This window comes from Botryllus schlosseri, chromosome 10, assembly GCF_051294905.1.
Source record: "Botryllus schlosseri isolate E-star chromosome 10, Bs_hap1, whole genome shotgun sequence".
Taxonomy (NCBI): domain Eukaryota; kingdom Metazoa; phylum Chordata; class Ascidiacea; order Stolidobranchia; family Styelidae; genus Botryllus; species Botryllus schlosseri.
Window position 1 is genome coordinate 20,886,201 of NC_137245.1, and position 72,089 is coordinate 20,958,289.

The window sequence follows — 72,089 nt, forward strand, 5'->3', positions numbered from 1 at the left end:
GCCAACGAAAGCGAGTGTACTGCTGCATTATTAAGGACATCATCCAAATACTTTTCCCAAGTTGAAGATGACAAAAATTGATATCCAGCACTGTTATTGCTTAACAAATCACGCATAAACTGTTTTTGTTGTCCACATGGTTATTTTTGCATTGGTCTAGTTCTGTACAGTTGCATATTAATGTTACTTTTTTCAAATGCCTGCATCATTATTTCGGTCATATACACATGAATTAGGGATTTGAGGATTAAATTATGTATTCGTAAATGTTCTATCTGTGAAGTGTATGTATCTTCTTCATTTCTTTACATAACATGATGAAATCCTGAAAATTCAATTCTGTATTCTAAGGCATCGAGATTTTGTGGAATGATCATGGATAGGTGACTTTTTTCAGAGGTGGGTGATGTATGCAACGTTGCTACTGAAGTAGTGGAAGTATTGCTACAATGATTTACTCAGGTTCAAATAGAAGTAGCGAAAATATAAATGTGTATAGTACTTTTAAAAAGTTCTAAAAGTAGATTTGGTTGTTCGCTCGGAGTCAGTTGGAAATAGTCACTTTTGAAATTGCAGGGTTAAGCTTAGTGACTACCGCAAAATGGCCATTGAATATGTGCGTGCTATTTTCAAAAACCTTCAAAACTCAGGAGATCTAGATATCCCCAGAAAAAAACAAGTTGTGATGTTTTTGTTTGGTGAGTAGTATGAAAACACAATCACCCGCGGAAGTAGGCAAACCTACTCGAGTACTCAAAATAACTAGAATTACTCCTTTAAAAACTACGTCTGCTTGATATTTAATTATATATGATGTTATTGATGTAGGAATATGATGGAAAAGCGACACCTCAAGTTGGAATGAAGGTTGTGTCACTTGCAACAAAGGTTGAACGTCCGCGACTGTGTGAACATAAGCCTCGTTGGTCGTCACAAGGCTGCATCACGGGGATTGCGTATAATTGCGAGTCGTCAATGTGTGAATTGGATTTACGATACGCGCATGACGCGCGAAATTTATCTTGTGAACTAGGTGTACGACTGTACGAAGTACGTGTACGTGAATCAACGTTTATATGGCAGCGGTCCGCTAGCATAATCAGAAGAAAAATGCCAGACGCGAGAAAGAAATGCGCTTTTAAAGCTATTCAACACGTTAACGCTAATTGCCACTGATAAATATACCCAATGAATTATATATCATCGCTAGTTCCTCAAAGAAGTATTGCTGAGGAAGCCTTTGTTTACAGCACAACTGTGTATGCGATGAAGCGTGACCAGGAACACGCTGAAACGCAGAGCTCACGGTAGTTTCCAATCATTGTATATATATCATTGATCCAGAACGATATATAGTGAGAGATATTGAACTTTGATGTGAGCGCAAAATTGTTCTGCAATATAGACGACATGCTAGGAAATTTCACTGATTATTCAGTAACGAACTTCTGATTGGAATATAGATATATCTTGAAATAAAATCACCAGCATATATTCTTGTGCAGTTTTTCGAAATGATTGCTGTATATTTCTGCGTCAAAATTAGATACACCCATACGAACAAGACCGTTATCAAGCCTATAAGCCAGCTTGAGAATTGGAAAAGTTCACGTCTTAGTAAATCTCTCTGATCTATCACGGGCTTATTATTATTGAATCCAAAGAGTTCCATTTTTACCTTGATCAGATTTCATCATTACCAAAAAATGTTAAATTCGACTCGGAAAACTTGATCAATAGCCTATGTTCGTCAAAAGCGACATCTTTTCTCGAAACAAGAACTTTTGGGGGACAGGGTCGCATCACTGTGAAAATTTCACGACCGTTTGAACTATAGAGAGTAAAATTGCGGAAGGCAGTTTTCCTTAAAGCCGTATCGCACCAAACTGTGCACTGTGCAGCAATATAACTGTTCAAATACATTGCAGTTCTCACCACACACACATTCTGCCGGCTGCTGAATCAGTCCATTGAAGGGCAGGATATATATTGTAGGGTTAGCATAGGCTACGTCATCTTTTAAGAGGATTTGTCCTCTTTTTAGCTTTTCGGAAAGTGTCCTCGGAGGACGCCCAAATATTCTATTTTTTGAAAATGTATCCTCTTTTTTGAAAAGTTTAGTTTAATGAATGTTAAAATTCGACTGAGATATAGGAAATAAGTGCTCAAGTAACGTAACGTAACGTAACGGTGGGTATTTTGGGAGTTGAGCCGGAAAGTTGACCTTGAAAAAAGTGTCATCTTTTCAGATTCCCAAAATATAGTAACCCTAATATATTGTTAAATAACAATGGAACAATTTTCCGGTACAGCGGCTTGAACAGATCGACGCCTTGATCGACCATAAATTGCCTTGGCTCAGTGGCGTAGCAGCCACTTGGCGGTTCTGGCTCTGCGCCAGGGGCGGCAGGCTCCAAGGGGGCGGCAAAATGAGGCTGCACCGTGAGAGAGAGAGAGAGAGAGATGGTATTATTTTTCGCTTGCACCACCGAGATGCTTTGACGACGGAGATGCGATACGGACGTTATAGCAAGGTCATCTAGTCTGCACCCCCGTTTTTTCTCCTGCGTGATTGCTGAGCGCCTAGCGTGATAACCGCGGATACCAGTTTTCTACTCTTTAGTCTGACCTGGCTGGGGATCGAACCCACGACCTACCGATCAAGAAGCCGGACGAATCACCATTACACTATCTAGCTCGGCACAGTGTACAGTGTACACATCTGGCGAAAAGAAGCGTAATTGGTATAGTCCTATAGCTGGCGTCCCGTGAGGTAAAATTTAATCAAACAGGTCTCAATCGAAAGCTATAATGTCACGCTGATTCCGCAAACACGAATTAATATGTTAACATGGGGATGAAACCACTCCGAAATAGCCGATTGTTCGGAGAGTTCGCAGAAAAAAGAGAATGCGTGGCGAACAATTAGAAAATGCTGGCCTCAGTGTTGTAGAAGAAATTTAGACGATGCATGTTTCAAGCTTTGGACAGATTTAAACTTGAAGCTGAAACTATAGGTTTACCGGCATACACCACTTAAAAGATATGTTTGGATTTTTGAATTCCCACGCGCAGCTGCAAAGCGAAAGTCACAATATATTCACCACGCTTTTAGAAGCACTTATGACGACGAGGTGGACTTTTTGAAGTTATAGCTGCGAAACTTGTCATGCCTTATACCTTCGAATTAGGGATCATATAAATCAGAAGATTGCTAGCTTTTCCTACAACCCAATATGAGGCCTCTAGGACGAACACAAATTAATATATGATCATATGAAGTTGTTCAACTTGAGATTTTAAAAAGGTTAAGTTAAGAGGCTGGTGCGGAGCAGTGAAACTACTTTTGACCGTAGTGCAACAGCGCTTGATGTTTTACAATGGTTAGTTAATGCAAAGCTACTTGAATCGACACCATATTTATGCTCGTGTCTGAAACTTTATCTTTCCATTGGTGTTTCAATTGCGAGCTGTGTGAGGTGCTTCTCAAAGCTCAAACTGATTTAGTCTTATTTACATTCTACCATGAATGATGATCGGCTATTAGCTCTATGCATTCTATCTACAGAGACTACGTTCAAAAACTCGAATTTGAGGATATTATCGATGATTTCGCTTTGAGGCGGCTATTGATTTTCTATTTGCACAACACATTCGTTCGCTATTTCTTGTCTTTATTATTTTGTACCTTATCAACGTTGAGACGTAGAGGCTGAGACGCGGCATATTATTTGTATTTATTTTTATTGACAAGATTGCTTGAACATGAATCTATGTCGAAATTTGCTGCGGTCTACTTAGGGGGGGGGCGTCATTTTAAGCGAGAGCCAGGGGCGGCAGCACATGCTGCTACGCCAGTGACTTGACATAGCCAATTTTGCAGTTTTTACTGCACATTTTGGTGTTTTATTCATCAATCGTTTCAACACTACGCAGCAGTTGCCCTCTAAAGCTCCACCACCCCCATTTGCTCTCAGCGCCCCTCTACCGCCCAATTTGAAGGCAGCACCACGCAATCACCCATTTCGTGACCAGCGCCCCCTTCACGCTCGCCAACGCCCCCGGGAGCCGCTGGCGCCCACTTTGGGAGCCACTGGTGTAGGCCAATGTGGGTGTCTGATTAAAAGACGACTCCAATTCGTTTCGGTACCCTTCTATCTTTTCATGATATCGCAATCGTTTGGTATATTCTGTTGATAAAAATATTAATAAACGATGATCTCAACAAGATTTCCAGTTTCTGTTTTCGATTTCGGTAAGCAAGCTTTTATGATTTTGAAAAGTGTCCTCCCTTTCGGATTCTAAAATATGGTAACCCTATGTTATATGTTGTGATATTGACTTGGTCTCAAGTCATACTTGCAAAGCATATGTAAACTACTTGACTTATAATCCTTTTCAATTGCAGTGCGACTTTTGACTGTTCACTGTGACTTATCTCTGAAATTGTATTTTAGATCCGGGGTGCTCACTATACTCCCAATGTCGATCAAGATATACTAATGGATCGCGAAGCTCTATTCGTGACCGATCACGAGACCTTTTGCTACAGATCGCGTCGAGAAACCTTTCGACGGATCGCGCAGCAATATACTAATCACAAATGAATAACATAATGAAATGAACCCGAATATTTTCGGCTGACGCTCGTCAGGGGTGATCGTCGGCAGCAAGTTCAAGTTTATTCATAAAATTTCATCACTTCAAAACATCACAAGACAGCAATACAATGAACGATAGAAAGATGCCGAAACGACTAGGAGTAGTCTTAAGATCAGACACCAACCTGGGCCTAGGCCAGTGCTTTTCAACCTGTGTGACGGTTCGCACTGGTGCGAATGAAAAAAATTTCAGTGCGAATGACAAGCGTGGTGCGAATAGTGCGAATGAAAATCCCGGATGAGTACGAATGACAAGCGTGGTGCGAATGGTGCGAATGAAAAATCGGGATGGGTGCGAATGAAAATTGTCCATGTTTCTCACTTTTTCTGACGTGGAATAATTCGAATAAACTTAATACGATATTTAGTACAGTGAGCCCGTAACTTTTTTCGTTTGGAAGCAATTCTAAAAACTTGTTCGTGGCTAGGTTTTTCTAGTTCACAAGTGAGGAACGCTCCCGATGCGTATATATTGCAAAGTTTGAGAATATATTTCCACGCGAGAGGTTTACGTCACTGCCAGGAAAAAAACAAGGCATGGCATCGGTATCAGTTGCTCGGGAACATCCGCCGTGTACGGACCGTGTTGGTAATGGTAGGCGATGCCAATGTTGACATTTGGTATATTTGAATGCCAAATATTGGAATTTTGGCACATATTCATGTTGGTTAACAGCAGAAATTTGCGTTTCTTAAACTATAACAATTATCACGTTCGATCTATTACAAATGTTGTTTACTCGTGTATACCTAACCGAGCAATAGAGGCTGCTAGAAAATAGAATTAGTGTAAGCACGTTGGTATCTTACGTCCGATGAATTGTTATCTTGCATTGCATTGAATTATTAGGTCACTGGGCAGTTTATCTACTGACCAGTGCAATAGCCTGTTTGCAATGTTAGCTACACCAAGCTTAGACACGCTTTCCTGTTCTTGGATTGATGATCTCCTACCAGCTTTAGATCGCAAAAGGCTTGAGAGGCCTATATATAATTAATTGGTGATGTCACTAAGGTTGCTGCTCTATAGGAAAAGTTTACCTAGTTCGTATTGCAACGACCGTTGTACTACAAACTTTTTAATATTACGAACTCTACCGATTTAGCTTGAACACCCTCTGCAGAGCCAAATCAAATCCACCAAACCGTCTTACACCTACTTCTTGCAGCTTAATTTAAACCTAATTATACTGTTGGAACTTATTACTCCTTATGTATAAGGATATGTGGGATAGTAAAGATAATTTGGCATCATTTCACTCAGTTTTCCAATATTGTACGATTACCCTAAGAGTCGTCACGCAACTGCGTATGTGGCAACCCGGGCCGATGAATATGTGTTATTCACGAATATTAAGTAAGTAATAATTATTCAAGAAGGTGTAGGTGTGTTGAATTGACAACACAAGAATACCGCACGCTATTCTTGAAAGATATGTGGGTTTGTGTACTGCATAGATAAGAAGTGAACGAAGCGTAAGCCCATCCACAAATAACCGTCGTCAATTACTCGGATTGTGTGGGTTTGTGTAGCAATTCATTCCTGATTTTAACGCCCACCGTACCATCCAATCGACCAACATACCTTTGTAACAGTGAAGTATCTTTTCGAATGTTGTCAGAAAATGAACCATAGGTGCTAGTCGCAACATTGATGATACGATTCAAGGGCAGTTTTACTATTTGTGGGTTCTAAATGCGAACACAATAAAATCGCGATGACGTGAAATGTCGATTTAGTGGAAAAGTGATATTTTTGCGAGTGAATATTGTTCTTGGGTTCGCCCTTTAAGCTTCGAAGGAAATCGCTGCACGACACCCTCGGAAAAAGCAACGAACTTCTTGAGAACAACGGGAGTACGATATCTGTGATTTTTCTACTGCAGTGATTTTAGTGCTTGATTATTCAATAATACTATAAGCTTAATGTAAAATAATGAAGCTCTGTACCTCAAAGAAGCTCTTCGAATACAAAAGAGATCAGTTTTTTTTTCTTTTTTGTACTAAATTCCGGCTGACTGGTGCGAATGAAATTATTTTTCAATAAACAAATGCGAATGGATCTCAAAAAGGTTCAAAAGCACTGGCCTAGGCGATGTAAAGAGGAGGCATGCACGCTGAATGAAAGTAAAAGAAGCTAATATAAAGTGGCAAGTGACGGCAGGCGAGATCGATATATGTCAGGTCGTGGTCCGGTAAATGGAAAGGGCTGAGTATTCTGCTGCCATTTTACTGGCAGCCCCCAGCAGGTAGAATTCAAAAGAAAATTTTAAATATCAGAATCGGATCGCCAAATATCCAATATATTTTTGCCACAAAGTAGCTTGGCGGATTTCGAGTTGCGACTCCAGGTCTCATAAATGGAAGAATATGCGCCGTCTTTTGACGACGCAAAATCTGTCGTCTTGATACTTTTTCGCACAAATGCAATTGTTCATTATATGTTTGTCAATGTTGGAATTCACAGCCGTGGCCAGATTCATACAAATCAGTACATCCATCCCAAGCGATCAGCAAAGAAGGAATATACAGGAGTTGCGTGTTGATATTGTTTAGTCGGCAAGTGTGGAATATTCAAGATGTAACGCGGGGTTGACCTTCATTTAGTCAGCAGGTTGGTATAGATCCAAAGCCACTTTGGATTTGCGTTGATCACAGAGATGTCTGCATGCGAAAAGTAGCTCATATAGGCTACTATACCGAATAGAGAGCAGTGAGCACCCCCGTTTTCGATAATATACTTTCCAATGATTGTTGCATGGAGGCAGTCCATAGCCAATGTCCAGTCCATACAGATCGGATTTAATATGAACTGCGGGTATATTATACATATCATAGGAACGCATTAAGCACGAGTGACTAATGACCATCCAATCATTTATTAATACCAGAATAACATAGCGAAATTACCACGGTGGAGAAGAAAATGGCAAAGCAGTTTTGTTCAAGTCTACAAACGAAAGCCTATTGTGACATGCAATAAGGTGTTAATCACATAATATGGAGCGGCATATGTAAAAATGTAGGCAATATGGCATGCGTTTGTATATGAGCTAGAGAAATCGGCCTAAATCCATTTAGTAATTCCAGATATTGCATGCTGGTTTATTTATTCAATGTCACCTGCTATTATTCCAACTACACTACATTGTGGTCAGCTCTGATGACCGTGTAAAGCTCATTGAATTCGTAACAGCACTGCTGTCGGTCGTTGTTTTTTCCTGGTATGGCATCAACCGTATGATATTTGAATGACTCGCAAGTCGCAGCGCTATGTCTTTACTGGTGAGTGGAATAGGAAGAAGTGAATAAGTATGATAATTGAATATAGTATGACACCATATTATATTGTAATTATGATAATTTCAGTTGAGTGGAACGTATTGTTACACCAGGTCACGAATCGCCCGCTATACGGCTATAGTTGATATTTGTTAAGTCCGTGATAATCTGGCGCGAAATTATTCATAAAGGTTCTGCCACTATTTGGATTTTTCAAACTGTGACGTGTAAATTCGATGGTAGCGTACGGAACAAACGAGATGTGTAGCGTTTTGAATAAATGGAGTAGGGGGCTACAGATTTAGACTGCATTTTCACTTCTTATAAAATTGCTCGGCCTCTTCAAGTGTTGTCAACATCTTGTGATCGCGCGTTTCCCTCAGGTACAAGGTAGCGATTCCAGCTAGGATACCTGCCGTTCCAAAAATTACCTACAGGCGAAAAATAAAGTAACGTGATATTATTCAATTAAAACGCTTTCCTTGGTCCTATCATAGTGTCCTATATGGTGTCGACACAGGCAAATCTCATGCCTCAGTGAAATTGTATCACTTCACAATTTCCATTTGGCTACAGGCAATTTGACGGTAATTTATGACCGGCTTGCCGAGCATTAAATTTGGTAAAACGGGTATCAATCGAAAGCTGACTCTGCACTGATTACGAAAATATAAATTTTATTCCGCTCGTGGCCCTGGAACTCCCACAATCAGCCTCGAATTTTTCATTCTTATGGAGATTGGCATTGGGACGCAACAATGCTGAACAATGTTGTCTGGCTCTTTTTCTCTTGAGCTACTCTCTCGTTTCGCCAAACAGCATTGTTGCGTCCCAATGCCAATCTCCATAACAATGAAAAATTCGAGGCTGATTGTGGGAGTTCCAGGGCCACGAGCGGAATAAAATTTATATTTTCGTAATCAGTGCAGAGTCAGCTTTCGATTGATACCTGTTTTACCGAATTTAATGCTCGGCAAGCCGGTCAAAAATGACCGTCAAATTGCCTGTAGCCAAATGGAAATTGTCACGTGATACAATTTCACTGAGGCGTGAGATTTGCCTGTGTCGACACCATATAGGACACTATGGTCCTATATGGTGTGGACACAGCGAGATTGAACGGCTCACTGCATTTGGGTTAAGTCATACTTTCCATTTGACCAAAGGCAACTTTACGGCCATTTTTGATCGGCTTGCCGAGCGCTAAATTCGACAAAACGGTTATCAATAGAAACCTGCAGTTGTACTGATTACGCAAATATAAATTTTATTCTGATCATTGTCCTGAAACCCCCCAAAATCAGCCTCGAATTTTCCATTGTGATCGAATTTTGCATTGTGGTGCAACAATGCTGTCTAACTCTTTCTTCTTAGCTTCACTCTTGTTTTGTCAGACAGATTTGTCGCGTCACAATCCAAAGCTCTATCACAAGGCAGAATTCGCGGCTGATTTTGGGGAGTTCCAGCGCCATGAGCGGCATAAAATTTATGTTTTCGTAATCATTGCAGAAGCAGCTTTCTATTCATACCCGTTTTATCGAATTTAGCGCTCGGCAAGCCGGTCAAAATGGCCGCAAAGTTGCCTTTGGTCTAATTATAGAAATTAAACATGGAACGGCAACGACCGATTTTGCAGCTTCGATCCGCTTCGCCGAGGCTGGAGTGGAGAATTGTTTTGCGTAAGCGACTGTAGGATTTCTGGCAACCCAAAAGCTATCTTCCGGAGCGCAGAAATCACTGACTCTGGTCTTGATCGAAAGCTACTGTTGCACCGATTCCGAAAATATAAATTAAAATATTGATCAGGCACTGATCCACCTAGAATCTGTCCTCCAAGTCTGAAATATCGGCATTGTTCAGAACAATCGGGTAACCGCAACACGATGGCCACAACAATGACCCGTCGCGGCTCTCCGATTGTTCGAACAATGCCGATATTTCAGACTTGGAGGACGGATTTTAGGTGGATCAGTGCCTGATCATTATTTTAATTTATATTTTCGGAATCGGTGCAACAGTAGCTTTCGATCAAGATCAGATTCAATAATTTCTGCGCTCGAGAAGATAGCTTTTGGATTGCCAGAAATCCTACAGTCGCTTACGCAAAACAATTCTCCACTCCAGCCTCGGCGAAGCGGAACGAAGCTGCAAAATCGGTCGTTGCCGTTCCATGTTTGATTTCTATAGTCTAATAATGGAGAGGATGACGTAACCCAAATCCAGTGAGCCGTTCAATCTCGCCGTGTCCAGTCCACACAATGTAGGACACTATGGATATACCATACTATCGTAAAAGCACATACCTCTTACCAGTCTCTGCATCGCCGTCCAAGAAACGCAATGCATACTTGTACGTCGTACAAGACACTATAGGCGACGAGAGTCGTCGTTTTGAGTATGCTCGAATATAATATATCTTAACTTCAAACCCTCCTATTCTTAGTGTAGGAAGAATATTCAGAACATTTTCAGACTGACAATGCCGGGGTTAAATCCGGAAGAAATGGTAAATTTCCCCTAGTTTGTGGTTGGTTGACTAAGAAAAGGTCATTTTGCTGGCTCAAATCCCAAAATGCCCGCCGGATCGTTACTTGAGCGCTGATTTCCTATATCTCAGTCCAAATTCCACGTACATTTACCAAGAATTTTCAAAAAAGAGGCCAAATTCTCAAAATATAGGACATTTAGGCGTCCTCCGATGACACTTCCAAGAAAGTTTCAAAAAAGAGTTCAAATCCTCTTAAAAGACGTATGGTAACCCTAACATATAGCCGCCATAAATATATCAGATAGGCCTACCCAGCACGTTTCTAGAAGTGTTTCTATAGAATTCTTTTCACTGTTATTATTGACTATTAATAATGACTCGATCCTTTGCGTTATCATTTTACTATCTTAATACAGCGCAAGATTGTAATGGCAATAAAATAAAGAAAGAGCTTGTAGGGAGTCATACGCGCAGAAATGATCAATTGATCAATGATCATTGATCATATATGGAAGACTTACCCCTGGTAACCACGAAACGTAGTTCTGTAGAAACAGAGCGTACGGCGTGATGATAGAAGCGGAAAATGCACAGGCAGCACCGGTACTGACTGCTAGTGCTCTAAATGAAAATAGAATACTGATAAAAGCTCACCGAATTATTATTTGAACTTTCATAGTCACCTATACTTTTCAGGTTTTATAATGGAGCGTTACTTGTAATTCGACTTGAAGCCTAATGCTTAATTCGGGATCGAATCACGCGAGAACTCAATTTCGCTCAAGCCTAATCATGAGCTACACCTGCGAACTAGCTTCATTAATAGCAATATTCAATTTGACAAGACAAGAGCAGGTGAAGTATTGTCTTTGGTCCTGTTGTGAAATTGTGTATTCTGTATCAGCGTGATAGAAGTGGCGATGCGAAATTGAGATACAAACAATTTCGTCATAAAGAGGGAACATTTACCCTGAACTCTGAGTTCTGAAAACGTTTTCACGGTGACGGCCCTATCAAGAACCTTTTGCGAAAGAGAAACAACAAGGCTCCCTTTCTATGCCTTACAGATTCTTACAGTTCGTGCTATCATTATGGTATTCCCACTTACCTTACGACGGTTGGGTACAATTCAGACGTGTAAACAAATATCACCGCGAATGTCGTTGAGATTGCTAACTTTCCAAGTAGAGCCAACGTCGTAGCCAGGATCCCGAGATCTAATGATGACATCTTACTTATAAGGAAAATGTAGCAGCAGACTTGAGTTTGTCGATGCAGGCTATACAATGTATACAGGGATCCAGGCCCGTAGGTTATCTCCGACTCTGGTTTATGGCGCCGGTATCAAGAGAAATTCGTTGCTTATTTTGATATAGATCTAAAGGACGATACAATTGCCTCAAATAGTTAGGCTATTGCCATACATTTAAGTCGCAAATACGGTAAACGAGGATATTATAGTGTAGGCCGTAGGGTTACCATACGTCCTCTTTAAAGAGGATTTGTCTTCTTTTCTTAATAGATTGAAAGTGTTCTCGGAAGACGCCTTAATGTCCTCTTTTTTCAGGAATTTGTCCCCTTTTTGTAGAAAAAGTATTAAAATGCAATCAAAAATTTGACCCCGACCCAGCTAACGTCAGAGTTTCGTAAAATTTCGGGTAAAACGGGAGTCGAGTCAAAGTGATGACATTTTTTAGTCAACATAGTAGACAGTACTATCGGTCAAAAAGTTTTTCAAATCACCAGTAATTTTTTCCGGTGCCGGAGCTTTCAGAATTTAGAAAAGTGTCCTCATTTTCGAATTTCAAAATATGGTAACCCTATTATAGCGTAAAATATCATCACATTTTCGCGTTTTGGGGCACCATGATGAGTTTATCGGTGATCTGACTGCAACTCCGCATGCACCATAATATTCTATGACTATCACGACACGGTTACCTGGTGAGCAATAATTTACAACGCTGGACACAATGCACATCACGCCAGCAATGACGTATGAGCCACTTGTCGACATCCGCCTGCCTATCTTTTTTATAGCTACCATCGCGATCGGTCCCGCTATCACCTCTGCCAAACCACTGAGTGCATTATTCACATAGACGTCTCCTGCGAGGCAGATGTCAGAATAAGAGCGAAAACAAATCTGCATATAACGTACGGTTGCCCGACATTTGAGCATGTGACACAATAGAAAACGACAGTTGAGCATGCGACAGTTGAGAATGTGACTTTTTAACCCTTGAACTTTCCCCATTGCAAATCCTAACCAAACCCTGACCCAAATCCGAAACCCATAACAGTATCTGCACGCTCAAGTGTTGCATGATTTTGTGTCACATGCTCACATGTTCCAATGTCCATTGTCAACGGACCATGTGTATTCAACCTAAATCATTATATATATCCTTGTCAGATCGTCACAAATTTACAAAATGAGGTCTAACCCGCGTATGCTCCAATATTCAAGGATATCCCAAAGTATCCCAGCGATGCCACAAACCAGCAAAACATGACGATGCCCGTAACTTTGCGCATTTCACGTTGCCGAAAAAGAGTAATGGTTGAGTAGATTTGTACATTTTCGACATCTTCTTTCTGTGAAATGTGAATGCCTTAACGTAAAAAGCGATCATAATTTAGTATATGATATATTTCTAGCAGGCTGTAGTGAGGAGTAACTTGGAAATCACTTCTACGCGCGGTTTTCCAAATGCCGAGACACAATGGAACGTGCACGTTTATATCATTAAAACTCACAGGCCGGAGTGACTTGACCCAAACTTCACTGGGTAGTTCAAAACCATTTCTTTTCGCGATCAGATTACTGGTTGCTTTACCATCTTCATGTCTGCCTCTGGCAAATTGCCATCTGTAAAATGGCCAAACAAATCGGTTAACAGGGAGGTAGCAATTTAAGGACCGATAACGATCGACCTGGGTGATTCCGGCAATAGCATCCACATGAGCAAGAAGGGCACTGAAACGAGAGACATAGCTATTTGTAATTCTCTCCAGTCCCTCCAATAATACGCCATGGGCGAGAGAACGGTATAGCCGACGGCATAGGCAGAGTTGTAGATCGCTCCAATGATCACGCGCCACTTTTTGCCAAGGACTTCCATTACTGTGATGTGAGGTACCGCTTTAAATTTGCCGCCCACTACAGATAATATCCCAGCACTAACCGTACACAAATCCGACAGAAAAAGATGCCATTGTAGACAGAGAAATAATGAATCGCATCACCGAATACATCGCCAACGTTGGCGAAAAAGCGCAGGCAATCCCACAAATAGCGGTGAGTAAGGCACCGATTAGTAGCATGAGTCGTCGCCCTATACTAAATATGATTCGTAAGCCTTGTATACAGTACAGAGGAAACAGTTGACATTGAACAATTATATTATGCAGTGGGAGTATCTGATTTATGAACCAAGATATACTAAATTGTACTAATCCATGGCCTAACAGAGGGTAGGGTACTACTCATACGCAGGGTTACCATACGTCCTCTTTTAAGAGGATTTGTCCTCTATACTGACTTTTTTGAAAGTGTCCTCGGAGAACGCCCTTTCGTCCTCTTTTTTGATATTTTGTCCTCTTATTTGAGAATTTTGGTCAGATTCACGAAGTAACGCTCCGGCGGGTATTTCGGGAGCTGAGCCGGGAAGTTGACTTTTTTTAGTCAACCATCTGATAATGTGAAGGGAAAACCGTATTTTAGGCGCTGGGGCGCTGAGCGCTGATTTTCCACCGGTTTTGCAAGTTTGAAATTTTTTGACAAAGTGTCCTCTTTTCAGGTTTCCAAAATATGGTAACCCTACTCATACGGCACAGGGGAAAGCGATATTTACACTGAACTGCAGCAATATTTGGTTGTGACTTCAACAAATATGGCGTATGCCATATATTCGGGATCCAATCAGCATTCCCAAGAAAGACTAGGCCTACTTTGATAAACGCTCAGCAAAGAAACTAAGTCCGATATACGAGAGCTGATTTCCAGGTTCAACGGCTGATTTCAAATAATGGGTCTCCTACCTTCATCCTAAATCAACATAGTATACTAGTATCGACTCATACATTACTTCTTACTTGTCTGATATGTTTCCACTCAAAAAGCCTCCCATAAGACCACCCGTGTAGAAAACTGCATTTGACGTAGTACCCAAGATAAGCTGATCACAAACCAAGTTGAACTGAAAGCAATGTGGATTTATTGCAGCAGTGTTTTAATGATGATTAACAACAACTTGTGGAATATTTTATACCTATTTTTATCAATGACGAGAAACAACAACATATTGATTGCAAATGTAGGGAAATAATATGGTATTCATGCCATCCATTTATTCCCAACATATTACCATGGGTTAAACACTCTATATAGTCACTCGAGTCCTGTATACATGCGCGTAATTTGTTGCATATCCCGTTAATCGTATAGAACTTACAGTCGTTGTTCCAGTATTTGTTCGACGTTACTGGGTGGTAATATGGTTTATGATAAATTTATCCATAACAGTGGGGCACAAGGCCATAAATGCCGATAAGCACTTCTTCCTATTTCTGGTATTAATAATATCGAAAATAGCCTATAATGCAATATGATATGATATGAAATACAAGTATATTTGTGTCTACCTGCAAGTCTACCTGTGTCGTTACCATGATTATAATGTGTTCATTTACGTTACGATGTTTATAATGTGTTCATTTTCATCTAAATTTGCGAACCCCCGAGTTGGGAACCCATGTTGTGGAGTAGAAGGATGTTTCGAATATATATTGTATAGCGAGATATCATATAACTGCGATATACGGGCAGCTTCATTTGAAGTTTGATCAAATTCTATTTAACGTATATTCCACTCGCGTTTATGAGTTGAAGATTATAGGACATTCACTGTATCAGTGCCTAGCCCATTTATCGCAAAAAAAATCATCTGCTGAATTTTCCTTGCTCGAATAGGCTAAATTAGGATATTTTTCACAAAGTGCTTCTGGCCTATATAGCACTACTCCGAATCTGTCGAAGTCCATAGCCTACGATTTGCTGAAAACCATCAATACATCGGTGTATCCAGTATTAGATATAATAAGTGAAAATATAGCGTTTCAATATTCATTGCTCACCTCCCTAACGACAGTGTTTCCGTATTCGCCTCTGCTGTACTTGTATTGTTGACAGGGCACAGTCGATGGATTCAAGCGGGGATCTGTACATTCTAGATTTCCATCATTTATGCAATCCGAATAATTGTAATCATACATCAGGCACCTTTCGTAGCCCTGAAAATAACCATAAATATATAAATTTTAACTAAGCATGTGTGGAGCTGTAACAGCTTACACTTTCTGTTGTTGGGATCGAAGCATTCAGTATGGATTCCTCGGAGAAATTCGCAAAAGACGCATTGCCGTCAATTCCAGATATGTGGCATCTATGCTCGGGTATACCAAGAAGGAAAACCGCGCTGACACCATGCATCCCAACCGGAATAGCTGCGTACAGGATGAACACAGCAACTAGAGCTTGAAAACATCCCATGTTCCCATAATACTCCAGTATTACGTCAAAATCGAAGTATATATCTTTGGAATCCTTTGTTAGATCGGTGGCGTCAGCTAATTTTTCGCCTTTTTCGCTTTCCGACTTCATCACTGGCTTTCGAAGATATATGCTCTATCTGAAAACATGGTGAATAATGATTTGGGTGCATGGAATGCCAGTCGGCTTGCAAACCAGCGCCACAATTCAGAGCAAAATGACTAGTGAATAGCTGTCACACTCATTACTAGAGGCTGGAGGATTGTACTTTCGCCCATAGGATATAGGGATTTTCTAAACCACACTAATAATCCTTTCAATTATTTTCCGCAAGCAATGTACTGTTGAATGGACATTGGACAATAAAAACGACTTAACGTCGTTATGTAGTATGTTTGTCTGATTGACTTTAAGATACTACCTCGGTATTGCAATCTGGAACATGCTGAATATACTGCAGGAGAAATAGGGTGGCGACCTAAAAAAGCGGTGCGTCATTTACCAGTAAATTATTTTGGTAAAACGTATCGAATACTAGATATTTGCTGACTTTTTTGTTCATCTTCAACCACATTTAGTGCATTCGCCTGTCACTGCGACCGCATTATATTGCACATACCTTTCCCGGAGATAACCTTTCGCCTATTACTAATTTCACCGAAATGAAACTTCCAGCAATAATGCTGAGGTTAGTTTTATATTGTCCGTGAAATTCATTTTTGGAATCGAATTTCTACAAAATATTCGGGAAGTGCGAAAACGGAGAGGAAATTAGGCGATCAAAGTTTAGTCATCATTCATGGATATATGTGGAAGAGTCTGTTTCACAAGCCACAGCTGTTTTATTGCTTCGATACACCACCGATCCCGAAACTGCGGTACGCGAGAGTCTTTCAGGTGCATGCGAGTATCTTCGGCTTACCAATAAAGTTTTACAAAGTTTGTATGTTCACACTATCGACTGCTTTTGACACTGAAGGCATCGTGGCCCTTCGTCGTCTCATAGCGCATAATAGCCTATATTACCATTTTTCATGTATAGTTGAACTATGTTTTCTTGATGTTACAAATAATCTATCTCAATCAGAGGTGTACAACCTTCATGCCATTCGCGGTGGCATGTATAGATCACCGACCGTCGTAATGGACCATGCATCCGTGTATGGAAGCCGGCGGACTTCGCATTACGGACAACGATTACGGGTTCAGTGACATCACTGTTCTCTTGTGGAACACCTTGCGCATGGTATGTTCAAATTGTAAGAGCAGAATGCCACATCTCATAAACATCGTGGCGCCTTTCTCGGGCACAAAAGCATCCCGCAAAAACTTTTGACGTATAGCTGTTTGTCATATTCGTGGTGTTTGTCCACTACAATGGTCGTTTACACCAGACCGATATTCGTTATATTTGATTCCGTAACTGCCGACTTGTAGCACGGCCCACTTCTAGGCATTTTGTAATACACCGCTTACGCGAATGATATGGCGAGGATGATAAACCTCCTAGCTTATAGGGTTACCATATTTTCGTGGGCCAAATCCCGGGCACTCTTTAGTGCCTCCTAGCGGATTTCAAAAAGTGGTATGAGCACAGAAAACGTCACACTGGCAATGCTTTGCCTTACCTTGTATGCAAGAGTGGATTTTTTAAATATAGATCCTGAATTGACTGGATTATTGGGCAATCTCTAATTTGAGCTCTGGTGATTGCTAGGGCCAGTGTCCCCATTTGGTCTGCAACATACTTCTTCAGAGGCCGGATGAAATTGTCTGACCCACCAGCCATATGTTTGACCCTCCTGCTATACTGCTAGGTCGGTGCAGATATGTGGTAGTGTGCTGTAGCCATGTGCGAAACAAAACTTTTAAGCAACCTCCCGCCCAAAAACACTGGTCTGATGCCCACCGTAGGGCGATCGATGCAAATTCTGGTGCGCTTACTATCTGCATCGGGCTGTTAAATCTTATGAATGAATTCTCTCAGTAACGTTGGTTCTTTCATGTATCACTATAAAAAATTTATCCTCTCTCAGCGCACGTGATCAAAATTAACGGTGGAGCTGGTGGAGATGATGACTTTGAACCTAATTGTACATCACTTAGGTCATGTTCATATCACACGAAAAAAAGTATTTCTGAGTTGAAATACCGGTCCGCAGCAGCAGGTTGCACATCCGGTGGTTCCCTACCTTTTATGGTCGCGACTCCATTTTCAATTTGAAAATGTTCCGGGGTTCACCTCAAAATTTGTTAAGCTGATTAATAAAAAAATGGTCAGCACCTTTGCCCAGACTTACGGCCTTTGTTGTAAGATGATTACGTTTAAGATCTTCGCGAACCCCAGGAATGGGCAAACGACCGCACTATCTTTGACTAAAGCATCCAAACGACCTTACCAACACAGGGAGTTATTAATATTGCCACTACAATTGGTCTTATTACAATAGACCCATGTTTTAAAATCAATATAAGTGACACTAAATCGCGCCCAGCGCGAAGTAAAATTTCAAGTTGCATATATCTTCCCTAAAATAACACATAGTTTATGTTTGATATACGAAAAAAATTCAGCTCCCTTCAAGCCTTCAAAATTCCGGACATTTAGGCATATTTCAGGATTTCCTCCCGGATGCAGTTGAAACAATGAAATTCCGAAGATTTCCTGGAAATTCCGGACGTATGGCAACCCTATCCTAGATAAACCTCCAGCACTTGGGTAGGAATTCTGGAGTCGACTTCGGCCGGACTCGAACCCGCAATCCATTCGTGTTGTAGCTGTGGATTATACCCTTAATACGCTATGTCGCCACTCATCTCATAAACAAGGCGGTGCCTTTCTCGGGCACAAAAACCTCCCGCAAAAACTTTCGACCATCATCATCATCATGCCGACTTCAAAGAATTCTATACATTTTCGTCAGCTACTAAGCTTGCAGATTCATAACAATTCGAATTGTTAAGGACATATAGCTTATAAAGTATAGACCAGTTAACGAATAAACGTGATAGTATAGTGGTGGTGACCTATACATTCAATCAATCTATAACCTACAATCAAAGTCGAAGGGCCGAGACCAAGTCATAATCTTGAGTCTCGAGACCGATTCCAAGCCATAGTGTTCACAACACAGTTAAGCCTTGATTTCAAGTCATGTTCGCCTCACTTTTCTCAAAAATACCGAATGCCTCGCATGCATAACATAGCCTACTCATTTTTCTCACTTTTAACATTTTTATTCAAACAGGTGAAATACCCTACAATCGAGACGGGCTATCTAGATAATCACTCGAATCAAGTCGTGTCGCATGTCTCGAGCCATATGACTTGGTCATATGACTAGGTCATTCCCAATGACTCAAGTACAAGTTGAGTAAATACGCAAAGAGACTCTGGTCGAGTCATGTTTCACATTTGAGGAAATGACTCGAGTTGAGCCCGAGTCATTACGACCCTGGAACTGGAATAAACCCGATTGCTTTCCATTATAATCGCAATAGAATAATAAGACTAGATTTGATCTACCTGATCCTTACGGTAACAGAATGACCGCTTATTCAGGTTGTCAGGTCAGAGTTGTCACAATGACGATTGACATGACTCGGGTCGAATATACAGTAGGGCTGACAAGTGAAAGACTGATGGGTCACCTCCGGTATATCTTCCAGTGTATTGAAACACGCCCTTTGCAAGTAAGAATTTTTTTTTAAACGAAAATAATCGATTCGTTTTTTTTGTTGCAACAATGCCTTTAAAACACGATTCTCGGCGCGGGTAGTAATCAGCACTTAACTGTAGACAATCAGGAAATCATTTTCTGTAAGGTAGCGATATCAGCATTACCGTATAGGACGTTATATTAGGCTTATGCACTTTTAGTTGTCGTACACACTACACGTCTCGTGTTTTCAAATTACACTATAGTCATTATACTACGCTTGTAAAAGGTATAGATTCGACAAAACAGCAAATCAGAAGCAGAATTTCGAATAATACAGCGTATGGACTAACTGCTACTGATTGATTTCAGATTTTCATTTCTTATAGAATTGTTCCGCCTCTTCGATTTTTGTCAACATTTTTTGACCGCGTGTTTCTTTCAGATATAGACAAGCGATGCCAGCTAGGACAGCTGTAATCCCGAATATTACCTGCAGACGAAGAAAGTCATGACGAGTTATATCACTTATGAAATGTAGTTATAACTTATATATGTCTCTGAAATATACATGTAAACATAACAATCGTCGCATATAATGTGCTTCAGTCGTCCTTGTGCTATTTGTTATTGATATTTACGAATTTATGCTATGAGTCTGTAACTGCGTAACGCTCTATGCTCATGTAGCTCCCCTGATTTGTTTTCAAGTAGAAGTAAAGAATTACACTTACCCCTGGTAACCAAGATACATAATTCTGCAGAAACAGGGCATATGGTGTGATAATAGAAGCTAAAGACGCACAGGCAGATCCGGTACTGACAGCTGATGCTCTGAATAGTAATAATATCTTCGCAACTTGACTCTGATATGTTACACCGAGCTGTTTCTGAAATGTCGTATACGACATGAGCTATATCAGGGATACTCGGATATCCATATATCCTTGGCTACAGGGTGAAATATGTATCACGATTCAAAATGACAAGGTGCGCAGCTGTGTCTACTTAGAATATCGAGAGGTGATAGTGTATTTTATTTGCCCAAGAATTAGGTAACAGCCGGTGCCAAATTAATATGCATTGGACCAAGGATGGCAAAAATTCTGCCGGATTTTGAAATTTATACTCGTGTTTACGTGAACGCGAGCTTCCAAAGTACTGATGTTTTGTTGTGGAACAATAGCATGTAGGCTACTTGGCGCAATCACTCCTTACCTTACTACGGTTGGGTACAGTTCTGACGTGTAAACATATATTATTGCGAACGTCGTCGATATTGCTAATTTGCCGAGGAGCGCCAAGGATGTAGCCAGGATTCCGAGATCTAAATGAACACGTGCATTGACGCATAGATATAGCTGACAGGAGAGAACAAGAAGGAGAAACGTGAATGTCATATTTGGAACTGAAGGCGATGGAGGGGGACGCAGGAAGCTGCAAGAACCACCAGAAATGCTGGAATGATTTTAATTGTTTATCGTTAATTGTAACCTCCACTAATCCTTGAATAATTTTTATTGCCTTGTATCATTATGATATCTAACAACTGCTATTATGGAGACGTTTCCTATCGCATTAATGTCGAGCCAGGCTCCCATTCCTATAATTGGGTAGCCTACTTGGTCGTCGCATGACTATTGTCTGCCTACGTCATACTATTGTAATTATCATTGCATTCTTACCTGGTGAGCAATAATTTATGACACTAGACACAATGCACATAGCGCCAGCTATTATGTATGAGCCACTTGTCGAACTCCGGCGCCCGAACTTTTTTATGGTAACCATTGCGATCGGCCCGGCCACTACCTCTGCCAAAGCGCTTATTGCGTTGTTCACGTATACATCCCCTGTAAGCAAGATACAACCAGTTCATAAGGACGCAACACAATCTGGAGATATGTATGGAGGTATAGGCTAATCGAGTGCTTTTCAACCTGTGGGATGGTACGCACTTGTGCGGATGAAATTCGGGATTGGTGCGGATGAAAATCATAAATAATTGCTACATTTTCTGACGCGGAATAATTCAAATAGATCTAATAGGAAGTGCAGTGGCTTCCTAACTTTTGTCGTTGCGACGCAATTGTAAAAAAATTGTTTGACTTACGACGCACCACTAATCGCAGCTTTTACAATAATATTAATAGCACCCCTTGTGCTTTCAATAAGATTTCCCGTCCCCCCTGTTCATTTTCAACACAATTTCTGATGGTACCTAGCCTACGTAAAAATCAGAAATCCCATTCACATAAAATCGTGCGTAGCGCGAAGAATATATTCCAGTTGAATAATTTGGCCCAGAAAATATTCCGCAGCATATACAAGCCTATTTCCTCAATGGATCTCGTACCCCGTGATGTGGTGCTTCGTACCACGAATGGGCTACGGACCCCTGGTTAAGAACTCCTGGAATAGAAATGTCCAATCGCCGAAGATTCCATTGGTCTTACAGCCGTGGAGCGTACCACTACCTTATTCGCCACCGATAATAACATGGATAAAGATAACAAACAATACTTAGGATTTAACCAAATATACGTCACGGTGACCACAGAATGACAATGGTTTCCATACTGACCTGATTAGCTATCTATATACCCTATGCAACGCAACCTACGGCCTTTTGATATATTACTATTCCCCATGACAGTTTCATAGATTGTTGCGTCCGTAGGATTACCAAGTCACTATTCCGAGACGCAAGTCCTTCTCTGATTTCAACGTTTGACCAGACTCAACTCGAGTCATTTATAGTTTATCACCCTGCAACGAAAGGTCGCACCAAACAAAATCTCAATTTTCAGTCACGAATCACGTTTTATCATCATGAACTAGAAATGTGCCGTAATAGCGATCTTCCACCGCTTGGTAGATTTTAGACGTAATGTGATAGTGAAGTTTGTTGAGATTTCAGGTTTTTGTATAGTAGTTTTAGAGTGAACGTCAATTTCTTAAATCTAAAAAAGACATATGACACTTGAATATATTGTCGAATACTTGAATTTCCGAAATGCCTTCGCGTATTTGAGACCTCTGGCCTAGGCGATGTAAAGAGGAGGCATGTACACTGTACAGTGTACACTTGTACAGTGCACACTGAATGAAAAGTAAAAGAAATGCCACTAAAAGTCAGATTTTGTTGGTGGTGTGAACTTCTATATATATTTCCTGTTGAGCTAAAGAGCCGGACGTACGGTAACGTGACTTTCTTTGCTCTTCTCGTTTACTCGCGAGACAGAAAATGGGAAATTGAAAAACAAAAGAAAAGACCACAAGTTGGAGCAGCGTATCATACGGTAGCGATCTCTAATGTGTCAACACCTCATGATAGTTTCGGAGCTTATTTTCCAAGCCACCAGACAGAAGCATCAAAACAAACATGTGCTATTTGCACCGCTTCGATGAACTGGAGCCTCCGAGACTTTTATGTCATAGCCTACTCTCAAAAACGATTGATGCCAGCAACCATTTTTAAATTGCTGCAAATACGCTGTATATTGGATATAATAGGAGGGCCTGGCCATTCAAGCACTCGAATTTCTTGTACAAAACCCAACAATTATTTGGACGAAAAGGGTTTCAGTGCACTATAGTTAGTTGAAATCAAAACTAGGGGAAAGTGTTGTGTTTTAAATGAGACATATGATGGCCAAAGCCAGTAGTCTACTTCTTGCACATCTGAACAAAATTTTGTAACGTATCTTCCTTTTATTTTTTTTATATTCGGCAGGTTTGTCCGGATGAATTTGTTTTTCAAAAAAAAATGCGGATGGTGCTCAAAAAGGTTGAAAAGCACTGGTCTAATCAAAATTTTCCGTCCCTATTTATTAAGATACACTGACCCTGCATCTTCGGAAAATTAGTAGTTATGCCTCACCCGCATATGATCCGATATTCAAAGATAGCCCATAGTATCCGAGCGATACCACAAACCAACAAAAAATGACGACGACAGTAACCTTGCGCATCTCGCGTGGCCGAAACAGGGTGATGGTTGAGTAGATTTGCTCGTGACCATGATCTTCTTTCTGTAAATTAATTCATGCAAACGGATATTTAGGGATGGTGCGAACCTCTGGAAGGTTCTGTGTGAACGCGAACGTGAACCCATGACGTCGCGTGACGTCATATTACTAATTTCAACCCTGCATTTCCGTAACGTAATTTATTGTACATGATAACTAGCGACGACTCAGGCTATATTATGCCACAATGCAGAAGTACATGGTGACATTTTAAGCGTCACTTAATTAATGTATGAACTTGAGCAATCAAATGCTATAATAATAATTCAACAAAATCAATATCTTCCGTCGCTTTGCCAACAATTTCGACGAGGACTCTGCTACACCAAGCAGATGTATTCTTAAAAGTGAAACACCGGTTTATATATTTGCGCCAGATATTACCTCAAAAACAAGTTATACAGTAGCCAACACCCCAATCGGGCTGATTTAGTTTTTATGATACAATAAGGTTATCAAATCAAAAATATATCCCGTGCGCCTGATAGATTTTCTACATTAGACATCGATGTATTCTTTATGTCAATTTCGTTGATGTAAATAATAATTGATCGGTTGACTAAGCACAATTCGCGGACTTCCTACATGTAATGTAGTGTGTTTCGTTGTTGCTATTGCTGTGTGATTGCGGGCAAAGCTCACAGCAGATACTCACTAAAGATTCACAAACAGTAAGCTGAATATTCCGAGCAAATAATTTTTGAAATTGGCAAGGTGCTCATGCTCGTTTAGTGTTGAACTTCTTTTCATACTGCCAGTACCATGCGGGGAGTGGTCCGAAGTTGAAATTCAACGAATTTCAACGAATTTCAACCAAAGACGTTGTAATGAGGTTAAAAATTGTAATACATGAAAAAGATTCACAGTTCAGAACCTACCAGCTTTACGTTCAAGACTTTGGTCTGACCCGACCAGGGATTGGATCCACGACTTACAAAACAAAGCCTGACGTAGAGAACTACGAAGTGTAGAACTTACTGTCCGGAGCGACTTGACCCAAACGTCATCAGGTAGTTCGAAACCATTTCTTTTCGCGATCAATTTACTGGTTGATTTACCATCATTATGTCTACCTTTGGCAAATTGCCATCTGTGAAATCATTCAACACCCATTTTACCAAGATGCAACACCATTAGCGCCTATAATATCCAACCTCGGCGACTCCGGTATACAAATCCACATGAGCAAGAAGGGTGCAGAAACTAAAGACATGGCGATTTGTAATTCTCTCCAGTTCCTCCAATAATACGCCAGAGGCGAGAGAACACAATATCCGATCGCGTACGCAGAGTTGTAGATTGCACCAATAATAACACGCCACTTTTTGTCGAGAATTTCCATTACTGCAACGTGAATTTTTAAAACCAATTGATCGCCCCATACAGTAACACGTGAATATTCAAACACGTACTGTAAACGAATCCGACAGAAAATGTTGCAAAAGTGGACTGAGCAACAATGAACCGCATCAACGAAAACATCGCTAAAGTAGGAGAAAATGCACACGCGATCCCGCAAATAACTGTGAGTGAAGTACTGATCAGCAATAGGAGTCGTCGCCCTATACTGAAAAATATCCATAAAGCTGATGAAAGTTCTCGGCAATTAAGGTATAGTAGTACTCAGAACATTGTGTAGTAGGGGAGATGTGGTACCGATGGATCAAAAATTGGAAAATGATCGCTGGCCCCAAAATGTTCAGCCGAAAACAGTAGGTCTTTTGCTGGCTCAGCACTTTGATACAAGCTCTACCTATCGCGCACATATACATGAATATCCGTCTTTTCAAAAAATATTTATGGACGTTCAAAATTTGTTGCTCGAACGTGTCATCGGTCCCCACCCGGTGGGTCCAATGGCACACGACCTTGGGACCTATGACACACATACCCTAAATACCTCAGATGAGACAACTTTTCTTGCTCAGTATTATAATCTAAGCTACAGTAAGCCAAAGAAGAATGTTTGATCGCAACCGTCAAGAAATAGAATAAATATTAACTCAAATGTTGTCATAAAATCACGTTTCGATTTAGGCTCGGACTTATAAATTTGAGGGTACATACATATTGCCCGAAAATCGACAGTGTGACTTCCAAACACCTCGTTATAGCGATAAAACATCATATGCAATTATTACATAAAGATTTTCTGTACGTAGGCATGTTTCATTTGTTTTATGATTAGTATGCTTGATTATTTTGCTTGATTTGGCTGTTGTATCTTCGGTCCCCACCCTACGAATTTTATACATGAATCGAAAAAAATTCCACTCAAGGAAAGTACTGAAAAAATAATAGGTGCCATTATATAGCCTGATACAAGCCCTGCACTTCACAATAAAAATGATTGCTGGTTATTTGTTCGTGTTGAAGGTTACAAAGAAAAATGTATATGTCGATATAAATTTACTTTACACCCACCAAAACAAAAAACATCTGTGAGAGACCCCATGGCTCGCGCACGTCGAATTTTTTTGTATGTGAGGAAAGATTTTGCCAGCAAGCAATTGTGGACAAGTTCACGGAGTGTAATCATGGAATTATCATAGAGAATTTTCAAAGTATTTTCGGTCCCAGTGATCCATCGGTACTACATCTCCCCTATTCGGGTTCAAGTGAGGACAATTTCGATGTAATTCGTGACTCGCGTTTACCTCTTTAAAAGTTCGTGTGTTTGCCATGTGTCCTAAAACTGATGGCGTGCACCACTTTCCAATAGGGCAGGAGAGTGCTGGTCGAGTTCCATTATATACCAATCGGAAATGCATTCCGTATCCTTATATTTAGGATTTTGCATGAATTATCAATTTTGAGCAATACATATATAATATTGTAATCCAATATCGAACAAGAAATGTATGTAATGTTGCACAAATGTGGTCTTCGATTTGGCCCATAAAATTTAACGGTGTGACGAATATAAACTTAAGGCTATCTACTTGACATATATTATACGCAGCCACAGCCTGTTAATACATTATAAAAAGCATATACGCAATTCTTTACTTGTCCGATATGTTTCCATTCAGAACGCCACCCAGTAGAGCACCCATGTAAAAGACGGCATTTGAAGTTGTACCCAAGATCAGCTGATCACAAACCAAGTTGAACTGAAAGCAATATATGAATTTATTGCAGAAGTGGATCAGCAACGCAGCGAAAAAAGTGTCTGGGGATATTGTATAATTTTGCCGTTATAGTCAGCGAACAACTGTTACGACGTGGGCTATAGGACTACTCAATGCGATGTCAGTTAGGACGCCGTGATGTTGGATGTAGGACCCGAATTACTGACTAACGGCTGATTTATGCACAGTTTCCGTTTGTTATCATCTGTTTCGTGTAATGTAATCATTCTTTGCTGCTTGATACACTCGTATTACCTAATTGTCGCGCAATGCTACTTGCAAGTGTGTAATGTGTATAGTTTAATTCGTTATACATGACCCGTTGTACTGTGCACTGCACGACGTTGAATTAAGTTGTCAAATATTTATAAAACACCAGATTCTCAGTGGCACAAATTCTGATTTCATTCGATTCGTTTGAACGGGAACTTTCTTTATTCCAACGAACATAATCGAAACCGGGCGGACTGGTAACGAGCCCACCCATATAGAATTTCAAACAATTGTGTATTTGGTAGAAAGCGGTCGCGACATGAGCTGATATTGCTTTCTGTAACTGCACTTGAATATACACCATTTCAAGATTAAATTCAACTTTATCGATTGTTATTACTGAGTGCGGTGCCGGTATTACGTCACATTAGTGTTTTGATGCTGTTCAGTACACGTACAGTGTACAGTGTACACTCTGTATCAGTGGTGCCATTCCTAGTGTTTTAACACTAGATCTAGTGTTTTTTCGGCCGTCCTAGTGTTCTAGTGTTTTTTTACGCAAAATTTTGCTAATCTAGTGTTTTTCTGCAATTGTGCGAACAAGGAATATTCTAACATTAGACTACTAAATTATACGCTAAATTTATCGTTAATAAGGCGATTTGGTGTCTCTGGCTGTGTTTGTTTTCAACAATTCTCATGTGGTGCTGTAGTAACAAGCAATTATTACGTAACAGGGTGCACTGTGAATCCGTATTTATGAACGAATGTCTCGGAAAAAATGAAGAGCGATTTCGCTGTAATGCTCTGCCGTTTCTTGTTGAACTCACTCTGCAGATTCGGGAAAGATTTTCATTTGCCGAGGACAGCATACTTTCGTAGAAGAGTGTATTGAATCCGTTAACAGCCTAGTCACCACAAAGAAAAATAAAATCAATCGTTCCCCTAGCTGTGCAATTTCCCTCTGTGATATTATTTCATGAACTTAATGATTTGTCGGAAGAATGGACTGCTTTGGCAAATTCGCAAAATGACCTGCAGGTTATCAGTCAATGCCATCCAATAGAATTTTGGCAAAAATTGAAATATGTGCACAATGGATTCGGTGAATCAAAATTCCCTTTACTGGGGAAGCTCATGACGAATCTCTTGGCCTTGCCACATTCCGCTGCATGCATAGAAATGAAGTATGCTGCACATGGACACCTCCCCATTGTTTGGTTGAAGATGAACGGTAGTGAGCAAGATGCCATACAAAAGATACTTCTGTTTGATCGATGGTGTACAATCGAAAGATAATTTTTATGATGTCGTTCAATTCGAAAGCGCCAATATTTGATTTTTTCTTACTCTGTAGAATTCGTTTCATTAATTTTCGTTGAATAATCAATGCAGTATATCAATTCGTTTCATTAATTTTCGTTGAATAATCACGCAGTATATCATACATATGTATCGAATTCATGTGTGGAACACTTCTTATCTATGGATTTGTACCTTGGTCATCATGATTACTTGGCAACGGCAAATTTTTCCTGCAATTTACTAATCTAGTGTTTTTTTCGCCAATCTAGTGTTTTTTCACGGCACAATCTTGTGTTTTTCCAGGAACCTAGAGTGGCAACACTGCTCTGTATACACAGCAGTGGCATGGACTACAGGGCGTGCGTGCGCGACTATAGCGTCATCGAAAGTCCACACATACTTCGCATTCCCGCTAAAAACCATGGCTGGCGTCTAAGTCACCACAGCTTGAACAGATGTTAGCGACTACGCCTTCTGACTGACCGGATAGTTTTTGCAGCCTGAGTTGGTACCGGAGGTAGAGCCGGAGCAATGGTATCAATGAGCTCCGGAGCTGGAACACTTTAACTAGGGTTTAACATACGTAGATGATGGATAGATTCGAGCGAAAATGGGCATAAATGACGCTAATCAGGAAATTCGTGGTCCGAACGTAAGTGACGACCTTCAGTCAACCAACGGAAAATGTGAAAGAAAAACTGTATTTCGGGAGTTGAGCCGGAAAGTTGACCTTTTTTTTAGTCAACCAACCACAATTTCGTGGTAAATTTACCATTTTTTCCCGATGTTACTCCAATATTGTAAGTCTGAAAATTTTGAAAAAGTGTCCTCCTTTCCCGATTCCAAAATAGGGTAACCCTACTTAAACATTTACGCCTGCTCCGAAGCCCCGCCCAGTGCCCACAACATTGGGCAACTGGGGCATTTTCTCGCCTATAATTATGCGCTACAGCAATATTAACTGTACAATATGGTATTTATTGACGCAAAGCTATGAAAATAGCCAAATCTAGGTGAAAATCGCGGTATTTTCTGAGTTTTTGCTTGTAATGCCTAGCCGCTAGCCGGGTATACAATTTCTGCCCTCAGTAACGCTCACAAATAGCTCTACTTAGCTTATCTCCAAAAACCGGTCACAATAAAGAACGCAAAGTTTTGATTTATCTATTTGTCATACTGGGAAAATTTAGTGGTCCGCGGCCCCAATGGGGTCGTTTGCCTTTCTCTGGGGTCGTGGAGCGAAAACTAAATACTAATGACTATTGAAAGAATGCCAATTAAGCGGATGCTATCGGCTGTTCATTTTTGAAATTTTTGGTTGACGAGGTTGACCAGTTCATAATTGTCATAACTGCGTACATAGTCGCTAGCTTGCCACATACGCCCTGCTGGGTAGATTTAGGCGAAGGTTCTGATTATTTTGTTTAGTAATCAGCACGCCAAATTGTGAGGTGGGGTCGCGGAACATCTTCAAATCGAAATTTGGGGCCCCGACGATAAAAAGGTTGGAAACACCTGCTCTAGGCCGAGGTGGATATCCCATCCGATTAAATAACTACTCCAAGTCGTTTCGACTCCTTCCTATAATTTCATTTAATTGCAATCTTGTGATATTTTAGTAAACGAACGAACTTCATATAGTTTTGTTACATAGGCCTATACATCGATTGGAAAAGTCAAGGAAATACTCTTGTGTTCATGATGGTAGAATGTGGTCTGCGGAAAATTGCATCTATATAGAGTTACTATCACATTGCTGCGGTGTTATGACTCAGACACTCACACGAGAAGGAACACAACATCCACCTATGTCCCGTCGTGTCGTGTCTAGATTCATCCGTTATCCTCATGAACCATGATGATTGTAACGTTTTCATTTATGATTTGGATGTATTCATACAGATATATAACGCTGCGCGATTATGTTTTCTTATTTAGCAACAATATATCTTGTAAATAGGAAAAAAGAATGTAACTCTTGATGGGTTCAGTGTTTACCTCGGTTACGACAGTTTCTCCGTATTCGCTTCTACTGTACTCGTATTGACGGCACGGTACAGTCGATAGATTTGAGCTAATATAGTCGGTGCATTCTAGATTTCCCTGATTTATGCAATCGGCATAATTGTAATCATACATCAAGCAACTTTCATAGCCCTGAAAGTGTAAATATATACTTGGATCTATACCTAGTCGGTAGCCTATTGTGGGACTTACGTTTTCTGTCGTTGGGATCAAAGCACTCAATATGGATTCTTGGGAATAATTTGCAAAAGTTTTGTTGCCATCGATTCCAGATATGCGACACCGATGCTCGGGTATACCAAAAAGAAAAACAGCGCTGACGCCATGCATCCCGACCGGAACAGCTACATATAAAATGAATGCGGCAACTACAGCCTGGAAACATCCGATGTTCCCATAATATTCCAGTATTACGTCAAAATCGTAAACTATATCTTTGGAATCCTTCGATGGATCGACAGACTCCGACGAAGTTTCGTCTTTCTCGACGTCCGGTTTCATCGCAGCACCACGATATCTCTATAATCTAACTAGCTAGAACGTGGAGATCTAATACGTATAACTCGGATATGGGATGAATTTTTGTCGGTAAAAGCCCCAATGCGTCCGATATATTCTGGTAAATTTGTCAAATATTGGAGTAAGTATTTTTCATTTAAAAGTTTGCCACGTCACGTTTCTGCAACTTTAATATTCCTTTCAACTTGCTATATCTGCCATGTATCTGGAGAATACGCGATTATATTGCACTGACAAGTCGCAACCGAAAAGATTGGCATTGACCGACTTTGCTAAGAGCTAGAGTAATAATTATATACTAGCTTTTTGACTGATTTCGAGCCAATTTTGCGACCTTGCCAGTTAGTGCTATTGTATCACTACCTTCTTGCCGTAACAGTGTTTCCGCCAGTAAATGTAGGCTAACTATAATTCAACTGGAATGAACACTTGATAGAAAAACAACAGCCACTTCGATACTTAATTTATCATGCCTTTTGGAGTAAAATTTCGTCGAAATACTCGGGAAGTAAAATACGGAGAGGAAAATTCGGTGATCAAAAATTGCTCAAAACTTATAGATCGTTTTCACACATTCACAACTGTTTTCAGGAGCTTCTTCAATATACAATTGGATAGTATATTCGTATTGAAATGAACCCGAATATTTTCGACTGACACTCGTCAGGGGTAATCGTCAGGAACTAGTAGAGAATTGGAGAGAACATTGTATATCAACAATGGTATCACAAAGTATGACGTCACCAGCATGAAACTTCGAATAAGAGAGCATTCAATGTACTATTTTAGATGGTACACGAACTCCTTTTGTTGACACAGCCTTGGTTGGTGTATTTTGATAAAAGTCGACTCCAAGGCACACAAACGAAAGTGTGAACGGCCGCTCCCAACGACGCGAAATCTGTCGTCTGGATAATTATTCGCACAAGCGGCATTATCCAACAGATGTTTGCCACAGGCATTATTCCGACGCGGCACTGAAATCAATGAGTGGCGCTTTATCAGGTGTCGGGATCCTGTCTGCTGCACACTAAATCTGGCAATGGGTACTAGCAAGCGTTGTGTATCTCAAATCTCTTCTGTTTCAAATACAAGCAGTCCAGAACATACAATACGGAATAGCTTGTTCAGAATATAGTTAAATGGCGAGATTCACAAGATTGCTTGCTCGTCCGATATAGAAGTCGATTGGCGAGAAATGAAACAGGAACCGTGAGACACGAAGAAAACCGAGAACGGACGCCGCGACAATTAAATTAACCAATCAAATTAAACAACAATCAATCGATTAGACGTAAAGACCGACGTGAAAACCGACTAGCCGCGAAATGCTTGTCGCCGAAATATCCGATTCCCGCGTCGCAATATCCTCCCCCCCTTGACCGACAGTAGTCAGTCAACAGGTTCCAACAGATGAATTTTCTGAATGGGACGAGTCAATATACTTTTTGCCGTTTTCAACTTGAGCGTCCTTACAAGGCCATCTTTGCCTTCAATCGTATCGATGACTCGTGCAGTGAGCCAACTCGGTCTATTTAGCCCGTCTTCTGCAATAAGGCAAACATCTCCTTTCTTCGGGGCTCGTTGCTGAATGTTCCACTTGTTTCGTCGAAGCAGCGAAGGGAGATACTCCTTGCTCCACCTTGTCCAAAAGTGTTTGAGCAGTGTCTGCAGATATCGGAACCGCTTCGTAATGTTGGCGCGTGTAGGCAAGTACGGTAGTTGACCGAGCGGACGTCCAATGCAGAGATGAGCCGGCGTAATAGCCTGCGGATTCCGGGAGTCGGCTCCCAAATAGGTCAGCGGTCTTTGATTGAGTGCGCATTCGATGTCTGTAAGTACGGTATACATTTCAACGTAGGTTAGACTGGCCTTACCCAATATCTTCCGGAGCGGCTCTTTGAGGGAGCGATTCATTCTCTCGTAGAACGCTCCGCGATGGGGCGCACGCTCTACTATGTACTTCCAGTGAATACCATTGTCGGTCATGAACTTCTGCAATTTTTCGTTATCAGCAGTACCTTTGAATAGCGCACGGATGGATAGTCTGATGATCTTCTCAGCCTTCTTGAAGGTTTTCTGGTTGTCGCTGATTATCTCTCTGCACCAACCTCTTCGGTTCATCATGCGTCTCAATGCAGCTAAGAACTCTTCAGTTGACATACTGTTCGTTAATTCAAAATGAACCATCCTACTGTGGGGACAGGTAAACAGACAGATGTACGCCTTCTGCATAGTTTTGGTACCAGTGTCGATATAAACGGGACCCGTGAAATCAAGACCCACTTCTGAAAATGCAGGAGCTACACAAATTCTTTCTGGGGGCAGTATTCCCATTTTCTGGGTCAAGGGTTTCGTGCGCCAATGTCGACATGTGATACATTTACGTAGGGCTCGCCTAACCTCGCCCCGAATATGGATAATACTGTAATACTCGCGGATGATCGCAATAGTGGTATCCTGTGGAGAGTGGGAATTCGTAGTATGAACATACAAGATGAATTTTTCGACGAGAGAATGTTTTGAAGGAAGTATTACGGGATGTTTCGCGCACTCCGGTAAATCGGATAGTAGCAAACGATTTCCTGCTACAATTAATTTGCGATCATCATCGCACTGAGGGTCCATGTTGATAAATATGCACTTACGCGACACGTCTTTACCACCTTGAAGATCGTCAAAGTCGCCTGCGAATTCGGCTCGCTGTACGAGGCGCCATAAATGATCTCTGGCAAGATTGTACTCATTCGGTCCAATTAGGTCGTCGTTGCAATGCGGGTCCAATGCCGAAAAGTTGCGATTCTTCCAACGAAGAATTCTCGCGGTGATACGAACGATCTTGTTGAAGTCGCTGTAATCTTTCTCAAAAAATGGAACCGAATCTTTAATATGAGCAACAAGGACATTACTTGCACTTTCCAACAACGGGGTGTCCAAAGTCATATTGTTAGGGAAAATTTTTGTTGGCCAACATGACTCGTCCTCAACTAGCCAATGCGGTCCATACCAGTATACGCTACTCGACTTCAAGTCGTGGAGACTCATGCCTCGACTGTGTAGGTCTGCTGGGTTCTCGCAACCGGGGCAATGACGCCAGGCGTCCGGCGAGACAAGATCATGTATTTCCTGCACTCGATTTCTCACGAAGGTTTTCCAGTATGTACTCGGCTTGGCGAGCCAGGCGAGAGCAATCTGCGAGTCTAACCACAAATAAATGTTGTCGACAGTTAGAACCGAGGACCAAGCGTCTAAGCAATACCGAACTAGTTTAGCGAGACAATGTGCCGACATTAGTTCTAGTCGCGCAACGGACATCGCTTTCAAAGGAGCGACTCTCGTTTTCGACATCAGGTAACGAATCACGACTGTACCTTCCTCGTCCATGGCTCTGAGGTATAGGACGGCGCCGTAAGCGGCTTCAGATGCATCGGCGAATCCGTGGAGTTGAATGTTCTTCAAACCAAGAAGCCCAACGAATAGATACCTTGGTATCTTTATAGATTCAAGCGAGGCCAGTTCCTCTGTCCATTGACGGTACTTGGTGGCTGTGACTTCATCGACTTCATCGTTCCAATCCAATTTCTTTCTCCATAAATCCTGGAGAAGAATCTTGACGCGAACTACAAAGGCTGCAAAATACCCGAAAACATCATAAATTTGACTGACTTTGCTCAGCATGGTTCTTTTAGTAACCAATTTGTCTTGTTCGCAGAGTTTTGGAGTCACGTTACAATACATCAGATCATCAAGAGTATGCCATTTCAGCCCTAACGAAGAGGCTTCGCCACACTTAGCATCGTCTAAATCCAGCTCGCAGTTTGGCAATCGTGCGTGCTTCGGAATTTGTTCGATCAACTCACGGCTATTCGATCCAAATTTGACCAACGTCCATCCACCTGCCCGAAAGAAATCAACTAATCGGCGTTGCAATGCGAGTACTTCGTCAACGTTATCACCGCCAAGATGAACATCGTCTACGTACATGTTTTTCTCAATTATGTTCGAAATTTCTGCATCCTTTCCCTGCAAACGAGAGTGATGCAGAATGGTCTGAATTGCAAGAAACGGACTGGAGGTAATGCCGAACATAACCCGGGTCATAACATAAACATCGGGTGGTCGAGTAGAGTCACAATTACGCCAAAGATATAATTGGTACCTTTGATGGTCTGGAACAACACCTGTTTGGCAAAACATCTTTTTGATATCCCCGCTGAGCGCAATCCTGTGAGTACGAAAACGAAGTAACACTGACGCAATATCAGGTAGTAAGTTCGGCCCCTTGAGTAGACAGTCGTTCAGTGACAAACCTTGGCAATCTCGAGCACTCGCGTCGAATACTATGCGAAGCTTAGTGGAGGTACTGGATTCTTTGAATACCGGGTGGTGCGGGACAAAGTAATGAGGGAGCTTACCAATCTCTTCGAACTCGTCCTGAGTTAATTTTCTCGAGAACCCGTTTTTCTCATATTCCATGATTGCGGCGTCGTAGTTTCGCGACTTCTCAGGATTCCTGCGCAGCGTCTTCTCTGCTGAAAGCAATCTTGAATAGGCCTCGCGGTAATTGGATTTCAAATCCGGCACGTCACGTCTGAATGGCAAGGAAACAACGTATTTAGAGCCGTCAAACTGAACCGACCTATCGAACTGTTCCATGGCATCCCGTTCGTCTGCAGTAGGAATAGTCTTCTTGTCACAAATACCGATGCTATCTTGATCCCAAAATCTTTCCAACTTGTCGTTCAACGACTGCCATGGATCTGACTTCAATGAATCGTCATTTGGTGTAGTTGTGAGAAGTAGACAACTAGACGTGTTACTCCTATCTTGTTCCAGTTTAACGCAAGGACCAGCCAGCACCCAGCCAAATATAGTTTTGATCGCATAAGGCCCCATTTCCGGAACATCAGGACTAATCACCTCTCCCTGCATCAGCGAAAAATAGTATCGCCCTCCGAGAAGAATATCAATGGTCCCATTATTCCTTGGAAGGGGGTCGGCAAGGTTCAGACCCTCTAAGTGAGAAATTTGACTAGCGCACAGATCTACATTTCTTAAAGGCGCACAAATCACGCCTTCTTGAACGTAAGCCTCAACACTAACGTTTTCGAAGCCATCAGTGGACTCTAGCGTGAATTTTACAACGTCCACAACACTTGAAGCAGAATTACCTCCAAATCCACTAATGTCCACGCAATCGCTTTTAGTTGGCGTTAGCTTCAACGAATCTGCTAGTCCACGGGTTACAAAGCTCTTCTGGGAAAAAGAGTCGAATGCGATTCTAACCTGTTTCCTTTCGCCATTGTGGTTGATGCTTCCTAACGCAGTAGGCAGTAATGTGTCGATGTCCGCATCTCGCAAAACAGGGGCGGAAAGAGGTTTGTCAATGGTTGAGACCATACACTTGACGTCACCCAATGGTTCCCCAGAAACGTGTAGCAATTCGTGATGGGGTTTCCCACAGCCCGCGACGGAACAACGCTCCTTACATTGGTGGAATGTCTTCGGATGACCTTCATGCCCTTTCGGAGATAAGCATCTGAAACATACTTTTCCAGGCTTATTCATGACCAAGTCAGCCATTCGCTGGGGGGGAGTCAAATTCAAAAACTCGTCACAGTATTTTAACATATGAGCACTCGAGCAGTAGCTACAGCATGGCGTTACGGACTGCGTTACCAGGGATTGCGCAGAAAACGATTTTTCAACTTCACCGGCAACGCAACTACTCAGTTTATCTTTATGTTGCGGCTTGTCACGTGCGTCAGTAGGGCGACGCCCACTCTGCGACTGCAAGGACTCCATCGTCGCCAACTCGGTTGTCAGAAATTCGAACAAGAGATCGGAATCAGGAACTTCATCGTCATCGATCATAGGACTAATTTTCCTGATCCAACGTTCGCGCAACGTACCCGGCAGCTGAGACTCGAGTACCTGTGTAAACAGTTGGTCCCAAGAGACGTCATACTGCGTTAATATCGCCCTTTTTGCAGTGGCGGCATCGAGTAGCCTCCTGACTTTATCGATCTTAAATTCGACTTTCTCACCTTGCAGCAAGTCTTTGATGTGATTTCTCACTATGGCTTGTTTCTTCCCGTACCTTTTAAGGACAGCGTCCACGGCAGGCTCATAACTCACGGCCGTCGAAGGGAACCCATTAAGAAGGCCGGATGACGATCCTTTGAGAGCCGCCTTTAAATAAGTAATTTTGTAAAACCGACTGACCTTTGGATTTTCGTGAACCAGCGGCTCGAATGACTCCCAAAATGAGGGAAATGTCAAAATGTCGCCGTTGAATGTAGGCGGCACTATTCCACTGGGGAGCGATCCGGCGGCTTTCTCGGCATCCTCGGCAGCTTTAAGTGATGCAGATTTCGATTTGGCAAGAGGGAGGTGTGCCAGATAAATTTCTTTCGAGCTTCTCATGCCATCAACGATTTCGGTCTTTAAATCACCCTCGTTAAGCTGGTCGATTTTGGCATCAACGAAGGTCTTGAGATCGGTCATTGCTATATCTACTGATCGTATGAAGACGTTGATCTCTTCGAAAGAGGTGGGGTTCCGATATTTATTTTCCAGCGCTTGCAAAGACTCGACAACCTCGGCATGCATACGTCTGAATTTTCTTATAATGACCTCAGGTAGACATGGATCGCCGTTACTTGCCGATGGGTGGCCCGAGTTGAGTTGGTCTTTTGATGACTTCTGTCGAATTTCTTCCAGTTGCAGTTGAAACCGTCTTTCGCTTTCCTCACGCTCCAGCACCTGTCTCTGCTTGAGCTCTTCAAGCTGCAACTGAAACTTGCGGTCGGCATCTTCACGATCTAATTGCTGCTGCCGGCGATCAGCTTCACGATCTAATTGCTGCTGCTGGCGATCAGCTTCACGATCTAATTGCTGCTGCTGACGATCGAGATCTTGCTGATGCTTCATCATCTGAAAAAGCATGACCAGTTCAGATGGATTTTCAGTGGTGCTCAATGGAGAGGGCGTCGACTCTTTCTTTTGCGAGGGTTTGTTGGAATCGCGGATTTTTCTTAATCGCTCTGTCAATACAGCTTTGCTTCCACTGGTAGCTTCGCCAAGAACTTGTAACTCGGATCGTAAATCGTCGACCGTCATCTTAGCTAGTGGCTTCCAAGTGGGTGCCAAGGTTGGAGACTTGCGAGAATCCGTTGGAGATTTAACAAACGACATCTCAAACGTAACGAAACTCCTTAAGTATTAACAGATTTAGTGACGAGCAGGGTCGATCGATCTTCGTAGGGCAGAAGAGTCTTGAATGTAGACTGCACATGCGGTGCCTGAATCGAAGAGCGTATCGAATATATCGGCTTAAATAGGCTTCTTGTGAATTATTCCGACGCGGCACTGAAATCAATGAGTGGCGCTTTATCAGGTGTCGGGATCCTGTCTGCTGCACACTAAATCTGGCAATGGGTACTAGCAAGCGTTGTGTATCTCAAATCTCTTCTGTTTCAAATACAAGCAGTCCAGAACATACAATACGGAATAGCTTGTTCAGAATATAGTTAAATGGCGAGATTCACAAGATTGCTTGCTCGTCCGATATAGAAGTCGATTGGCGAGAAATGAAACAGGAACCGTGAGACACGAAGAAAACCGAGAACGGACGCCGCGACAATTAAATTAACCAATCAAATTAAACAACAATCAATCGATTAGACGTAAAGACCGACGTGAAAACCGACTAGCCGCGAAATGCTTGTCGCCGAAATATCCGATTCCCGCGTCGCAATAGGCATAATTTATGGCCTTTGATTGCTCAGCATGAAGCTTGAGTGGATGAGTCAAGGGTGAGCTTTTCACCACTCGTATACACTACATTGCTTTGTTAGTCTAAAAAAGCTCCGCCTTGAACTCATTATTGTGAAATAATTGTAAATAAATGTAAGAACCGCATGAATTGATTGTATAACTAGATTCCATGCTCAGGCGGTGCAACGTCAGTAGTTACAAGACATGCACATTAGGGGTATGACTTGAAAAATAAATTGCCTGTAACAGGAATCAATGAACATTTTGGCATAAATTGAGAGATTTTTGTTTAAACAGTCTTAACTTTTGTGAGTTTACAAATCACGTCACAGAAGTTCATCATTTGTGACTACAGGACTCACAAAATTTTGCAGTTTTTTCAAGTCATAACCATAAATGGCTAAATCCTTAATGTACATGCACAGCTCGCTAACAAAACTCCTTTCTCCACTTCTCATCCGCATCCCATTCACTGAAACCGCGCTTGAAATTGTTTGAACTTGGCTCGAATTGCTATAGCATTTGATTGTTCCAGTTGTAACATTAGGTGACGTTTAAAAAGTCAGCTTGTATACTTCAGCATTGTGGCATAATATGGCCTGAGTCGTCGCTAGTTATCACATACATATATAACTTTACGGAAATGTAGGGTTGGAATTAGGGTTGGATTTAAATCAAATGTTTGTTTAAAACACTTTGTTTTGAACATGTTAAAACACAGTTTTAAACAAAGGCCTTTTGGAAAAAAACAATTTTTTTCAAGTTGTATAATTATGCTATAATTGTGTAAATACTTTCCAAAAACATGTTGCATGAGCCTGTGGACGAGTATACCACCCGATATATAGGCGACGTATGCGATATGGGATGGTTGGAAGTGGAACCCTCAAAATAGTCGGTTCAACAGCTATATTACGTATATATTGCATCAACGGAGCTATATTCACCCTATATTTTCAATTGTCGATGCCAATCCACTATGATGTCAAAATTGAATATTAGTGACGTCATGGCATAATAAAAAACAAAACAATAAACAATAAAAACATGTTTTAAACAAGGGCCTTTCAAATTTATTTTTGTTTTATGCATGTATTATGCAACGCCGTGCTTATTCTTCGTCACGACGGACCTAAAACCCCGGCCAAGAGGACGGAGTCCGTGGATGCAGGAATTAAAATGGTGCGACGCGGAGTGACAGCACATGCCCAGGAAATCATTTTATATAAGGCAGCGATATCGGCATTCAGAATTCTGTAATCAGCATTCTCGTATAGGGCGCATAGCGTTAGGCCTAAACACTTTTTGGATGTCGTACACGACATTCGTTTTCATATTTCTGTAGCCATCACGTGTTCGTTTACGTCTGTCATAGGTATAGATTCGACGACATTACAGCAAATCAGAAGCAGAATATTGGAATATTATTGCGTATTGGCTGACTGCTGCTGGTTGATTTCAGTTCTTCGACTTTTGTCAACATTTTTGGCTGCGTGTTTCTTTCAGATACAGGCAAGCGATGCCAGCTAAGATAGCTGTGATCCCAAATATTACCTGACCTGCAGATGAAGAAAGTCGTGATGAGTTATTTCACTTACATAATGCATTATATAGTTATATATCTATCTTCAATGCATAGTACATGTAAGCATGGGAATCGTCGCACATATGGATTTCATTGTCGGTCTTGCACTATTTTGATATTGACATTCACAAATTTATGTTGTGAGTTCGTATGCTCGTGACCAGTGAAGGCTTGAGCTATAAACTCTTGTGAGTTAAGTGTGCATCGTTCTGCTCTTTTTATTGCTAATACGGTGGCACACTTTAGGGCAGAGGTCTCAAACTCAAATGTGCGTGCGGGCCAATTTCCTATTTTTGATGGCCCCGCTGGCCGCACCACCAATAATAGGGGAATTCAATGTATTTCAAAGTAGGCCTTATTTCCGCGTTTCGAGCATAGGTCTACTCCTGATAACTAGGCTATATTGGCATGTCATTACGGAAGTCAAATAGAATCAGCGTTTGATTTTACCTTCGAATGTTGGAACAGATCAATAACAACTTGAACATAATGAATCTGTGCAATAACAATAGAAATGTGCAATCGCCGAAGTCCGTTGGTGTTACAGCTGTGAAGCGTAGGCTACGACTAGTTAATACTCGCCACATTAAATTGGCGACAATAACATATATAAAGCTACCCAATATGACACGGGATGTAACCAACTATACATCAAATGGCCAACATAATGCCAATGTCGGTTGCCATACCAACCCAACATGCTTAGATATCTAAATAAGCTACGCAACGCAAGCTACGACCTTTTGATATTTTACTATTTCTCCTACCAGTTTCATAGTTTGTTCATAGTGTCCTATATGGTGTGGACACAAGCAAATCTCACGGCTCAGTGAAATTGGTCTTTGTCACACTTTCCATTTGGTCAAAGGCAATTTGACGGTAATTTTTGACCGGCTTGTCCTGCATTAGCCTACATTTGATAAGACGGGTATCAATGGAAAGCTACCACGGTACTGATTGCGAAAATATAAATTTTATTCTGTTCGGGGCCCTGGTACTCGCCAAAATAAGCCTCAAATGTTGCATTTTAAGTGAGTTTGGTATTGTTACGCAACCGTGTCGTCTGAGCAGCTCAGGAGCAAATGCGCACGAGAGTGAGAGTGCTCAATCGCTTGCGTAACAATGACCAATACGCTTGCAGCTTGCGGTGCTCCTCGCATGCTCCCAGACGTCATTGCTGCATCACAATACCAAACTCACACACGATGCAACATTCGAGGCTTATTTTGGGGAGTTCCAGGAGCACCAACAGGATAAATTTATATTTTCGCAATCAGTACCGCGGTAACTTTCGATTGATACCCGTTTAATAAAATTTAGGCTGATGCAGGACAAGCCGGACAAAAATTACCGTCAAATTGCCGTCGACCAAATGGAAAGTGTGACGTACACCAATTTCACTGAGCCGTGAGATTTGCTTGTGTCCACACCATATAGGACACCATGGTTGTTGCGTGCGTGGTTGTACCAAGTCACGGCATTCCGAGTTACAAAAGTCCTTCTCTGATTGTAACGTTTGGCGTGACGAGTACGAGTACGAGCAATTCTACAGAGGTTCGCGCCCAAGTCCGAATCACAATTTTCAGTCACGAATCATCAACGGGTCATGTTTTACAATATTAAACAAGTAATATCAGGTAATAGTTCATCTTCCATTGAGTGGTAACTTTTGAAAGTGATGTATTAGTGAAGTTTGATGAGTAGTTTTAGAGCGAATTTTAAGTTATCAAAAATTGGTTGTAAAATATTGTCGAATACTTCGAAATCCAAAATGCCGTCGCGGGCCGCGTGTTTGAGACCTCTGCTTTAGGGTGTGTTTTCCTCCCTTCTCATACTTTGCTTTATCCGGTGTTGAGATATGGAATCCCAAACGAGTGCTAACAATGTTGTACAAATTAGCTAGAGTAGACTGGCGGGCATAGTAGAGATCTACACTTGACTATATAGCCTGGTAAAGCAGAATTGCTGAGCACATCTGTGAAAGTCAGGTTTATTTCGCAATACGAGCGAGTGCGATGGAGATACAGAAAACCCAAGAACCACCACAGGCTCTCAGTCTCAACTACGAAAAAAACTCTTCTCTACGAAAGAAACTCTTCGGCTTCTGAAATTGTAGTCATCAGCATCCGATCACGAGTTTCCCTCAATTTTAGGCTGGAAAGCCCTGCTAAGATTGATGTAAATCCGAATATTATCTGAAATAATTGAAAGTACGTAACATCACGTTTATATGCCAATTCTGGCTATCCGCCACACCATTACTTCCAAATAAATACAAAAACACTACTAAGTTATTGGTACAAGAATTATCATTATTCAATATCAATTCAATATAATATTTTTTTAAAGCAATTTATAAAAACTACACGTTCTAAGCTGTGTCTCATTACAGTTTGGACTTGATAGAAATTCTGATCGAAAAGTGGTGTACGATGTCAGGCTATACATATACACTATATACATACATATCGTGCGCAAACGGTCGTTTATCCATTCAGCATTTCTCAAACTGAATACCCTTGCTAAAGATAGAGCGACCTTGTGCGCCAAAACACAATTAGATTCGTTTTGATAAAAGCAATATCATACGACATCACGAGGTAATTCTATTCCAGCAATAGCCGTCTATGTTATCCTTCCAATTATTCAGCATAGCATATATACTTACTCCAGGAAGCCAACTCAAATAGTACTGAAGAAAAAGTGTGTATGGTGACAATATTACGGCGATAACGGACGCCAGTGAACCAAAACTAATAGCGGTTGCTCTGGAAAATGAAGCGATTTTATTCAAAGTTATGCCATATCTTGTATTAACCGTTCGGATGACCAATTCACCTTAGTACCGTCGGATATAGTTCAGAAGAGAACACGTATATGATTGAATATGACACGGATATAGCCAGTTTGCCGAGTAACGCTAAAGCAGTTCCAATCGCCCCAAATGCTAGATGCAAAGGAAGTGAACAAATTAGTTGATAACAATTTCGTTGGCTACTATATATCTAGCAATCTATTAGCACTCATATGGTTGTGTTTAGGGCTGGATTTAAAACAAATGGTGTTTTGAAAAATTTCTTGAAAACATGTTTTAAGTTTTAAACAGTATTTTAAAGAAAAGGCCATTTGTAAAAAAATGTGTTGTATAATTATACCATAATTGTGAAAATACTTTCGAAAAAATATGTGGAATAAGCCTACGGACGATTTCCACCCCATGTAATCGACTTATAAGATATGGCATGGTTGAAACTTTCGAAATCGTCGTCGGTTCAACACTTATAGCACCTAGATATATATCATTGGTACTTAATGGATGTTCTGATGATTATTACCGCCGACCGAAAAATGCTGCATAACGATATAGCCATGGTTAACGATATTTTGGTCCGTTTATGACAGAGATCGGAAGCCTTTTTCGTGAGCCATATTTAGCCTATATTTTCAATTGGTCGATGTCCATCCTCAATCAACTATGACGTCACAATTAAATATTCGTGACGTCATGCCTAAACAAAAAACACAACGATAGCAAGTAATGAAGGAGGAATATGTTTTAAACATACTTGTTTTAAATTGATTATTGTTTTAAATTCAACCCTATAGAAAGTCCGAGGTTTCTAATCGCGACAAGAGTTTAGCCGATGGGCCCGCTATCGTTCGGTCCAAAGATATATGGCGTGCCTCACTAATACGAATCGTAACGTCAGCTATGATATCACAATTCCTTGGTATACGGACTTACCTGGCCAACAGTAATTCACCACGCTGGCAGCAACGCACATGAAGCCAGCAAGTACAAATGAAACACAGGCTGAAACCGGTCTTCCCAGTCGATTCAGTACGAGTATCGAAATGGGGCACGCCACGATCTCAGCTATACCGCTCAACGCATTGTTCACGTATACATCGCCTGGATTGAAACGTTTCATATAAAGGGTGCGACAATACTTCGCTCAAAACGAAACGACAAAACCTACCCGAAAGAGAACCAACGTTCAAGGATAGACCGTAATAAGTCAGCGACACAACAAACCAGCAGAATGTAGTGATCAGGGTGACTCGGCGAATACCCCTAGTTTTGAAGAGCGTTACAGTTGAATAATAATTCCTTCCGGTGTCGGCTTCTTTCTGCAAGTCCAGGTTTAAAGAATGGCGTTACATTTCCAACCTTTGGTCTCAATTTCGTATTACGTGAACAAGCGACTTCGACCAAACGTCTTCAGGTAAATTTACTCCATTTCTCTTTGCCATCAAGATACTGTTTTCTTTGGCTTTAGTGCATCTTCCGTTTGTGAAAAGCCACCTAACATATAGCACGGCGTAAACGTTACACCCTACAAAATAATTTAAATATATGATTTCATTTCACCTTGGCGATTCCAACATGATAGGCCACATGAGCAGAAATGGTGCGGACACTAATGATATTGCCAACTGCAAATCTTTCCAGTCTCTCCATATGTACGCCATGGCAGATAAGATAGTGTATCCACTCGCATAAGCGGAGTGGTAGGCGGTACCGATCACGACACGCCATTTGCCGAACACGATTTCCATTGCTACAGAATAAAAATGAAAAGAATCGAGTGCTAAGCGTGCGAAAATAATCGGTGTGGATGTTCTCCAAATATCTCACCGTACACAAACCCCACCGAAAACGTTACGGTGCCACCAACAGCAATCAGAAATCTTGTCACCGACACCATCACCAGTGACTGGGAAAATACACATGCGATTCCACTGGCAAGAATTAACAGAGTACCAATCATCATTGGAGGGAGCCGTCCGAAGCTGTGAGACAATATGTATGTATATTGTGTATGTATGTAGATTGTAGAGCTAAATCTATAACAGTTGTTCTTGACCGATGTTCTTTGGAACACTAGGTGCTCCCCCTATAAGCCGGTCTCAGAGGTTCCGTGGAGGTCAAGACACACACTTAACTCAAAAATATGATTGTGATGATAATACTCCTGTTAGGGTTGTTCAGAATTTCAAATTGTCTTAGCTTTCAGTCCGATTCCCATATGCCTTACTTTAAAATCGTATTCTAACTACTTTTTTCTTCAACTCATTCCGTGCATCTGTGTATATGTTGAGCTGAAAGAATATCGACAGGAAATGGGAGGTTTCCCTATGTAATTTGAGTACCGCGATTTTACCTAGCCTGCTACAATGCAATAAATACCATGGTAAGGGTTACCGTATGTCGTCCTTTAGGAGGATCTGTCCTCCATTTTCAGGAAATTGAAAATGTCGTAGGGGACGCCTATAAATGTCCTCTTTTTTAGCAATTCGTCTACCTTCCCAGTTTTTACAGCTAGGCTAATGGACAGGTTCAACGGAAAATCGGCATAAATGACGCAGAATAGGTAATGTGGACATTCGAGCGGGTCATTTGGGATTCGAATCACAATGATGAATTTTTTTTTATAGAACACACCACAAAAGTAACGTAAATTGCGTGTAATTCGGGAGTCGAGTCACAGTGATGAACTTTTTTCAGCAAATTTTTCAAAATAAGTTGTTTTCAATTAAGGTAAACTAACTTTTATGATTTTTACAAAGTATGCTATAGTTTCCGGATTCCGGTGGTGGGGGAGATAGCGTAGTGGCAACGATAATCGCATACGAATCTGGCGGACCGAGTTCGATTCCCGTCGGAGGTTCATCTGGGCTCCTCTTCCCCCGCCGTCGCCGTTCTTACGGCGATAGTAAAGCCGAGAAAAAGACCCGACGAAGGAAAGCACTCACAAGGAATGGAAAGAACTAGTAGAAAGGGCTGCGGCTTCAAAAATATCTACATCGAAAAAGAACTGTGACATCGGGCACTCTAGGCCGAGGTGGATGTGAAATTGAAAGGACCGCAACTGCGTGTCGTTCGACATCCTATCTGTTCAATTACATCGCATTGTGTCTTATCGCATTGTACATTGTGTGTAACTTGTTCAGATGAAAATTATAACCCAACGATTATTATATTATTATTATGGTGCAATATATGAGAATGATGTCCTGAACTCAAAATAATACCTGCAGAGAGGTTTTGCATCACCTCAAATCATGACAGATGAACAAACCCTGGTATTTATTGCATTTTAGTAGACTAAGTAAAATCGCGGCACTCAAATTATGGGGGAGTTCCCATTTTCTGCCGATATTCTTCCAGCGCAACATGGACACAGATGCAAGGGATCAGTTACATAAAAAAGTAGCTAGAATACGTTTTTAAAGTATAAGGCATTGGAAACGGACTGGAAACCACGACTTTTTGAAAGACGGGCAATTCTGAACAACCCTGACGCCTGTCTTGGCCATAATTGGCTGCATGTAATTAGGCCAGATCAGTAGTCGAATTGTAACTGTTGTGCTGCTGGTTACATCGCGTGCAGTGACGCATCAGGAGAGGTTGGGTTCGGAAGCGAAACCTCCGTACTTCTGAAATGTTAATTCCATCTCTAACAATTATAATTTCATCTGTAATTAAGCAATTAGTACTCGCGCTGTTGCGTTTCGACCGATCAATGAAAGGGAGCAGCAGAAGTCACACTGATGTACAAGTGTTTCAGCTTTGTGTGAAAATGATATTTTAATGGTTTTGTTCATTTAGCCCTCTGTTGATGCACAGTTCGATTTTTGCACCAGTAATCTATAGTAATGTATAAGATGTGTAGCTATAGATGCGTATTGTGGTGGATTTTTGTTTGTATGACTCGGCGAAAATTTTGGGTTCTTTGAGGCACGCAGATTAGCGTCAGTGTTCCTCGGGTCAGTAAAGGTTACGAACCACTGATCCAGTGCTTTTCAACCTGAGTGACGGCTCGCTCTCGTGCGAATGAAAAAAAATGCAGTGCGAATGACGAAGGTGGTGCGAATAGTGCGAATTAAAATCCGGATCAAGTGCGAATGAAAATCGTGAATAATTGGTAATTGTGGTGACGTGGAATAATTCAAATAAACCTAATAGGAAATTTAAGGTCAGTGTAACTTTTGTAGTGGCGACGCAATTGTACAAACTTGTTTAACTTACGATGTAGCACTAATCGTAGCTCTCACAAGCCGAGTGAATTGATATTTTCGCACTACAATTATTACGTAACCAAAAGCCTGGTTTGGAAGCCGGTGTAGTGGCAGCCATACAGTATATCAGCCAGTCTGAGCCTGTGACAGGCAGGAAAAATGACATCAAATCAACTTCTGCTTTCTTTCGCTAAACAATCATCATATTTTCGTAATAAATTTCCGATTAGCGCGAGGCACGAGGATAGAAGTAATACCATCTTTACGGACTCACATTTGCAAGTTACTGTAACGTAGGAGGACCCTTTTTCAAAATTTTCAGACTTACAATACCGGAGTAAAATCCGGAAAAAATGTTAAATTTAAATTTACCACGGACTTGTGGTCGGTTGACTAAAAAAAAAATTCCGGCTCAACTCCCGAAATACATATCCAAGGTCACTGTCTTGGGTTCTGTAGCCAATAAGCGAGACACGCAGAAAATATGGCTTTATCGTGAGAATTTATTACAAGATTTGTCCGACTGGTTTTTCTGGAAAACATGGTAGAAGACCATTGGTATGAACTAGTGTAGGGGAGTGCAACGAGTGAGTTCATGCCTATGAGACTCATTCATTTCAAGGCCAACCCATTCAGCGTCGAGGCACTCCAAGACCTAAAGTTTTGGCCAACAAACCGCTGATAAAATGCGGCGCCAAACATAAGCGGCGACATAACCTTGGCCAAAAAATGACCGTTGCTGGATGGCCAAACCTTTCCATGTGGATATGCTCCGTTGTCGGCACGGAATAGTCCCTTCTTGCAATCTGAGTAGAGTAATACAACTGCGAAAAGCGGAGGAATTTAATAACACCTAATTTGAAATCGCGTGCGTCGGACATGTTTTGTAGATCTGTGTTTGGGTGGAATTGTGTTGTGCACGGTCTGTATGTCATACATGTCCGTAAAATCATAGCATACTACTGTAATATTAAAAATGAATTCCTTTTCATGGGTGAGGCTCGGGTCGCGAGATGCCACAAAAACTCAGATCTTAGTAGCGGTATTCTAAAAAGTTGCCTAAACGTTATTAGACTGTTATCAATTCTCAAGATAGATTGATTGAGCTAGAGAGCAGAACACACAGTATCGTGCATGAGTTTATTTGCTTTTCTCATATACTCGCGAGACAGAGAATGTGAAGTCGCAAAAGAAAGAACACAAGTTGGCGCAACGTATCATAAGGTAGCGAGCTCAAATGTGCCTACTCTCCCTGATCGTTTTGGACCTTATTTTCCAAGACATAAGGCAAAAGTCTTAACACAAACATGTAGGCTTTTCATCCTTTCGACAAACTGTAGCCTCCGAGACCTTTGTGTCATCTCTCAAAAACGATTTCTGCCAGCAAGCATTTTTCACTGGCGAAAAATACGCTGTATTCTGAATAGCAGTGCAGAACAGTTTTTAAGACCTCGCCATCCAAGCGCACCTAGTAGACGTTCTTGTACAAAACCCAAAAACTGGTTTCGCCGAAAAGGGTTTTAGTGAAATATTTGAAATCAAAACGAGCGAAAAAAGTTGCCTTTTTCAATGAGACACTTGATAGCTTAAGCTTCATAGTAGCCAATTTGTTGCACATCTGAACAAAATGTTGTAAAGTATCTTAATATCTTCTTTTTGTACAACAATTTTCGGTCAGTTTGTGCAAATGAAAGTTATTTTACAAAAAAGGTGCGAATGGAGCTCAAAAAGGTTGAACAGCATTGCACTGATCTATAATAATATAGTTTACTAACCAGTGGCATGATTTGGTTCAGTATATCTTACAAAGGAAACACCACACAATCAAATCAAGGATCACCAAATAAACTATGGTGACTATATACATTTAACTAAACAAACGTCATCAAGACTTTCCCTAACTCACATTCACTGGATAGTGTACAATTGTACATACTTGTCGGAAATATTCCCAGCGATTAGGCTTCCCAGGAGGCTTCCCACATACATTACGGCAGTTGCACTAGTTCTCAATATACGTCTGTCGCATACCAAGTCCCACTGCGAAGAGCACATTTGGATTTTAGATCTGCAGGGTTCATACCCTGAGCGATAATACAGTTGTAGTTAAACCAACACACGCTAATATAATTACGTAGAGACGGCCGTATAATTATAATTACGGTTTTACGGCTGCATGTGCCCGTATATGACCCCAGGCCCAATTGAAATAAGAATGAGCAAGACTCCAACTTATAGGAAATGCTAAAAATCAGAGCTCTAGGTTCCCGGACAACCATTTATGACAGTGGTTCTCAAACTCAACGCCGATACCCCCTGGCTACGCCCCTGCAATTTTGTACTGTATACTTGTTGAATGATTTGGTATCGAAAATACTGTACAATAAGTGAGCGGAACCGAAATATCTAAATTAAGCGGAGTCGACTGTATTGAGAATTCCTCTGATTCAGTTTATTAGATTCTCACCTCGGTCACCATGGTGTTTCCAAAGACATCCGATTTGTAAACGTAAGATTCACAAGAAATCAGTGATACATTAGACGGGAGATCCGAACAATGCAATGATTCATCGCAGCACGTCGAATAGTTGCGATCAAACATTTTGCAGCCATTGTAGCCCTGTTTTTAAACAGTAAGTGGTCATAGCAGGGAGTCGACCGACACCGGTAACATATACTAACGTTGGCGACCGGTGGGGTTGATATATTGAGTAAATATTGATCTGAACAGTTTGCGGAAGTTGGATTACCATCCAAACCAGGTAAATGGCATCTATGCTGCGGAACTCCTAATAAAAATACGGCTCCGACCTCATGCATTCCTACTGGTATGCTCAGGTAAACTGCAAACACTGCTAGGAGTGCCTGGTACCTTCCCATGTTTCCAATATATTCCAGAATTTTATCAAAGTCGTAAGTAACGTTCGTCGTCTCACTCCACTCGCCGGTGCTTTTCAGTGGTACTCGTTCGTCCATCCCCTCCATCAGTTTCTCCATATAAATAAATCAGGCAGATAGCTATAACCTGCAGTCCTGGAAATGTTATTCAAATCTATGATGCTATATAGCAGTGGTTCTCAACCGGGGGTCCGCGAAGCATTTTCAGGGGGTCCGTGAAGCCTCAAAATAGTTGATAACCTAATTTTTACTTTTTTTTAAATCGAAAAATCACGAGGCATGGTAAAACTCCAGAGCTCACATCAATAGAATGGCCATCTGAGATGAAATATCGGACTGTGCAGACTCATTTTAATTGCTTAATTCCCAATAGCCTACTGATACAGATATTTTGCTGTTTAGAGATTCTTTGTTGGGGATTGTGGGAAAGAAGTTGGATGAGTAAGGTTCACGGTGACTTCGAAATATTTACAAAAATCCATTTTCTCCTGTGATATACTCAGGGGTGGTCAGTAACGAAGTACTTTTACTTTTTGGAAGTACTCAAGTCGTTTTCCTCTACTTCTGGTACTTACTCAAGTAGATCTGATTTTCTCTACTTCTAATTCTACGTCCTAATATCTTGTGATCTACTTACTTACTTTTCGCTATTTTTAGTTTGTCAAGTAGCAGTAGTTTAATCCCCCAATACGAAAGATAGCTTGAGGAATTTCGGGGCTGTTTTCACGGAGTACCAGCATTTAATATTCATAAAATTCAAGTGAAGCCCAGAAATTTTGTTGCGCTTCGCGCACAATGGAGTGACAAAGATGTTTTCGAGAAAGTATCAGCGAATGTAATTTAGGTACCGGATTGCTTGGTTCTGCTCACATCGTATTGTCGCCCATATCAAATATTTCATCACAGTAAATATGGCCAGCCATAACGTTTGAAACTACCGTTTCGTAATCTAGCAATTACTTATTATCATATCGTAATCTAGCAGCCCCTGACGTGTCCTGCTAATCTGGAAAATCCGGCTATTTTGAACGTTACCCCTGTTTTAGCAGATCACCTTTGAAGCTTCGTGGACAAAAGACATGACATATATTTTCCGCTTTTTCGAAGTTGTATTTGTATTTCACTTTCAATTCCGAGTATCATACTTTGAGTTCTATGATTACTTTCAGTTCTTTTGTCTGCAGAACATAAATGTTGAAGCATGAAAGCAAGTGTAATAATGCCTCTATTTTCCGAAAACAAAGCTACATTAAAAATAACTTTTACGATTCACAATATTTGTTACTAACGTATACTGATCGCGCAAAGTGATGAAACCGTATCCGATGCAAGTACGTATTGCTCTCCGCCTGAACTTGGGGCCTCATAATATGGGTTAGGGCGCCATGCCATGATATTTTTTTTTAACAGGGTCTTCGATTAAACAAAGGGTTAGTATCGCATTTTCATATCAATATCATAATTTGCATCCCACGATGCGAACGAATGCTAATTCTGTCGAAAATTGATACCTCCTGGGATGCATCAATACGAATCAAGCTCTTTGCACCTTTCGCATAGCTCAACTTGCAGCTTTTGACAGTCCCTGCGAACGAATTACGATCGTTTTCACAAATACTTACTTACTTGAGTAGATTTAAAGTCAATCAATTCTACTTCTACTTCAAGTAGTTTTAGGTGGCTTATGCAAGAAGTACTTCTACTCGTACTTGAGTAGATTTGTTCGTCGCTACTTCTACTTCTACTTGAGTAGCCTTCTTGACTACTTTGACCAACTCTGGATCTGGATATACTCAACCATTTTTGTCATGATAACTTCAAGATAAGCTGCTAGATAAAAATGACCAGGCTTGACGGTATATGTCCTTTCAAAAATATTGTTTGTCAAGTTTGGTGCTGTATTTGTTGCGATCATACCCAAATGTGCCGTCGAAAGCGTCACGCGGTATTATAACTTTCGCCACCACCTCTATTTGTGAAATGGATTTCGGCACTCGTTCATATCAAATCGAAGGCGCGGATTTTCAAGACACGACCACGTATTTCAGGAAGTGCCATTGCAGAATTCACTTTCTATAATAGAAGTCAACCAAATTTCTACATGAAATAGTATGATAATATTTTCAAGAGATGTCATTTTGCTGCTGTTTATCACTAAGCCTACAGCTGCACAAGACTGATGACGATTGCACGATAATTGAGCAAAATTTGAACTAAAAATTCGTGGGGGTCCGCGGGGTCCGTGATGGTCCAAAAGGGGTCTGTGAAAACAAAAAGGTCGAGAACCGCTGCTATATAGTGATAAGTCGCACGCACACCACAATATAGGCTACACTCGAGACAAAGCTTAGTATATGCTAGTGCACATAAAATCGCGTCAGCACTTCAGAGTGGTGTCCAATAAACAATATAGACATACGTCTTTGACGCACCAAATTATATGGTCACTTAATACATCATTATTCATTACGAATATATTTTGAAAGCGAGCGAATAACGAAATCCGCTAACTTCGAAATTCCTGCAGAGGTGGGACATAGATGATGTGTTCGTTAATATAATTGAACTTAGTGTAACACAATGCTCATACATTGCTTTTAAAGAGGTAAAATCTGCAAGTCACATCCTGTTCGCCACCATTCAAGCATTTCATATGGAATTATAGTGAATTTTAAGTTGCCTATGTAATAGATATTTCTGCGAAACAACATGATTCAAATGTACATGTACATGTTACTTGTCAATTTTATCGTGATACGTGACAGAGAGGATATTCTATTACTCGAATATTTTACAATTCACAAAATGCCAAAGTGGCAAATTATGCGGTTGGCTTGTATGAATCCAGGAAATCACTTAGTCGGAATAAGCAAAAATATTCCTAACCCACCATGCTCGTCTCTCGTAAGAGGTAACTTATAGCAACAGCGGTCCCTTCAAATTAGATGACAATGATACTTATACACGCGTGACGCGTGTATGCCTGACCAGACCATTGATCAGGTTAAAAAGCGAGCCGCTCACTAGGAACAGCCGTCTATTATGAAGTTAGTTATCGCTTTAGAGGTGAGACAAATTCGCTTCTCTGTCCGTCACTCGTCGGTCATCATACAGCTCATGAATATATATTTACGCGGCGATAATGTCCGCGGTCACAACTCACAACAATGCTGAGCCTTCTGTACAAATCTCAGCATACTGGCTTTATTGCTTCATTTGGATTTACTGGCTGACAGAAGCGGCAGTAGCAGGGTCAATTAAGCTTGTCGTTCATTAACTTAGATTGAAAATGTTATATCGAAACATTACGAACAACATTAGGTGAAAGTTGATGCACATTGCACAATCACAGCTTGTTTGTTTGTTTTGTGGTATTCATGGTGCTTGTCAACTACTATGGTCATTTACACCAGGCCGATATTCTTCATTTTTTATTCCGTAACTGCCGACTTGTAGCACGGCCCACTTCTAGGCTTTTTGTAAGACACCGGCTTACGCGGATGAGGTGGCGAGGCACAATCGCAGTGTTTCGACATGGTGAAATAAGCACTGAACTAGCTTCACTTTTCTTTCTGCTCCGTGCAATCAGACTTGGACAACTAGATAAATCTAGTCGCCAAATTAAACTGTATGGAGAAATGTCGATAATCTAATACTAATGTAATTTATGAAATGTCTCTGTGCTCTAATCCAGTCGTTCTCAACCTTTTTGTCTTCGCGGACCCCTTTGGACCGTTACGGACCCCGCGGACCCCGCAACAAAATGACCTTTCTTAAAATTTACGAAACCTTTATTATTTCAAAGCGAATTCTGTGGTTGCATTTCTTGAAATACACTGCCGCGTCTCGAAAATCCGCGCCGTCGATTTGAGATGAACTAGGGCCTAAGATCCATTAATTTACACAAAGATATAGGTGGTTGCGAATGTAATAATAACGCGTAGCGCTGCCAACGACACGTTTGGGTTTGATTACAGCATACATGGTACCAATATCATCATCATCATTTTAATAATATAACGTCCAGCCTAGTCATTTCTATGTAACAGCTCATCATGAAGTTATTCTGGAATAGCGGTTATGTATATCACAGGAGAAAATGGATTTTTGGAAGCGAATTTATTCCGAAACCTCAACAAAACATCTCTAATCATCAATATGTTTGTATCAGTAGGCGATTGGCAATTTGGTAATTAAAATGAGTTTGCACAGAAGAATATTTCATCTCAGACGGCCATTCTGTTTACGAGAGACCTTAAGTTTTAGCAGTTATGAAGCGAAACTGCTTCGTGATTTCTCTAATTAAAAAAATAGAAATTAGGTTATCACACATTATGCAAATTTTCGCGGACCCCCTGAAATTGCTTCGCGGACTCCCGGCTGAGAACCACTGCTCTTATCTAATTTCTGGTTTTCCTGAAAATGCTATAGGAGAATTGTAGTGGGAAACGAGCCATGCTTGATGTACAGTACATACATTAGCCATTGTCATGCTTATTTCGAATAATTTAATTCAGCAATTCAAATTCTAGTCTAATTTGAAAATAAAACTGTGTAGTGTACCTATAATTGTAAATCTAATTTGAAAAGGCCAACATTTTTTCTAGTTTTCCAACCCTGCAACCCATTTCAGTGAAGTAATATATCGTTGCACAGTTGCACACTAGTATACAGTTGTACACGATTCCTATATAAAGCGACGACTTAGGCCACATTATGCCACAATGCTGAAGTACATGCTGACTTCTTACACTACCAAATGTATTAGCTGGAACAATGAAATACTATAATGTTCTTTCCAATTCTCTACTAGTTGCTGACGATTACCCCTGACGAGTGTCAGCCGAAAATATTCGGGTTCACTTCAATATGAATATACTATTCAATTGTATATTGAAGCTCTGTACCTCCAAGAAGCTCTTATAATATTCCAATAAAATCAATATTGTCCGAGAATTTGCACGGAAATATAAGCTTACGCCTCAGCGGTCTAGGCTCGACCAGACATTGTACAGTCATCTCCCGGTTAAGTACGCAACTTGATCCTCAGTAGTTTGTGCGAACTTATGTGGTGGTGCGTACTTAACAGATATGCAGCTACCCAGTGATGGTATGCTTGCAGCTATGCACAAATTTTGAATTTGTTTTACGTCATTGACGATGCGTTGCCCACGGTCATTTTCTGTTGTGCGGTTTTGTATGCCCTTATTTTCTGATAACTGTACAGTACAGCCCAAGTAATTTGTTGGGTACAATTTTCGCGTTCGCATGATGTCAGGTAAAGGTAAGATTAGATGAAGTCATCGCAAAGTTGTGTGTGCCGTCCGCTCCGAGTAAAAGAAGTCTCGCCAGAGAATGACTCTGGTTGTCTGTGCAAATGCCACAGGAGCACACAAAGCTCCATGCACATTGATTGGAAACCTAAATCTCCGGCCTGTATAAAGAATCGGAGATGGCCCATCAAATATCTTAGTCAGCGTTCGATGGACGTGGACATATGTTGGAAATGGTTCAACCATAGTGTCCTATATGGTGTCGACACAGGCAAATCTCACGCCTCAGTGAAATTGTATCACGTCACAATTTCCATTTGGCTACAGGCAATTTGACGGTCCTTTTTGACCGGCTTGCCGAGCATTAAATTTAATAAAACGGGTATCAATCGAAAGCTGACTCTGCACTGATTACGAAAATATAAAAATTTTTTCCGCTCGTGGCCCTGGAACTCCCACAATCAGCATCGAATTTTTCATTGTTATGGAGATTGGCATTGGGACGCAACAATGCTGTCTGGCGAAACGAGAGAGTAGCTCAGGACGTAACAATGCTGTCTGGCGAAACGAGAGAGTAGCTCAAGAGAAAAAGAGCCAGACACCATTGTTGCGTCCCAATGCCAATCTCCATAACAATGAAAAATTCGATGCTGATTGTGGGAGTTCCAGTTTATATAGCTCAGTGGCTGCTATACTAGTCATTGGGCCATTACAATGCGGATCTGGTACATCCCATAGTACACCCCACCCGGGTGGTACACACGGTATACGACAGTGGCGGCTCGTCCTATAGGGCAACTGGGGCATTGCCCCACCTAAAATTCTGTTCAATAACAATTGTTTACCATTTACAGACGCACAGCAATCTATATATACCGAAATCACAGCGAAAATCGTATTCTTCTTGTCCTTTCGCTTGTAAATGCCGTTATCTAGCGAAGTCTCTGCGAAAATCGAATTCTCTTCTGCGTTTTCGCTTTGCGAATGCCTAGCCGGGGCATGCCCCGGTAGCGCTCATAACAAGCTTTCACTGCCTATTCTCTCAAAGCCGCGCACAATAAAGAAACGGTGATTTACTCTCTCCTATTCATAAAATTACCGAGCAACCGAGGCAAAATTGGTCTGTGCCCCTAAGGTGTGATGTAACAATCGTATCTATATCTGAACTCGGTTACCGTCATATGCGTTTAGTCGACCTTTGATGGTATAGGTCGATTTTGATGGTGTTTCACACCATGATAATTCTTGAAATTTGGTATGTCATGTCGTGGTGGTGGTATTTAACACTGCCCCAAGTTTCAGGGTTTCTACTTGAAGTTTAGGGTAGTAATTCCGTTTCCGAAGTTGAGTGTATGCTGATCCGTCATGTATCGCAAACAGATTTTACTCAAAAGCCAGTATTGGTATCCATTAATTTTGACAATGTTCCATACCGAGATCGGTCATGACATTTGGCACGGTAAGTCTTAATGTTAGTATCGAACGCTGTACCAAGTTTTAAGTTTGTCTCTGAACTATGTTAGTGGTAATTTCGTTTCCCAAGTCGAGTGAGAGCTGACTCGTCATTTATCGCTAACAAATTTTACGCAAAGCCGATATTGGTCTCTATTGATTTTAACGATGCTCCTTACTAAGATCCGTCATAAGCTTTTGCGCGGTATGTCTTGATTTTAGTATCGAACGCTGTGCCAAGTCTCAAGGTTGACACTCAATGAATAGGGCAGTAATTTCGTTATCAAGGTCGAGTATGGTAGAGATGTGCGCTGATCTGACACTTTAGCCTACAACGCGTTACGGATTTCACGCAAAAGCCGGTGTATCTGTGCTAACGTTAACTGAGATAGGTGATGAGATGATGATATCATGGATATCATGAAACAGTTTACTAACATTCTCGGTTTGCATTCAAATATTTACTTTTATATTATATTCTCCAATGTCAATTTCACCGTGAAATTGTGGCCTACAAGCCATTTGCTTACAACCCTCTGTCAAGCGCGATAGGCTGATAGCTATTTCGTTTTCGATGGCAGCTAACAGCTGATCACTTGATCAGCCTATTCTTCAGTAAATTTTACGCAAAATTCGGTGTTGGTCTGTTCGTATTAATTTTGACAGTGTACCATACCATGAGCCATGAGGCTACTTCTCGATGATGTCATGTAACAGTGTACTAAGTTTACGGCTTTCATCCACGTATTTATTCGGTTATATATTTTCCAAAGGCGATTTTGCAGCAGTCCTATAGACACTAGATCAGCGGTTCTCAACCTTTTTTGACACGCGCCCCCCTTGGCGATGGTCAAAAAAATTGCGCCCACCCTGATCCCCCTTACATTTATCGTCATGTCAAAAAGAGCACATCATCTAATACAGAGGTGGGCAACCTTCTTGCTAATAATGGCCGCATTTCGATTACTTATGTAGCCTAAGGCCGCATTCCAGGGCATAGCCGCAATGAACGATCTGGACGCAAAATACCTATGGTAAACTGTCCATATCCATTCCCGGTGAACTCCGGACTATTCTACTTTTCTCAACGGCCTATTGTACGCACCGAAATCGCGAGTGGCAATGTTATGAATAGTTGCTGGGAGTGCATATCGTCGCGCGGAGCGCGAAAATTTTTCAGAGCCGCGAATGAATTGTTATTTCTTGAGGATTCCCATTCCTGCTCCAAGTAAGAAGGGCGCTACTGAATTAAAATCGAAAAATGAAGTCTTGTTGAATTGCGCGGAGAGCGAAGAAAATTACAAGATTAAATAAAATCTCTCGAAAATTCGGGAGTGAATTCGTAATTGCAATTTGCATGTCTACGGCTGCCAACACATACTAATTGAATTAGGCGTCGACGGCCGCACAAATTCCCTTCTACAGCCGCATGCGGCCGTATGGGCTGCCCACCCCTGATCTAATAGTATACATGAGGTATATCTTACTACAATTTTGAATCCGCATTCCAGATGTTTAGTCTTTTGCATTGCTGACTAACTTCCCCAAACTTGTTTGAAAATAACAAAAAACATTGAAAAGGACATCAATTAATTTCAAGGTAGGTTGCACTGAGACTAATCCTGATGCTGGTAGTGACTACAGAGAGTACGGCGTCGTTCTGCCCTGCCATGCTAAATCTGATCAGTTTTGGAAATGAATTAAATTGTGTTGATTTATAGCCAAATTGAGGGCGAAACCGGGCAACCTATATTGCATCCAAGTCTGTCTTAGGCAGTGCAGTTCGCCAGCTATCAACAACAGCTACCTAGCGCACAGAGATTTAGGCTACTGCCAAAGCTATAAAGTAATGAATGACTTGCGTGTAGGAATTTCTCTAAATCTTCAAAGAATATCAAAAATTTGCTCAAATGAAGTTGAAGTCAGCCTGCACTCCGTTGAGCGCAACTGCTAAAGTTTGAGTTTGGCAAGCTTTCTAGAATACGAATTAAGTTTAATCTTCAATAATCGTCCCTTCAGAATGGTTGTGAAACACATGTTTAGTCACAATTTATACAGACATTGACAAAATTGACAAAAATTTCTCGCACCCCCCCAGGTTGAGAACCCCTGCACTAGACAGTAATAAAGCCGTATGTGTCGTGTTACAGTCTACAGAAGGGGTGGGCAAACTACGGCCCGTGGGCCGCATGCGGCCCGCAATACCGTTCTGTGCGGCCCGCGAGAGTCTAAAGAAACTTTTTTAAATGTTGATAAAATACATACTCAATATCGAATTAATGTAGGGACTTGATTAAACTTTTTCTTAGTATATTTCACCATGATAATTTTTAAGACAATGGTTCCTAAACTAGGGTGCACGCCCTCCTTGGGGGTGTGAAGGCATCTGAAGGGGACGCGAAGCTGAGCTCAACTGAAAAAATTTTTCGCGCTATGCGCGATTGTAATCCAATTTATAATTATTGCTCTGTATTTAGTCTGAATTTCATAGTTGAAAATCTCTCATCCACAGTCGTAACCTTCCACGCCATCAAACTATCCGTTAGGTTTGCTAGCATCCTGGCTGCGTTTCACCATCATAAAGGGGGGGGGGGCTTAACAAGTTTGAGAACCACTGTTTTAAGGTAAATACTTCCTATAATAATTTTTATGTTTAATTTCTGGCGCGACAGCCCAATCTCAAGACCCACGCCGTTTGAAAGGTTTCGACTGCTAAACATCACAGAAATCCTAAACGAGATTGACATAATTCGGATCATAATTCGGATTTCAGATTGGCCACTCCAGTTTTAATTATCTCAGTGATGTGCTTATAAAAAATGATTCGCGCGTGTCTTAGGTAGATTCGTTCTCGGTATGCGTAGAATTGGGGTATTTATATTTTATCTACACGTAGTAGAAGTGTGTTTGAAGATAACATGGTTATGATGCTGTCAGCATTGTGTGTCCTGGAACTGAACCAAAAGTGGAATTAGTAAATCTATGAACAGGTCGCTGCTCACAGATTTAAGTTCCAATCCTGTTCTAAGAATCGGGACAACCAACTTTCATCTCTATAGTTTTGACGAATTGGTTATTGAGGTCGACCAGCCGATGAAATCTCGCCACTGTGTTTCTGACACGAGTACAATATCATCAAAGCAATGTTTGGTTTGTTTTAAATAATCACATATATTTTCTCCATGTCCTAACTATATTATCAAATACCAATATTGCGTTTTGGTTTATAATCCCAATTTTATATAGTGCGGCCCGCGAATGGATTTAGATGTTGAATGCGGCCCGCGAGCTCAAAAGTTTGCCCACCCCTGATCTACAGTTTCAAGGCCAAAATCTCCTATGCTGTACCTAGACCGAATTTCCGAGGCTGCTATTCTTAGTTCTTCAGAATGATGTTTTGGATTCAGTGTGACAGGCCCTATCTATGAGATAACAATTGCGTTTGTGTCCGAGCTCGTTGACCTTTCCAGTAGGCTTACACAATCTCTCGAGTTCTAGTCATTTCCATTTCTGCAGATAATTAGTCAGGTGAAGTGCGAACATAAACCGTGTTGAATCTTTGTTCCGTGCGCCGTTTACGCAGTTACCACACACCGAGCGAGATAGTGTAATGGTTATGCGTCCGGCTTCTCGAGTGGTAGGTCGTGGGTTCGATCCCCGGCCGGGTCATACCAAAGACTCGAACATTGGTATCCGCAGCTATCCTGCTAGGCGCTCAGCAATCACGGATAGCATGGAGGAGAAAACAAAACGGGGGCGCAGACTAGATGACCTCATGGGGCCGTATCGCAACTCCGTCGTCAAAGCATCTCGGTGGTGCGGGCGAAAAAAAATATCATATCTCTCTCTCTCTCTCTCACAGCTCACCGGCAGACCTCTCGTGGCACATACGTTAAAATCAATGTTGTAGGGAAACTCATGTTACCGTACCATAATTAATAGGGATGGTGTGAACCTCTGAAAGGTTCAGGTTCGTGTGAACGCGAACCTTTTAGAAAGGTTCTGTGTGAACACGAACGTGAACCTCATGACGTCACGTGACGTCATATTGCTAATTCTAACACTAAATTTCAATGAAGTGATAGCCTACTAATGTACACGATACCTAGTGACGACTCGGGCTACATAATGCCACAATGCCGAAGTACATATTGGTATTTTAAACGTCGCTGAGGGCGGAGATAATTAAGTTAGCTGGTCCGGGAGAATGCTAATCGTGTGAATAAATACTGCTAATCGCGACGCATGAAGGTGAAGAGGGTTACGCACGATGGTTTGTCGCGGTGCCCTTAGTTTTCAATCAAGTGGCGTTATCTGTTGCATCATAATGCGAAAATGCGTAATATATTGGCTGCTACTTGGAGAATAAAACTAGAGATCCCACAATCTCCATACTGAAATAGCAGCGTGCTAACGACGATACTGCCACTGTAATAGATAGAATTATCATCATCGCTAAATGAAAGTCGTGCCCAATTAGTACGGTACAGCTAAGAAACGGATATTGCTTTGCAATGGCGGGTAGTCCTACATAATTCGTTGATTGTGTAGTGAAGCCATAACCTTGGAGACAATCGGCATGGTCATTATCGGGATTAATTAGACGTAGGAATGTTACGCAGTTTTTTATAGAGAACTAGAAATCTATAGTTGTTCCAGTTTGTTAAATCATGAGATTAACACTAACTTTATGCGCCGCGATCAACCCAATCGTGGGTTGATAAATCCTGACGAACGCGCTAATCGACTTTATTGCTAATCCAACTTTATTATCTTCGCCCTAAATGTATCAACTGAGGCAATTCAAGGATATAATACTACCATAAAATCAATATTTTTCGTCGCTTTGCCAACAATTTCGACGAGGACTTACCAGGGAACATAAACTTACGCCTTAACGGTCGAGACCAGACCGGACAATATATTCGGCGTCTGAGTATCGCTACATTGATATCGAGCTGAGTGCAAAACAGGTTTCTATACTTGCTACAAATATTACCCCATTAAAAAGTTATACACTATACAGCAGTGGCGAACACCTCAATCGCACGGATTTGGTTTTAATGATGCTGTAAAGATACGAAGTCAAGATTGACCCCGTACGCCTGCTAGATTTTTTCATCAGAAAACGATATCAATTTCATTGATTGGTTGAATAAGCATCATTCGCTGACTACGTATTTTGCTCGTGATGTTTTTGATTGCGGGTAAAACCCACAAAAGAGAGTCACAAACGGAAACCTGGATGTTTCGAGCAAACTTTTGTAACAAAGCAAGTGAAACATTTGAGATTGTCAAGGTGCATGCTCATTTAGTGTTGATTTTTAATGCTGCCAGCGCCATGCATGGAGTGGCCCGCAGTTGAAATGCAATAAATAGGAACCAAAGCTGTTGTAACGAAGTGAAAATTGTAATATATGAAAAAGGTTCACAGTGTAGAACCTACCAAGGTTCTTTTGTGAACGCGAACCTTTAAATTTCCGAGGTTCACACACAGAACGCGAACGTGAACCTCGCGTTCACACCATCCCTAATAATTAAGTTAAGCTACTTGTTTACGTTAGAAAACGCCATTGTGACGTCATCTTGATAAAAAGTCGCTTGCAGCCCTTGCCCCACCACCCGATATTGTCATGAGCCGCCACTGGTATACGATACACCCGGTTGAAGAGCCGTGGTGAAGAGACTCACGTAGCCTACCTGTTTAATGTGGGTGTGAACAGACTATAGCTGACCTCCACTTTACCATCATTGTTGCCATCTGTTTGTTCTGTGTTTCGGTTGGATGAAAATAAAGACTCTCTGTCTCTCTCTCTCTCTATATATATATATATATATATATATATATATATTTATATAAAGGAGGACGTATGGCAACCAGGGATGGTGTGAGCTTGTGGTTCACGTTCGCGTTCTGTGTGTGAACCTCAGAAATTTAGAGGTTCAGGTTCACAAACGAACGTACCTTATTGGTAGGTTCTGCACAGTGAACCTTTTTCATATATTACAATTTTCACGTCATATTATAACATCATTGGTTGGAATTTATTGCGTTTCAGCTACGGGCCACTCTATGCATGGCGCTGGCAGCATAAAAAAAAAACAGTAAACGAGCATGCACCTTGACAACTTAAAAATTGTACTCGCTTGGTTCCAAAAGTTTGCTCGAAATAGCCAGCTTTCCGTTTGGGAATATTTAGTGACTCTCTGATGCGAGCTTGATCCGCAATCACACAACATCAAGAGCGAAATACTCTAGGGATGATGTGAACGAGAGGTCGCATTCTGTATGTGAACATCATAAATTTAGAGGTTCATGTTCACAAACGAACCTTGGTAGGTTCTGCACTGTGAACCTTTGTCATATATTACAATTTTCACATTGGTTGAAATTTATTGCATTTCAACTGCGGGCCACGATATGCATGACGCTGGCAAGATAAAATATCAACACTAAACGAGCATGCACCCTGACAATCTCAAAAATTTTATTCTATCTCCCCAGTTGATACATTTGGCGACCTTTAAAACGTCAATATGTGCTTGAGCATTGTGGTATTATGTTGCCCGAGTCGTCGCTAGGTATCGCGTACATAAATATTGGCTTTCACTTCACTGAAATGTAGGGTTGAAATTAACAATATGACGTCACGTGTGTATGGTTATGGCTCATACCGTCACGCAGGACTTGTGTTCATGCTGACATAGATAACCGAAACTTGCACTTGTCACTACCTTCAACTCCAGTGAGTTGACACAAAAGTCTTTGTCAGCATGAACACAAGTCATGCGTGACGGTATGAGCCATAACCAACCATACAACGTGTTCACACGAACCTGAACCTTTCAGAGGTTCACACCATCCCTACAAAATACGCTGCATGTAGGACTGTAGGTAATCAGCGAATGATGCTTATACAACAAATCAATGAAATTGATATCATCGTCTAATGTAAAAACCTAGAAGGCGTACGAGGTCCATCTCGATTTGATATGTTTATTGTATCATAAAAAACAAATCCATGCGATTGGGGTGTTGGCTACTACTGTAGTGCTGTAGAACTTGTTAATGGGGTAATTTGTAATATTGGTAGCATGTTTAGAAACCCGTTTTTACACTCTGCTCAATATCAATGTAGCAGTACTCAGACGCCGAATATATTGTCCGGTTTAGCCTAGACCAGTGGTTCCCAACCTCGCCCCCTTTTCATGCTCCACACCGATCATCCCCCCCCCCCCCATATTGAAAACCGAAAAATGGGCATAAAAACTGTAATCACCGGCGAGTTGACTAAAAAAAGTTCAACTTTTCGGATCGACCTTGAAATTACACTTTTACAGCTAAATTTTCGTGAGCTGACTAAAAAAAGGTCATTTCTCCGAGTTGACTCCAATATAGCCGTTTTAACGCGCCATCGCCCCTCCCTATCTCCTCCTTCGTTATTTTCGCCCCGCTAGACCGCCAAATCGCCCCTGGGGTGCGATATCGCCCACGTTTGCAACCACTGGCCTAGACCGAGGCGTAAGCTTATATTCCCTTGCAATTCCATGTCGAAATTTGTTGGAAAAGCGACGGAAGATTTTGGTTTCATGTGATTATGATATCATTTGATTGCCCCAGTTGATAAGTTTAAAAAGTCAGTATGTAGGCTACTTCAGCATCGTGGCATAATGTGGCTCGAGTCGTCGCTAGGAATCGTGTACTTGAATATATCACTGAAATGTAGGGTTGGAATTAGCAATATGACGTCACGTGACGTCATGAGGCTCACGTTCGCGTTCACACAGAACCTTTCGAAAAGGTTCGCGTTCACACGAACCTGAACCTTTCCGAGGTTCACGCCATCCCTAATGGCAACCCTATCATATGACCGGTATCTATAATCAGGATCACCATATTTTAGGGTTTACCATACGTTCTCTTTTAAGAGGATTTGTCCTCTTTTTTGACTATTTTGAAAAGTGTCCTCGGAGGACGCCCAAATGCCCTCTTTTTTGAGAATTTTGGTTAAATACAGGCGGGCTAAATTCGACTGAGATGCAGTAAATCAGTAATAAAGTAACGCTCCGCCGGCAGCTATTTCGGGAGCTTAGCTTGACTTTTTTTTAGTCAACCAACTGACAATGTGAAAGAAAAACTGTATTTTGAGTGCTGAGCCAGAAAGTTAGCCTTTTTTATTGGTCAACACCGATCGACCACGAAGTGCAAAAAATTAACCATTTTATCAGGATTTTCCTCCGGTATTGCAAGTCTGGAAATTTTGAAAAAGTGTCCTCTTTTGGGATTTCCAAAATATGGTAACCCTACCCTATGTCCTTTAGGATGATTTGTCCTCCTTTTTCAGGAAATCGAAAATATCCTCCGAGGACGCCTATAAATATAAATGTTCTCTTTTTTGGAAATTCGTTCTCCTTCATAGCTTTGACAGCCAGGCTAACGGACAGGCTGAACAACAAAGTCGAGATAAATTACGCGAAACGTGTAATTAGGACGTTCGTACAGGTCATTCGGGAGTCGGATTGGAAAAATGACCGCTTGTTAAGTCAACACCACAAAAGAAGCGTTAAAAAGTGGTTAATTCGGGAGTCGGACTGGAAAAATGACCGTTTGTTTAAGTCAACACCACAGAAAAAAACTTTAAAAAGTGGGTAATTCGGGAGTCCAGTCGTACTGGCGACCTTTTTTTAGTCAACCCAACAGGTCCTGTAATCTGACTTCTATGATTTGTAAAATGAATCCTCCTTTCAGGATTCCAAAATATGGTAACCCCACTTTAATCCTACATCCACCTCGGCCTAATGCCGATATGTAAGTGTTCGATCTATAATTTAGGGTTACCATATTTCTGTAACCCAAATTCCGGACACTCTTTAGCGCCCACTAGTTATGAGCACATTGTCTGCCAATATGACGTTACACTAGCAAAGCTTTGCTCATAGACCAGAGGCGGTCACGATCCTGTTCCGGAGTATGTGGCTGTGTGTTGTGTAACCGGGACCGAAACCACGTTTTTCAGCCCCTTCCCGCCCAATGAAACAATGATTCTGAGCCCATCATAGAGTAATCGATGCAACTTCTGGGTGGGCTTGCTATATGTATCTGGTTTCTGTATGCAGCTGGTCGTTAAATTTTTTGAATGAATTCTGTCAATAATATCGGTTTTTCCATATATTACTCTATAGTTACTACTCTCCGCCCACATGATCAGAGTTAGCGGTAGAGCGGGTGGAGGATGATGGAGTTCGAAAATACAGGGAGCGTATTTGTACATCGTTACGTCATGTTCATGACCCACCGATAAGATTGCTTATCAACCTCATGCTGGTGCGTACCACCGAGCTTTATAAACACCCCACATCCAGTGGTTTCCAACTTTTTATGATCGCGACTCCATCTCTAATTTGAAAATGTTCCGTGGCCCAGATCAAAATTTGACGAGCTGATTGCTAAACGAAGTCAGCACCTTTGCCCAGACTTACTAACGGGCTATTTTGGAAGCTGATTACGTGAAACATCTTCGCGAACCCCAGAATAAAGGCAAACGACCCCCACGTTTGGAACCACTATCTTTGAATAAAGCATTTAAATGGCCGTAACGATCTCTAGGAATATACCGTTCTCCTATAATTGCGATTACAATGAGGCTTATTTCAGTAAATGACGGTTGTTTTTATTTATATTTTATTGCAGTTTTTGCGAAGGTGGTAGAACCCATATTGATATGAATGAATGTGATAGTAAATCGCGCGGAGCGCGAAGAAAAATATCATGTAGCATAAGTATTCCCAAAAATAATGTTTTTATGTTGATTTGTGAAAAAATGATGTGCCTATACGTCAAGCGTTCAAAATTCCGGACATTGGCCTATTTTAGAAATTCCTCCCGGAAGCAAATTTGAATAGTGAAATTCCGGACATGTCCGGGAAATTCCGGACGTATGGCAACCCTAATCTATATATCATTGGCTGTTTTCGACGCTTTTTCGTTGTTATTGTTCATTCGTGGGCCTATTCCCGGAATTAGCCCTTCACTCGGCCTCTGTCTGGGCTTTCCGTAAAGACGGCGAAGAACAGCAACGTAGGGGCGGAGAAGTCCAGATAGACCTCCGACACGTGCTACTGCCGACAGTGCCGAGAATCCAACCGGTGCCTTCAGCGTCAATGCTGGTACAAGTGCATTTTTCTACAGCGTAGAGCGTGCGATTGAGAATGTGGATAAATTTTAGACTGACAGGGACCGAGTATCTTGACTTTTGCTCTCTAAAAGTAACCGCGTAAGTGGCGTTCAGGGCAACTACTCACCACGATTCATGTTCTCACTAATCTCACACCCATGCTCGAGCAGCTAATTCAACATCGCAGCCGCTGTAGAATTTACAGAGAGCAGATTGTAGGCCTGCGGTAAACGCAACGACTTCGAATCAGCTGACACACGCGCGTCCACGTCGGCCAAATATCTTATGATCGACCGAAAAGATCATCGCTCCATCAAATATGCCGGACCTGGCGTGTGGAACAGTATCCCGCCGGCCATCCGACAGTCGACGAGCATGTCCACATTCAAGTCGAAATACAAGCAATTACCATACAGTGTTGGGATGACTCGAGTCAACTTTTTCGTATGACTTGACTTGACTCGAGTCACTTTGAAAAAATGACTTGACTTGACTTGACTCGGCGCTTCAGAAATGTGGATTGACTCGTGACTCGGAGCAAAATTTACGAGTCAATTTCAAGTCATCAAGTAAACGGTGTCGATTAAATCTCTGTATCTTTTTTATTTTCGGATTATTCGCGATACGCATGTGTCAATTGTGAGAGCAACCAGTCATTCACTGATTGTACCTTTCAGTGGCCCCCCTTGTTACATCACAAATAAATTGACCGAAAACGAACTGATGACAGCTTACGTTTATGTGAAATCAGAAGTATAATCTAACAGCAAACGTATCTCTGTTTTTTAGACGGCTTACATCGCGCAGTGTCCACCTTAGCCGACCTAACCGTAGGCCCCGATGGAACGAATGTAGTTTATGCGTTTATATTCTCACGGATGTGTAGATGGGCAGTGTATTATACCATATCAATAATGTTTCAACTTCTCGACGCTTCGTATTCGATCCTCTGCTCTACGTCTGCGTGAGCGATACAACGCCCTTTGGCATGTAGGCTATTAGACTTGATACTCGTTATTAATGCAAGATATATGACCAATACATCTGTCTTTCATAAATCTAGCAAAATGTAATGACTTTGAATCATCACTCATACTTCGAAAAACCAATTTGACTTGAATTGTGACTTGACTCGTGACTTGACTTGACTTGACTCGACTTGACTCGAGTCACCTCCAAAAAACGATTGACTTGACTTGACTCGAGTCACCTTCGAAAATCGATTTACTTGACTTGACTCGAGTCAAAATGTGCAATGACTCGAAATGACTCGTGACTCGAAGGTAGTGACTTGATCCCAACACTGGCAATTACTACTAGATAAATACAGTCCATCCTCAAGATTACCGGACCACAACTGACCTATCGATCTCGCTTCCCACGACATGCCGCCCTATTTCTAGTCGCTTTTCTATACTATCTTCTTTACTTTTATTCAGTGTGCATGCCTCCTCTTTACATCGCCTAGGCCAAGGTGGGTGTCTGATTCCATAGACTACTCCAAGTCGCTTCGACATCTTCCCGTCTTTTGATTGTATCGCATTTTTGTGGTGTATTGAACTGATAAAAATTGCTAATATTAAACCGATGATGATGATGACCTGACCCCACCCTGCTAGTGCTTTATATATTAAGCATCATCGTAGCTCTGGACTATAGGATAAAATCGTAATGCAGACGCGTATCCACGTTCAGGCAGGATCCGACAGAGCGGCTTAAACCTCTCATGTTCAAGCAGTTCCTACTGGGCAAATCCAAGTGTGTGTACCGAGATTACCGAATCGATGTTTGACGTAGGCCTATATACCGACCTCTCCTGCAACGGGCGACCTTCTTCGCTAGTCCAGAGGTGGTCAAAGTAGTCAAGAAAGCTACTCAAGTAGAAGTAGAAGTAGCGACGAAAAAATCTACTCAAGTACGAGTAGAAGTACTTCTTCCATAAGCAACCTAAAACTACTTCAAGTAGAAGTAGAATTTACTGACTTTAAATCTACTCAAGTAAGTAAGTAGTTGTAAAAACGATCCTATTTGGTTCATATGGATTGTCAAAAGCTGCAAATTGAGCTATGGGAAAGGTGCCGAGCTTGATTCATATTGATGCATACTAGGAGGTATCCAATTTTCGACAGCACAACCAGTTGTCTGCATCATGGGATGAAAATGATTATATTGATATGGAAACGCGATACTAAATCCTCTGTTTTCTGGAACAGCACGTTTTAGAAAATACCATGGGATGGCGCCCTCACCCATATTATAAGTCCCGTAGTTTAGTCGAAGAGCCATACAGAGAAGTTGTATAGTATACGATGTAAACACTTTGCTTGGTTAGTGAACGTTAATAAAAAAGATGGTGGACCATAAAAATGCCGTATTGTGTAGCTTTATTTCCGGAAATTAAAGGCATTACTACACTTCCTTTTATACTTCAACATGTATGTTATCCAGACAAAAGAACTGATATTAATTAGAACTCCAAGTATATGATGCTGGGATTTGAAAGTGAAATATAAATACTAGTTCTACAAGCGGAACATGTATTTCATGTCTTTAGTCCAGAAAGTTTAAAGTAGGTATGCTAAAACACCTCTAAAACTACAAAAAAAGTCAGAGTCCACTTTTACAGATTAGGAAACGCCATGGACAATGGACATGCTAGATTACGATATGATAAGTAAATGCTATATTGCGAAACATCAGTTTCAAACGTTATGATGAGCCATATATACTGTGATGAAATATCTCATATGGGCGAAGGGCGACAATGTGGCGTGAACGGAACCACGCCAACCCGCTAACTGTAATATATTCACCGATACTATCGTGAAATTATACCGGTAACTCCGCATCCACTGCGCGCGAAGCGCGACGAAAATTCTATGCTTTTCTCAACTTTTATGAAAACTAACTGTTGATACTCCGTGAAAACAGCCCCGAAATTCCTCGGGCTATTTTCCTAATTGGAGCATTGAACTACTTCTACTTGACAAACTGAAAATAGCGAAAAGTAAGTAGATGACAAAATATTATGAAGTAAAAGTAGAAGTAGTGAAAATCAGACCTACTTGAGTAAGTACCAGAAGTAGAGGAAAACTACTTGAGTACTTCAAAAAAGTAGAAGTACTTCGTTACTGACCACCTCTGTTCGCTACCTGTTCATTTTCTGATAATTCTACAGGCTATTTATCACCTAGTTTGCAATGCCTATGCCTTGTTTTAAAACTTTACTTCAATTTTTGTTACTGTTCGTAGCCCGATGGGGGAGTTGATTGAAGTTTCGCCCTTTCCTCTATTTTCATTGTATTGCAATTCTTATAGCATTTTGAATCGATAAAAATGTACTAAAATGACGACCATGTTGAAGCAACAGGCAGGAATATGTGGCAATGTGCGAAACGAAATGGTGGTTATAGATATTCGACCTGCGCGATTAATCGCACGTCATGTGCCAACCACTCGTCCAACGTACCTGTTAGGAAGCGGATGCTTTATTAACGCAATGTCATTAACGCGGCGTTACCTCCGCGGAGTAATTTGCGCTTCATTTTCGCCAAGGAATGTTGTGAGCACCGAGCAGACATATCTCACGCATGAATAACGACGAATTAGCTTCCACCCTGTTGAAGCAACACAGCCAGTATTGGAAGTATATACAATCCAATACTGTCTTTGCTGCTGCGCCAGGGCATGCATTGCAGACCGCGAGAACTACAGGCTATCAGTGCTGATTCCGTTGCCATGCCTACTTCTGGATTAGCCGAAAGTCCATTACACAATAAAGCAACACACAATAACCATCATGGAATGAACAGATGATAGTTTTTTGTGCTGCTATACAGTATAATGTAAAATTTCCTTCAACACACACACCTTCTTACAGTAGCATATCCGATGACCTCAATAACAAACTCCACTACAAAGCAGTCACAGTAGAGCAGCTTTCAATGTGAGATAGCAAAAAGAACCAGAAGGACATATGCAACACAGAGTACTCAAGGAATTAGACATATTGTATGAAACCAAGTCACCAGGACAATTTCCAGTCACTCCGCTTCTCACCAAATACAGAGGCACCTCTTGAGAGCCTTGATTCTCAATATGATAAAAACACAAGAACCGACCATTGCGAAATAATGATTAGAACTATATCTTTGTACGAGGAGTATGTTGAATCTTGCGTCCAATAAATATTTTGATATATTCCCAGATATGACACAATGGTCACAACTTTGAAGTCTCAATTGATGATTGTATTCAACCGTGTGCGAAATTTTTTGAAATCTCAAAATTATATCATGGAGCCCTATTAACATTACACTAATTCTTTCGCAATTTATGTATCCTCATAGTTTAAACAATGTCTTCAGTAAGAGCCTCATTCATCTTCCTCCTCTTGAATTTCACGCAGCAGAAGTTCCTTTTCGAAATATTGAAAGCTTCTTCCTTGATTCAAGACATTCCTGAAGTAGTGAGTGGTTGTCTTGTTGAAGATTGGTTCAAACACCGCCGCACCAGCCAAAATGAATAGGGCATATCTGACATTCGTCTTCATAAAAGTATTATAAACAAATGATGTGAGTCCCATATTTATGATATGTTTGTGAGGCAGACACCAAAACTCTACAGAACAGCTCTGTAAATTGTAAAATAAAAAATTTGTTTGTTTCTCCGCAATATATGTAGGCGCATCACTGGCGCAAGCAAATACGTTTTTTACGAGTTTTCATAGGTTTAACAATTTGGTGATATACGTTATGTGTGAAGAATCCTAACTGTTGTTGTTGAATACACTACCTGTACTGCTACAGATTTGAGGGATGGTGGGAATTATGTGTACAATTGCAGATACTAATTTCTGTTTATAGAACAAAGTCACTGATAGGCCAAATTAGTTTAGTACAGAACATTCATATAATAAAAACTTATCGAGTCAAAAAGGCTTCAAACTATATGGGGCAAAAAATACAGGTGTACAAATAAGTAGTAATATGCTAAAGAATTTATGACAGTAAAATTAGTCGAAACCGTTCGAACTG

General features: G+C 41.2%; 4 protein-coding genes across 10 annotated transcripts; all 4 read right to left on the reverse strand.

The window, feature by feature from the left end:
* Window positions 1–7,511: 7,511 nt before the first annotated feature.
* LOC145448518 (organic cation transporter protein-like) lies at window positions 7,512–16,643 on the reverse strand. Of its 3 annotated transcripts, none has more exons than XM_080326924.1 (12): window positions 16,605–16,643; window positions 15,788–16,124; window positions 15,571–15,726; window positions 14,530–14,633; window positions 13,620–13,774; window positions 13,369–13,558; window positions 13,192–13,303; window positions 12,879–13,029; window positions 12,373–12,540; window positions 11,540–11,648; window positions 10,953–11,052; window positions 7,512–8,374 (listed from the first exon to the last, which is right to left on the reverse strand). In XM_080326924.1, the coding sequence occupies exons 2-12, from the start codon at window positions 16,094–16,096 to the stop codon at window positions 8,258–8,260; spliced, it is 1,671 nt and encodes a 556-aa protein (XP_080183050.1). In that variant the 5' UTR covers window positions 16,097–16,124; window positions 16,605–16,643; the 3' UTR covers window positions 7,512–8,257. The 3 variants fall into 3 exon arrangements, with proteins under 3 accessions (XP_080183050.1, XP_080183051.1, XP_080183049.1); XM_080326925.1 differs by lacking the exon at window positions 16,605–16,643 and having other exon boundaries at window positions 15,788–15,939; window positions 16,010–16,493; XM_080326923.1 differs by lacking the exon at window positions 16,605–16,643 and having other exon boundaries at window positions 15,788–16,499.
* Window positions 16,644–18,466: 1,823 nt separating this feature from the next.
* On the reverse strand, window positions 18,467–31,260 carry LOC145447742 (organic cation transporter protein-like). 3 transcript variants are annotated; one of them, XM_080325999.1, is made up of 11 exons: window positions 30,542–31,258; window positions 30,323–30,481; window positions 26,685–26,788; window positions 25,088–25,242; window positions 24,830–25,019; window positions 24,654–24,765; window positions 23,528–23,678; window positions 21,330–21,497; window positions 20,863–20,971; window positions 20,379–20,478; window positions 18,468–20,137 (listed from the first exon to the last, which is right to left on the reverse strand). In XM_080325999.1, the coding sequence occupies exons 1-11, from the start codon at window positions 30,848–30,850 to the stop codon at window positions 20,021–20,023; spliced, it is 1,674 nt and encodes a 557-aa protein (XP_080182125.1). In that variant the 5' UTR covers window positions 30,851–31,258; the 3' UTR covers window positions 18,468–20,020. The 3 variants fall into 3 exon arrangements, 2 of the variants coding, with proteins under 2 accessions (XP_080182124.1, XP_080182125.1); XM_080325998.1 differs by having other exon boundaries at window positions 18,467–20,137; window positions 30,323–31,259; XR_013917696.1 differs by having other exon boundaries at window positions 20,088–20,137; window positions 20,379–20,534; window positions 30,323–31,260.
* Window positions 31,261–32,260: 1,000 nt separating this feature from the next.
* LOC145448838 (uncharacterized) lies at window positions 32,261–37,990 on the reverse strand. Its single transcript, XM_080327292.1, has one exon. The coding sequence runs from the start codon at window positions 37,988–37,990 to the stop codon at window positions 32,261–32,263; it is 5,730 nt and encodes a 1,909-aa protein (XP_080183418.1).
* A 4,216-nt stretch (window positions 37,991–42,206) lies between these two features.
* On the reverse strand, window positions 42,207–54,768 carry LOC145447743 (organic cation transporter protein-like). Of its 3 annotated transcripts, none has more exons than XM_080326000.1 (11): window positions 49,938–54,768; window positions 49,723–49,875; window positions 49,192–49,295; window positions 44,872–45,026; window positions 44,605–44,794; window positions 44,427–44,538; window positions 44,213–44,363; window positions 43,978–44,145; window positions 43,071–43,179; window positions 42,901–43,000; window positions 42,207–42,427 (listed from the first exon to the last, which is right to left on the reverse strand). In XM_080326000.1, the coding sequence occupies exons 1-11, from the start codon at window positions 50,250–50,252 to the stop codon at window positions 42,314–42,316; spliced, it is 1,671 nt and encodes a 556-aa protein (XP_080182126.1). In that variant the 5' UTR covers window positions 50,253–54,768; the 3' UTR covers window positions 42,207–42,313. The 3 variants fall into 3 exon arrangements, with proteins under 3 accessions (XP_080182126.1, XP_080182128.1, XP_080182127.1); XM_080326002.1 differs by having other exon boundaries at window positions 50,128–50,262; XM_080326001.1 differs by lacking the exons at window positions 42,901–43,000; window positions 43,071–43,179.
* Between the last annotated feature and the right edge of the window lie 17,321 nt (window positions 54,769–72,089).

Coding starts and splice junctions, on each gene's coding strand:
- LOC145448518 (XM_080326924.1), bottom strand. CDS start 16,096: ATGAAGTCGGAAAGCGAAAAAGGCGAAAAATTAGCTGACGCCACCGAT. Junction 15,727..15,787: donor CGATCCCAACAACAGAAAGT/GTAAGCTGTTAC, acceptor GGTTATTTTCAG/GGCTACGAAAGGTGCCTGAT. Junction 14,634..15,570: donor GAAACACTGTCGTTAGGGAG/GTGAGCAATGAA, acceptor CATTGCTTTCAG/TTCAACTTGGTTTGTGATCA.
- LOC145447742 (XM_080325998.1), bottom strand. CDS start 30,850: ATGAAACCGGACGTCGAGAAAGACGAAACTTCGTCGGAGTCTGTCGAT. Junction 25,020..25,087: donor TTCTGTCGGATTCGTTTACA/GTACGTGTTTGA, acceptor TTCACGTTGCAG/TAATGGAAATTCTCGACAAA. Junction 21,498..23,527: donor GAATATCGGATCATATGCGG/GTGAGGCATAAC, acceptor TCTTGCTTACAG/GGGATGTATACGTGAACAAC.
- LOC145448838 (XM_080327292.1), bottom strand. CDS start 37,990: ATGACGGTCGACGATTTACGATCCGAGTTACAAGTTCTTGGCGAAGCT.
- LOC145447743 (XM_080326000.1), bottom strand. CDS start 50,252: ATGGAGAAACTGATGGAGGGGATGGACGAACGAGTACCACTGAAAAGC. Junction 45,027..49,191: donor GCTGGGAATATTTCCGACAA/GTATGTACAATT, acceptor ATTGTCTCACAG/CTTCGGACGGCTCCCTCCAA. Junction 42,428..42,900: donor ATTTGAGTTGGCTTCCTGGA/GTAAGTATATAT, acceptor CAATTATTTCAG/ATAATATTCGGATTTACATC.